Source organism: Ascaphus truei, chromosome 9 (genome assembly GCF_040206685.1).
Source record: "Ascaphus truei isolate aAscTru1 chromosome 9, aAscTru1.hap1, whole genome shotgun sequence".
Classification (NCBI taxonomy): Eukaryota; Metazoa; Chordata; class Amphibia; order Anura; family Ascaphidae; genus Ascaphus; species Ascaphus truei.
This window is the reverse complement of record NC_134491.1, coordinates 22,812,319-22,879,895: the sequence shown is the minus strand read 5'-3', so window position 1 is coordinate 22,879,895 and position 67,577 is coordinate 22,812,319. Positions and strand designations below refer to the sequence as shown.

Genomic DNA, 67,577 nt, shown 5'->3' with positions numbered 1-67,577 from the left:
TTCCGCTATCTTGCTGGGTAATGCAGCCAATCAGGAGGTGTGAGGAGCCTGGGAGTGGGGCCAAGGAGAGGAGGAAACCGCATGGAACGGAGAGAGGAGACAGGTGTGTGTGTGTGTGTGTGTGTGTGTGTGTGTGTGTGTGTGTGTGTGTGTGTGTGTGTGTGTGTGTGTGTGTGTGTGTGTGTGTGTGTGTGTGTGTGTGTGTGTGTGTGTGTGTGTGTGTGTGTGTGTAGCACATCACACATTTCACCATTGTGTCCAGTATTTTTGGAGAAGCCCCCGGGAAACCCTACATAGTAAGGATTTCTCTTAACCCTTTTCAATATGAATCTGCACATTGAAGTTGACAATGAAAGTAATGTCATTACTCCCACTTAATGACTGTGCTCTTTCTTCCCACAGCCATTGGCGAGGTCTAACACTCAAAATATGACTGACTGATAAATGGTAAGATGCATCTTGTTTATTATTCTTTGTGTACAATTGTGGTATAAAGCACAGTTTAAATATTCTTCTTTTAAAATGAATCTCCTAAAAAATAAGGAGAGGAGAATATAAACAATGAACGAAAGTTACAGGTTTAGTGAAAAAATAAAGAAGTAGCCGGTAGCATTAATACCCCCACACACACATTTATTACAAGATGCATTAAAAAAAAACAGTTTCTCTTCAGTGCAAAATACAATATTACTCTTATAGCCAAAGCCCCTAAGAGACCATCCCATTTTCCAATTGTAGTCATAAGGGACCAACGGGCAGCGACGCAGCTTCATGGCGTCACTGTGTCGCCATTGACGTCGCGTCGCCATGACGACGCAGCATCACATGATGCCGCAAACCTCGATGGAGGGCTGCTATGTTAAAGAGGCCCTGCAATCTATTTCATTGCTGTGGGGAAGAGCGCGGGGCGTCTGTAACCGCTTGAGGAGTTCATCTTGAGTCCGGAGGGATGGTCCCGACTCCCTTCGGGGGCCCCCACCCCCCCGCGCTGAGGCTTTTGGGACATGCCAGGTAGTTTCGCCACTGATTGTAGCACATACTACACTTAAGCATTCCACATTCGTAAAGAGCAGAGAGTGCTGCTGGCAACAAATGTCACAATGTCGCATCTCCATTCTAGGAAACATTTTTCAGAGACACAATACACTTATTTGAAGCGTGACGGTCAGGAGGAGACCGCAGGTTTTAAACGAAAATTCCTTCAAGGTCTGACGTGAAACAAAAATAATCTACTGACACTGATATGTTTAAAATGGGAAATCTTGGTGATTAATGTCTTTAAAAAAATCCGGCAAGTACAGTGTAAGCATTTTTTAAATAATTATACATTTTGTCTTGAATGTAAATAACGTAAACCGAGACCACGGGGTTGTTTAAAAATACTTATATTTGGCTGCAGCTTCAAAGACCGGTATATAACTCATTAAACATATCCCCGTCACTTGGATTAATGAAGACTACGTCTTTAAGCACAATTAGTGGCGTGTCTTTATTTATATAGCGATCTATGCACACAGCGCTTCCCAGCAGTAATACACGCGACACAATAATATAACAGATCCTGGGAATAAGCGATTCAGACATAAAAAATAACATTAGAAAAAGGAGTCCCTGTCCCGAAGAGCTTACAATCTAATTGGTAGGTAAGAAGAACGTACAGAGACAGTAGGAGGGTGTTCTGGTAAGTGCGTCTGCAGGGGGCCAAGCTTTGTGTATGAGGTTGTATAGTACAATCTAATAATTAAGATTGTAATGTCTGCCACTCTTTATTTGTATGTGTTATACATTTATCTGTATAATACTTGTTTTTTCTTGTATAGCACTGACAATGTACATAGAATTCTTACAGGCACAAATTCCCCAGATGAGCTTACACTCTATGTTTTTGGTGCCTGAGGCACAGGGAGATAAAGTGACTTGCCCAAGGTCACAAGGAGCCGACACTGGGAATTGAACCAGGCTCCCCTGCTTCAAACTCGGTGTCGTTTTTTTGTGCTGTTTATATTATTTCGGTAAATTGCTGCCTACACGGTTTGCACTGTATAAATAAAAATACAATTACTAAGACTATTGAGTAATACCCAGTGTATATTCTTTTAGCAGCATGTGCTGTGTGTTTGAGACTTGTACCTTTGACCTCAGACAGCACGGGAAAGCATTTCACACGTTAGACACACAACCCTCCCCCATGATATAAAAAGCAGCTGTTTTAGGAAGCAAGAACTTCTGGCCTCCGACTTTCGCCTTAGGATTACAATTAGGGTTGCCAGATGGCTTCTCCAAAAATACTGGCCTCAATGGTGAAAGGTGCGTCAGGTCACTAAGTCCAGGGAGGAAAATACTGGACACACACATGTCCAGTATTACAGTACCTCTCATTTTTTACTGGACAGAGTATCCAAATACAGGACAGCCCAGTTCAATACCGGACACCTGGCAACCATATTTACATCTGCCCACTTGCTATATGTGAGACGGACACTTGAGAAGCTCATCAGAACAGAGTATATTCTCTGCAGCTAATGACAAACCTCCTATGTTCTTACTAATTGCTTACAGGCATGGAGATCTAAAGTGCCGTTCTGGTGGTGCCAGCGTTCTGCATACCGCGTGCTCAAGTTTTTATGTTTGTCTTTTCCCTAAATTAAATATGAATGGCCAGACATTCCTTTCTGTGGGAGAAAAACTGAGCGTGAAACGCGTTGTTTCCAAGAGCATGAGGTTCAGTTCCAGAACCCCACCCAGTCACAGCTGTCCCAGCCAGGGAAACCGCCACCCCCGTTTCCATTATTCCTGGCATTGCAGCTTGGATCAAGTTGACTTCTTACAGCCTAGTGATGGGGGTGGTCAACTCCAGTCCCAAGGGCCACCAATAGGCCAGGTATTGGGGATATCCCTGCTTCAGCATAGGTGGCTTAATCAGTGGCTCAGTCGATGACTGAGACACTGATAGAGCCACCTGTGCTGAAGCAGGGCTATCCTTAAAGCAACAAAACATTTAAAATTCTATATGTTTTTATAAAATAAATCAGTCCATAGTATTAGATAGTACTGTCTGCATTTTTGTTTTAAATCCTAATGCCATTTTTAATTATTTGTTTCATGTACTGATCATCCTTTGGTTGCTACAGCAACCATTTAGAAAGTCGTATTCACTTCCTCTTTTGAAACACACTTTTTTTATTTTTGCCCTTTGACCACAAAGTATCACAAACAGAGCTGTTGTTGTGTTTTGAACAGCAGTGTCTCTATTACGCTGAAAGCTGTAACAATAATGTGTTACACTTAGCAATATAATGTTGCACATCAGCTTCAGCATTTCACAGACTGCAGCACAGAGTTACATCAATTGCTAATTAATAATTGACAAATGTCGCACTTGTTGATTATTTTTTGGTTGCTTTCTTACTCATTTTCAATACCAACTACTATGACGCTAACGCAATTTTTTTTGTTGGCAAAGGACACCGAAAATGTATAGTCACTATGACTTGCAAAAATGGCTTTATAATAACACCCTAAACACCAGGACGTTCCAATTACTGTTACATTCTGGCCTTAATTAGGGCCCCAACCAAAGCACAATTGCAATAGTACTTTTCTTGCACACTTTTAGCTGTTGCAAAGTTATTAAATCTATTTTTAAATATTAAATCAATGTAAAAAAAAAAAGGCAAGGGTGTTACATGGCTGAGTGCTCTCACTTTATGTAAATTGAATGCAGATCACTGTACAGAATTGCTCACGCGTGGAATTCTTCCATGCTGCCTGTGACATCACACACATCCTGGCTCCCCACATACAGTACTGACATGTTTGAAAAACAATGGCTCTTTATTATATAAACTGTGGCTGAGCTAAATCCGTGCTATTGCTGTTTAAAGCTGCAGACCAAGCAATATCCTACGTGTGTTTTTATTTAAATAAATCAGTGCTGTACTATGATAAAATACTTGTAGCATTAAAAAAAGAACAACTCTGAATGACATTTTTAATTTATTATAATGGAACTAGCTATTTTTGTTTCTAGAGCAACCATTTACAAAGTCACATCCCCTTCCTCTTCTGAAACAAGCTCTGGGACACTGCATTTTGAGCCCTACCCTCTCTCTAGCAGTGCACCAATTGTATCTAGTGACTGCCTGGTCACATGATCTTCCCCACAGAACTTTGCATCTTTGGTCCTCTTCTGCTGCACTTACAGCCATTTAGTGCACCCCTGAGCCGAATCTTCGCCAATCGATCAGAGGAGAACGGATCGATCATCAACTTAGGTAATTACTTATCAGTGTGTGGATTGTATTGATGCACGTATTAAAGGGGGGGGGGGGGGGGGGGAAATGAAAAACAAAATTTCAAAAATGGCAGCTTGAACTGCTGTTTTAAGGAGTAAGGAGTAAGTGCCAATATAGGGGCTACGCATGCAAACGCTATAGTTGAATTGACAGGAATATGGACCCTTTTCTAAAACCGGCAACTACATTGAGTGTACTGCATGATGTGGTAAAAATGTAAATAAACAAATAACAAATAGATGTGGCATGAAATAAATACTATTTTCTAGGGGGATATGCGTTACCACCAAAATGCGGATAAATATACTTAGGATATGTGTCAAAGGGTTAAAATCAATGAAGAAATCCCACCAATTTTAAGCAGATTTTTTTGTCTTGATAAAAGTTACATAGTTACATAGTTACATAGTTACATAGTTACATAGTAGATGTATTTACTTTTCAATTTAAATGTTCCGGACACGCGGGCCAATAGGACACCGCACCGGTGATGCCACAGCTTCCTATTGGCCCGTGTGACATTTAAACGCCGCCATTATATTAGGCACACCGTTTCTCTGACTGCAGATAACTGCAACCCCATGGAGGTAAGTAGTTCTGGAAGCAGATCCGCTCCGAAGACCCCCTGCTTCAATCGTGCAATAAAAAATAAATGCAAAAATAAATGCAAAAAAAAGTGAAACCCTTATTGCTGCTTCCATACATATCCCCTACATCTCAACGCATACAGTATTTGCTAAACATCGCAAACGGCATTTTTGGTGTAAAAAAAATGTATTTGACGCATCACAGATGTTTCATTATATCAATTAACAAAATGTATTATTTTCAAAGAATGGCTATTATAACTAATATCACACTGCTCATTTATATTTACAAACACAAGTTATACTACTTTTTAGCACTGAAATTTTGATGAGCAATTTTTTTTTAAGATATAATCTTTGTATAGACAGTGGCGAGAAAAAGTTTGTGAACCTCGATTTTCTTAAATATCCAGTGGGGTTTATATTAACCGATTCCGTCTCTTTTGAAACAAAATGATGTATGAATTAGACAAACAATGAATAATTAAGAATCAGGGTATGTGATAAAGTGAGTGAAACCCTGGTTTTATCAGCTAAATTAAAGGAGATAATTAGAATCAGGTGTTTAAATAATTAGGAAGATCTTCAGGTGTGAGTTTGGGAGGCCCCACCCTATATAAAGATCAGAAACGTTGTGAGAATGGTCTTCATCATACAGGTGTGTGGAAACACGTCATGCCACGATCAAAAGAAATCTCTGAAGACCTCAGAAAAGCAGTTATTGATGCTCATCAGTCTCAAAAAAGGGTTACAAAACCATTTCTAAGGATTTAGGGTTCCACTAATCCACTGTCAGACAAATGGAGAAAGTTGCATGAGCGGTCGTCGTACCAAAATCTCTCCAAGAACAAACCGGCAAATCATCCAGGAAGTCACAAAAAACCCCAGAGTAACATCCAAGGATCTGCAGGCCACTCTCGCCTTAGCGAATGTGAGTGTTCATGACTAAACTATCAGAAAAAGACTGAAGAAGATAGGAGGAAACCATTGCTCTCTAAAAAGAACATTGCTGCCCGTCTGAAGTTTGCTAAAGAGCACATAGATGATCCACAAGACCCTGGAACAATGTTCTCTAGACAGACGAGTCAAATGTAGAACTTTTTGGCCTCAATGAGAAACGTTATGTTTGGCGAAAACCAAAACTGCGTTCAAACAGAAGAACCTCATCCCGTCAAGCATGGTGGTGGGAATGTGATGGTTTGGGGCGGCTTTGCTGCCTCAGGACCTGGATGGCTTGTCATCATTGACACAACCATGAATTCTGCATTGTATCAGAAGATTCTAGAGGAGAATGTCAGGTCATCCGTCCGTAAGCTGAAACTGAACCGAAAGTGGCTCATGCAGCAAGACAATTATCCAAAACATACAAGCAGATCTACAAAAGAATGGCTGCAGAAGTAGAAACTCCACGTTTTAGAATGGCCTAGTCAAAGTCCGGACCTAAACCGCATTGAAATGTTGTCCATGCAAGGAAGCCCTCAAATGTCACTGAGCTGAAGCAGTTCTGTAAGGAGGAATGGGCCAAAATTCCTCCAAACCGATGTGAGACTGACCGGCAGTTACAGGACACGCGCAGTTGAAGTTAGTGCTGCTGAAGGGGGCGCCACCAGGTACTGAATCTAAAAGGTCACGTACTTTCTCACACAGGGATATTGAATGTTGAATCATTTGTGGATAAATAAATGTTGATAAAGTATCATGTTATTGTGGCATTTGTTTGATCAGGTTATCTTTATCAATTATTATGACTTTCAAAAGAAAAGTTATTTCAAAACTAAAGCTGTCTCACATTGTAACCTGGTCTGTAACTGTTACATACGCCTATAACATATTATCTCTTACTGTGCATGCCATGTCTTGTACATAATGTATAACCCTTATTGTGACAATGTATTTGTAACCATGTATTTGTCATCATAACTCTGTGCCCAGGACAGAAAACGAGAGGTAGCGCTCAATGTATCACTTCCTGGTAACACATTTGCTAAATAAATAAAATTAAGATCTAATAACATTTTAGGTTTGAAATATGTGAAAATCCTAAGTGGTTCACAAACTTTTTCTCGCGACTGTACTGTAGATCTAATTATTCTCCAACTGTAGATGATAACGTATCTCTAAGGTGGTCTTGTATCAAAGTCTCTCAGCTGGAAAAAAAAACCCCAGGGCAAAACCAATGAGAAACGTATTAGTCATAAAAACAATCTAGTGGTTTCAATGGAAATGATTTCCCTAATAAATCTGTTGATAAATAACCCCACAACATGTTTGTTTAGGAATTATTTACATGTGTAATTGACCACTTCCGTAAGCAGCCGACAGTCTGAAAACAAAATGTTTTTTTGGGGAGAAAAAGGGGGGAAAAAATACTCGTATTCATCTGTTTGTATCATTGCAAAGAAAAGGGGTTTTAACATGTTCCATATTATTTTTTCTTGGGGCTAGTCCATGCTATTTAAATAGTTAACATGTCACACGACATGTGCCAGAACAAATGATCTCAGCAGCGCTGATGGTTCCAAATATGATATTTTGATATATGCAATAATAATAACTTTATTTCACATAGCACTGTTCTCCCAATGGGACGCAAAGCACTTCATAATTATAATACAGAGCATAGTACACAGCCTTGCTACAGCCCCTGCCCAGATGAATTTACAATCTATGATTTTGGTGCCTGAGGCACAGGGAGATAAGGTGACTTGTCCAATGTCACACGGAGCAGACACCAGGAATTGAACCACGTTCCTCTGATCCAGGCTCGGTGTTACCTGCTTTACAGAGTTAGTGTATTTACTCGCTGCTGAGCCGCTCCTTCTCCAACACAGTCTCCTTCTTACTGATCTCCAAATTGCAAGCTGACACGTATGGGGAGAAATTAACGTAAAATACACTAGAAGAAACGCATATTTAAATGACCTTTCAGGGACGTATATATTAAGGTACCAATACTTCCATGTAGACTCCTGTCAATAAAAAAAAGTTTTTTTTTCTTGCATCCGTGCCACGTTTATTCAAAAGTATCTTACATTTCATGCAGATCTGGTGGAATATTTTGATGCACAATATAAGCAAAAAGTGACTGACGCAGATGCAGAATGTTATTAATCTAATTGCAACATATGCATCTGGTTCCAATTACGTTAAAAATAGTAAATGTCCCCCGTGTCCACGGAGAGGAGAAACAAGGAGAACAAAACTAAGACCGACAGCAGAAGTATTGCAACATGTGTTTACGTTAAACCCTTTGCTGCAAGAGGTGTCCGCAAAGTGCGCAAAGGAACGTGCGCAAAGCAAAGTGCGCAAAGGAAAGTGCGCAAAGGAAAGTGCGCAAAGGAACGTGTGCAAAGCAAAGTGCGCAAAGGAAAGTGCGCAAAGCAAAGTGCGCAAAGGAAAGTGCGCAAAGGAAAGTGTCGCTGGAGGCTCGGCAGGAAAGGGTTCGGTTAAATATTGTTATTGTATTTTACTTAGTTGGAAACTAGTGCATTATATCTTTTTGGCACTGAAAAGTTACAAATACAGTTATAAACTGCCCAATTTATTTGATATCCCTCTTTAACCCCTTTGCTGCCAGGGGAGCTAGCTGAAAAGACCTGAAAGAAGATTTGAGTGGCCGTTGAATTGGGTGAGTGAAATGCTAATCCGAGTGCCTGCTCGATGTGACCTTGGACAGGTAACTGTATCTCCTGCGTCTCAGGCACCAACATTAGATTGTAAGCTCTACGGGGCAGGGGTTATTGTGCCTGCAAAATTCTATGTACAGCACTGCAAACACTGTCAGTGCTATATACTCTCTCTCTCTCTCTATATATATATATATTTATATATATATGTTATTGTCTCCCACTCAGTTCCACCAGCTCCTGCCCTGTTTCCCACTCTCTGTCCCACCAGCTCCTGTCCTGTCTCCCACTCTCTGTCCCACCAGCTCCTGCCCTGTCTCCCACTCCCTGTCCCACCAGCTTCTGCCCTGTCTCCCACTCCCTGTCCCACCAGCTTCTGCCCTGTCTCCCACTCTCTGTCCCACCAGCCCCTGCCCTGTCTCCCACTCTCTGTCCCACCAGCCCTGTCTCCCGCTCTCTGTCCCACCAGCTCCTGCCCTGTCTCCCACTCCCTGTCCCACCAGCCCCTGCCCTGTCTCCCACTCTCTGTCCCACCAGCCCCTGCCCTGTCTCCCACTCTCTGTCCCACCAGCCCTGTCTCCCGCTCTCTGTCCCACCAGCCCTGTCTCCCGCTCTCTGTCCCACCAGCCCTGTCTCCCACTCTCTGTCCCACCAGCCCTGTCTCCCGCTCTCTGTCCCACCAGCTCCTGCCCTGTCTCCCACTCTCTGTCCCACCAGCTCCTGCCCTGTCTCCCACTCCCTGTCCCACCAGCCTCTGCCCTGTCTCCCACTCTCTGTCCCACCAGCCCCTGCCCTGTCTCCTACTCTCTGTCCCACCAGCCCTGTCTCCCGCTCTCTGTCCCACCAGCCCTGTCTCCCTCCCATTCTCAGTCCCTCCCTGGGCTCCGGGGCGGAGTAAGTGGGGAGGTGATGTCAGAGACCTTGTTGAGATGTGTGAGGCTTCCCACGTTGTCCCTGCATACTCTCCGGGCTGCTGCTGGGGCGCACAGTCTCTGCCATGCGCTGGGAGAGGGGGCTGCGTGGGGCTGCCAGTGGTTGAAGTAGGAGCGAAGTTTTCAGCCTCTCTCTACCCCCGGGAGCATGAGTGGGGAGGCAGGAGGACCCCAAGCGGGCAGCAACCACAGCGAGACTTGCAGGACCACGTCCAGCCTGGAGCCCGGGGAGAGCCCGGCCATCAGCGCAGTGATGTTCTCCATAGGGGTGTTAGGAAACCTGATAGCCCTGGTGCTGCTGGAGAACCGCAGGACGGGGGGCAAGGGGAAGATCTCCCTGTTCCACATCCTAGTGACAGGACTGGTCATCACAGACCTGTTGGGCACCTGCATGATCAGCCCCGTGGTGCTGGTATCTTATGCCACCAACCACACCCTGATGGCCCTGGACACCCAGGGCAGGGTCTGCAACTACTTTGCCTTTGCCATGACCTTCTTCAGCCTGGCCACCATGCTGGTCCTCTTTGCCATGGCGCTGGAGCGGGGCCTGGCCATAGGGCACCCGTACTTCTATGAGAAGTTCATCAGGAAGCGTTGTGGTCTCCTTACCTTCCCAGCCATCTACTGCTTCTGCATCTTCTTCTGCCTCTTCCCATTCATGGGGGTGGGGTCTTATGTGCAGTACTGCCCCGGGACCTGGTGCTTCATCAACTTGAGGGGGCAGGACGGGCATGAACAGACTGGCAGCAACTACTCCCTGGTGTATGCCACCCTGCTGCTGATTCTGATCGTGGCTGTGTTAAGCTGCAATCTCATTGTCATCGTGAACCTGGTGAGGATGCACAAAAGGCAGAAGTCATTTAGATCTGTCTCCTTGGGGGGGAACAAGAGAGAGAGGGTGTCCATGTCTGAGGAAATAGATCACCTCATTCTGCTATCCCTCATGACCACCATCTTTGTTATCTGCTCGGTCCCTTTCATGGTAAGTGGATCTCTTTGCTCCAGAATTCAACATGTTGGTGAATGTAGGTGAGATGCAGACGGGAAACGCAGAAATCCACAGAGCAGGCGCAAGGGACACGAGTTTGGGAATTTTTACAAGTCTTTTTCTTTGCACAGTGACCTCATGGTAGCAACCCCCTGAGAAATGGCTTGCAAACCATTGCAATGTAAAAAGCACTAAACATCGCTAAGAAAAGATTTCAACATACAGTGACAACACATTTCACTCAAAATCTTAAGTAGTCATGTTATTGCAATGCAATTTTACAGTGACGCGTGTCGTTAGCCTGGGACTGGGCAACTCCAGTCCTCAGGGGACACCAACAGGTCAGGTTTTAAGAATATCCCTGTTTCTGCACAGGTGGCTCAATCGAAGACTGATTGAGCCACCTGTGCTGACGCTGGGACTGATTGAGCCACCTGTGCGAAAGCAGGGATGTCGTTAAAACCTGACCTGTTGGTGGCCCTTGAGGATTGGGGTTGCCCAACCCTGCTTTAGCCACAGAGAAACCAGATTCCCAAACCCCCAGTAACTGGATGTGGTTATACTGTATGTATTCTTCTGGCGGAGAAAACGTGCGTTGCCGCGTAGATGTCTGCCGGTCATCACAATTCAGGGTCATTTAAATGCTTGGATGTCATGGGATTGCTTAACCTCTGCTTATATTACAGCATCACAGTTGTGATACATAAACAGGAAACCCTAATCACTTCCAACATGCGTCTGTTTTCTTGCAGTTCTTATACAATGAATTTTAATTAGTAATCTTCAACAATAAGAAAAACATCTTTCTAGTTTTTTTTTTTTTTTAAATATGCTAGGTTCATATTCTTCACTTGACCGCTTCACGTAGTGTGTTGTATACATTTTTAGCTGTACAATCATTCAGACCGTACATTTTTGTCACAACCCATGTATTTCTTGTAACCTACTCATCCACTAGCATTACATCTCTGCATTGTGCACAGGCGTTATCAGGCAGCATTGTAACTTCACACATTGGAAGTTAAAATGATCTACATTTTTACAAAAGAACACACTATTAACACATAATAATCCTGACAGTGGTGTTTTACACGTGGAATATTTGTATTTATTTAAAATAAGTATGGGACGCCTCACTAAACCCAGTAAACCCCACTACATTTTTGGCACTAGGTATGTAGTCATCATTAGAGATGGGCAGATCTGGATCTGCCGGATCCTTTGGCTCGCGGATTAATCTCAAAAAGGGCGATAAGCGGTTTGCAGATTTTTTTTATTATTATGACCAATACACCCTGTGGATTTCCGCAACCCGGGACGGATTTGCAGAATCCAGTCCGCAGATTCAGCCATATGCTGGCAGATTCTAAGAATCCACCAACGGATTACTGAATCCGGGGATTTGGATTCTAGAAATCCGTGCACGGGTTGTATCCAATGGCGGTTTTTGATGGATCTGCCCGGATTGAAACCGCCCAAATCCATCCGTGGATTTTACACCACAAAACGGATTTAGGGGGAAAATGTGAGAAAATCCAGGAAACAGATTTTGGTGGATTCGCCCATCTGCAGTCATCATGTGGCTGAGTCCCCTGTGCCGCTGAGCGCGCGGTGCTTGGCGAGTTTGCTTCTGGCAATTTCAAATTTTATGTCCCCACTCACGCAGACGCTCAGCCACGCTTGGCGCTAGCATAAACAAAAAAAATTGACTTTGAACCGCTCTCAGCTTGCCTGCAACGCCCCTCACGCTCGCTTGCGAAATAGCGCGGACACCCGTCGCTCATGCTTGATGAGTTAGTGACGTCACCGCTCTCCACGCATGAGCGCGGTCAGCGGCACAGGGGACTCAGCCTTACTCCAAGCCCTACATTTTATCGTTGCACCTTCACACAGTTCGCAGCAGAGAGAAGGATACCCTTGTAGTACTGAAGGTAAGATAAACTCATATTGAAAAGGACCACAATGTATTGTAAAACAAAAGCGAGTGTTAGGAACCTCAAAGGAGCCCCTACTCTCAGTCCAATGCTCTGTGGCAGAGAATAAAGGATGTGGGCAAGTGTACCCCCCGTGCTTTCTCCATTGTGTTGGGAGGATCTTAGAAGCTATTTGGTTTGGCAGTGCAGAGCCACACTTTGGACTATTGGAGAGGGAACCCAGAACATTAAATTCTCCTTTAAACAAAGTAGTTGTAGTGATTGCCATGTCTATAAATGTACCGATTTTCTGAACAGACAGCTGGGCATGCCAGGCTCCTAGGGTAGTAAATGCCACATTCCGGATTGTAAACTCTAGTATAATGAACTCCTGCTTACGTTTCATTTAATAATGGTGGAATGGTTGGTTTATTTGTATTAATTCAACAGATATTTCAAGGTTTTATGAACCCTTCAGTTTGATTTTAATCTGTTGTAGGACGTATACGTTCCTTCCAATACCTTACCATTATTATCTTGTACGTACATGTACACGCCAATATATTGTGCATCGCAGTACAATGTGGGAGGGAGGAGAATAACATTTTAGAACAAAAAGAGTGGATATAAATGAAGACACACAAAACGATATTGCCCTGCATTATTCACATTCACGATCCAAATACTCTTCATATTACTCAGTCTCATGTTCTGAAACCCACGTAAGTACTTCATGTTTATTTCTGCATGTTACTACACACACTACTGTATTTTCCTTCTGTTGTGAGACAGCAATCTTTGAACCTGATGAATTCTATCACTCTATTCCCTTCTGTAAAGAAAAAGTCTTTAGCCTACAGCCTGTCTCCAGATTTCTCCTGTATTGTCTTGGACACATACCAATGTTTTCTTGGCTTTCTTTCAACAACTTAATTAAGCCAGAAAGAATGGTGCTCCGCGCTGGTGCTGTCTTTAAATGTTAGTGCACTGTGTTGCTAGATCCCTTGTTGCCGTCTGCCTGGGAGGACTCCACAACCCCTTATAGAAGCGTGAGCTCCCATAGAGAGACTCACCAAAACAAGAGAAAAAGATAGGCAGAAAGGCGCAGGAATATTTATTAAGTGAAAACCCACAGGGGTTTAACAACAACACTAAAACCAATATCAATGGCAAAGACAAATCACACAATGCTAAATACAAATAGTACAAGTAGTAAAATAAAGTAAACCTACAATTGCCCTAAGTGGAGAGTGGTGCCGGAGAGCTCCGGTTTTCAGCTGGGTGCAATAGATGACGTGGGCCCGGACCCGATATGCTCGCTCACCTTGAACCGGAACCTTGACTCTCCCGTCACCTCTCTCACCAACTGGAAGTTCACGTAGCAGCCTCACGTGACCTCTACGCATTTCGCACAGCGTGCTTAGGACAATTGTATGGATGCGGACATGGTGCTGCAGCCCGTGTGGAGACGCGCGGAGGCTGAGGGAAAGCGGGTGCTTTCCCTGGCCATAGTACACGGGCCGTGGGAAGCGTTCCTTGGGGCGTTCCCAGTGACGTCACGGATCTGGTTCGCCCTTATTGGGCGAACCACTCACGTGACCGCCCTGTCGCACGAGAAATCAGTTTTAACTGATTTCTCGCGCATCGCCCGCCCCCCTGCCTCCGCGCGCCTGCAAGACGCATGTATGCAAACACTGCCTTAAGGCAGTGTGTTCGCGCATCGTGTGGACGCGTCTGCGCGGTCTGCCTTTGTATGGACACAGCCTCAGTTTACTTTATTTTCCTATTTGCATTTAGCATTGTGTGATTTGTATTTATTTTTGCCATTGATATTGGTTTTAGTGTTGGTGTTAAACCCCTGTGAACTTAATGAAGCACTCACTTTCTTTCACCATTCCACCCCTGATGTCGTTGTTCATGTCATCCACTTGTCTTCTCTTCCATCCTTGGGGTAATCTGGTGCTTCCAAAGTCAGGTCGTTCTCATACTGTATCTTCTTCACCAGTTATTCGAGATCCCTCAACCTAACTCTCTTGTCAACTGTATCACTGCCTCTCCTTACAGGTTTTTCCCTAATTTATTTTCACAAGGAAACCCCTATTTATGGGATTCAATTGCTTGGACGTCCCCTCCATTTAATAGTTATTTTTTTTAAAGTACCCATAAAGCCAAAGAGAAATAGAAATTAAATACCAGCTTCCTCATCTCATTCCATACATTGGGGTAGATTCTCAGAAGGTTGTTAATTTTTTAACGTTACCTAATCTCAGGGGTGCGCAAACTGGGGGGAGCGAGATTTTTCAGGGGGCGCGGCGGTTACAGAGGTTCCGCGCTCTCCCCCAAGGCATTTATATGAAATGCTGGGAGATCACGCAAAGCCTCTGCAACTTCTCCTACCTTGATTCAAACAGCTTGGTGGTGTCTTCAGCGACGCGTCGCCATGGTAACCCAGCGTCAAATGACACCGCCGGGTCACGTGACGTCGCGGTGCCATGGCAACATGACATTACATGACCCCACGGCGTCATTTGATGCCCGAGCCGAGCAGGGGGGGGCGCAGGAGGAAAACTTTGCGCACCCCTGCCTTATCTCATTTGCATGTAACCATATCTGTGTGTCCTCAAAGCTGCTTAACGCTAAATTGATCAGCCATTTTCCTTACAAATAAGGGAACGATAGACCTTACACTTTTTCATATGCCAATCATATGGTAATGAGCACTTTAACGACCAATGGAGATACTCAGACCTCCGTTACTGATAAAGAACGCTGATAACAAAATTATATTTAGCGCCTGCCAAAAGCTGCCCTTACTCACTTCTAAACCCCAAGGAGCATTACGTTATTTCTCCCCCTACAAGGGGAAAGGGAAGGTTTTAAGTGGTACCCATATGAATAGACTGAGTATGGGAATTAACCCTTTCATGAGATGTGTTATACTAACAGATATATGGTGGAACATATAAATTGGTGAATCACACCAGCAAATGAAAAAAACATTTTTAAGAGACTATAATATACTGTTTAATGATGAAAGTGAATGCTAGATATATTTATTTGGCCTAATATTGTATATATATACTGTATGGAATAAAGTATGAGTTGACCAGAATAAATCTATGTCATGTACGGCACACCTGTGAGCGCGTGACATGCATACGGGACAAGGGTTAATACACAGCTATCTAGCTGACCCATTTTTCACCTTCCGCAAAAGGTTCCTTAAATGAATAATATCTCCCCTCAATCCGTCCCCATATACCATCTGTCACTAACGACACACTTATGAGCATGTGACTTATATATGCAACCAGGGATAATACACACGGCTACTCTTGCCAACTCACCTTTCTCCTCCGCAAGGTACTTTCAATTATTTAATATTTACCCTTTACTCGGCTGCAATAATATCCGCTGCCACCACCAAAGAAATATGCAAATAAAATATGTATCTGCCAGGTTCTACGGTCCCTGTTTATTATAGAAAAAACTATGCACTTAACACACTAAAATCCGTTGTAGCAAAATGTGTCAGAAAATGTAAATACTCTACAAAGCGTGCAAGGAGTTCATTCAGAGACCAAAGCATTACTAATTAAGGAAAAAAGGAGTCCCTGCCCAAAGAGCTTACAGTCTGAGTGCAACCTTTACGAATACATGCATACCCTTTATAGCAGTTACAAGTAACTGTGCTCTATTTGAATAAAATAAAATGATTATATAACATGTCAAAGACAAAAGGCGTAGGATGATATTTGACAAAGATTGAAAGAATCCACAAGGAACTTGGGAAACAGGTTACCCAACAGCGCTCTCACTTCCCACACGTGTACATTCTTTGCAGACTACTAAACTCGTGATTCACACGTTCAATTTTTATGTTGGGCTACTGCAGTCTTATTTCTTGCAGGACTCCCCTCTTTCCACAACAACCCTCCCATTTATTTCATGTCAGCAAGTTCATCAGGCCATTTTGTTTATATTAATAAACACACAATCCCAGCAAGCTCTAACCCCAGAACCCACCACACGTGTGTGTGTGTGTGTGTGTGTGTGTGTGTGTGTGTGTGTGTGTGTGTGTGTGTGTGTGTGTGTGTGTGTGTGTGTGTGTGTGTGTGTCAAAAGGAGAACTACTGAGTGTGACCAAATGTATACAACACAAGACAAAAATACTCAATGATACATCCAATGTGACAAAATACATAGTTAAATACTTCAATGTTAGTATTCTCATGAGTAAGGGTCATTTAGTAAAACCCTTTGGCCAAAGCGTTAAAAGCCTACAGCCACGTCACAGCATGACAAGTATGCAGGTCTTAACGCTACCTGTGAACATTCTGCCTGTCTGTTGTGTCTGCCTGTCTGTTGTGGCTGCCTGTCTGTTGTGGCTGCCTGTCTGTTGTGTCCGCCTGTCTGTTGTGGCTGCCTGTCTGTTGTGTCCGCCTGTTCTCTGCAAAATTTGGTCTTGCTCGATCCCAATTCTCAAAAGACTTTTCTTGTATTCTTCCTCTTCGCTATCTAGATTTTCATTTCCCAGTCCTAAAACTAAGGCATTCCCTGCCCAGCAATCGCTTGGGGTTCTTAAAGACCTCTTAAAGCTGGGATTCCCAACTCCAGTCCAGAAGACCCCCCAACAGGTTTTTAGGATATCCCTGCTGCAGTCCAGGGGACTCAATCAAAGACTGAGCCACCTGTGCTGAAGCTGGGACTGATTGAGCCACCTGTGCTGAAGCTTTGCTATCCTTAAAACCTGACCTGTTGAGGACTGGAGTTGAGAACCTCTGTACTAAAGGGTCCTTAATACACACCCGTATAATAGGAGGATATGTACTGCAGTATGTGTGGAAATGATGGAAGACGGGTCAAATGGTCCTGATAATTTTTTTACTTAAAGCCAGAATCCCACCAGAAGTTGATATGAGTTTAACTCCAATAATGTTAGTATTTTCCCGTGAGCCCACCCTGCCCTTTAAACATATCTATGTATTGGTTGCCATGCACGGGGGGAGTTCAATTGCAACCTCCTGGATACTTCATATTTCAATGCTTGCATCTCCTGAACAAAGCATTGGGTTGGAAAAAATAAAACCAGTGTTGGAAATGGCCAGAAGAGATCTCTTATAGCGAGGGTGACCAGATGTCCCGGTGTAGCTGGCACAGTCCCAGTTTTTAGGGCTCTGTCTCGTCTTTTTGGGGTGCAGTCCCGTTTTTTTATTCCGTTGGACGCGCATAAGCGATCGGCAAGCTCCGATCGCACAAGCGCATGAGCGACCAGCAACCGCCAAACGCGCATGCGCAATCGGAAAGTGCCAATCGCGCATCCGCACGAGCTGTCGGCATGCGCGGTTGGCCAGTGCTCTGACGAGCAGTCGGCGAGCGCATGCGTGACATTTGTCCTGGTTTTTAACGGGGCAAATATAGCCACCCTACTTACAGTGGCAATCCAAACGGCTGTTTTTTCCCCGTTTTTGTTTATTTTTTTTACATACCATTGAAGCAGGAGGTCTCCGGAGCTGAACACCATTCATTTCAGTTCTGGGGGCCATCTTCCGGAGATACAGACCTCTGTAGGGGGTGCTGGTAGCCGATCCGCTTGGCTAGCAGGGTTCATGTAATGGTGGAGTTTCAAAGCTCCCGCGCTCCCCGGGCCAATATGAAGCCGTAACGTCATCCAGTGAAGCTAAAGGCCTGCATGACGCAGGAGCTTTAAACTGTGCAGAGATACCAGCACCCCCTTTGCAGGTCTGTATCTTGGGATGTATGGGGTCCCTGGAGCTGAAATTAATGGGGTTCAGCTCGGGAGAACCCCTGCTTCAACCCTATGTTAAAAAATATATATCTTTTTAAAAAGCACGTGATTTGCTCCTTGTAAAGTAAGTGAAAATGCAAGAATACTCGCCTGGTGGATGCAAAACAGCTGTAGTGTCAGGGCCTGCTGAGGCAGCCAATAGGAGATTGCAACATTGCAGAGGACATTGTGACTTTCTATTGCTGGCCCCATTGCCATATTTGTCATTCTTTCTTGTGTTAAAACCACACACAAACTAGAAATATGTCAGAAGCCGACGGATCTCCTAATGTCAAGAGATCACGGATCAGTTTCAGCGAGATATTAAAGAGTCATGTTTGGGGGGGGGGGGCGATATTGATCAGGGGAGGCCAACTCCAGTCCTCAAGGGCCACCAGCAGGTCAGGTTTTAAGGATATCCCTGCTTCAGCACAGGTGGCTCAGTCGCTGAGGGTGGCTCGGTCATGAGAGTGACGGGGGGCGTGTAAGAGAAAGGAGGTGGGACAGAAAGGAAGGGGTTGAGAAAGGGGTAACATGTAGGGGAGAAGAAGGTTAGGAGAAAGGGATCTAAAGGAGAAGCAGGTAAGGAGGAGAGAATGTGGGGGAGAAGCTGAAGACAGGGGGATCATGTAAGGGGAGAAGCATGTGAGGAGTGGCACATGTGGGGGGGAAGCTGGTGAGAGGAGCATGTGGGGGAGAAGCTGGCGAGTAGGGGAGCATGTGGGGGAGAAGCGAGTGAGGAGGGGAGCATGTGGGGGAGAAGCTGGTGAGGAGGGGAGCATGTGGGGGAAGAAGCTGGTGAGGAGGGGAGCATGTGGGGGAAGAAGCTGGTGAGGAGGGGAGCATGTGGGGGAAGAAGCTGGTGAGGAGGGGAGCATGTGGGGGAAGAAGCTGGTGAGGAGGGGAGCATGTGGGGGAAGAAGCTGGTGAGAAGGGGAGCATGTGGGGGAAGAAGCTGGTGAGGAGGGGAGCATGTGGGGGAAGAAGCTGGTGAGAAGGGGAGCATGTGGGGGAAGAAGCTGGTGAGGAGGGGAGCATGTGGGGGAAGAAGCCATCCTGAATGGTCCTCCGCTGACTCAAACTTAACATGTCAAAGACGGAGCTCCTCATTCGTCCTCCTAAGGCTGACCCTACTGCCCCTTCTACATTACTGCTGTCAACAGCAGCAGTTTTCAAAATCCGCCACCTCGTGGCACTTACATGTGGTGGCCGCCTTCTCCTCCATTCGAATCCCAGCGCCAAAAGGGAAAGCCGCCACTGGCTGGCAGCACTCTCATACACCCAGTATCACACGCACGCTGCATGGGGGGGCACATTTGACCCTTCCTTCACATTCACAATGTAGCAAAATCCTGTCGTTTTTCAACTCTGCAACATTGCAAAGATACGCCCTTTCTTCTGTCGCTCTACTGCTAAAACTGTAACGCGGGCCCTCATTCTCTCCCGTCTCGACTATTGTAACCTCCTGCTGTCCGGCCTTCCTGCCTCTCACCTGTCTCCCCTATAATCTATCCTAAACGCTGCTGCCAGAATCACTTTACTCTTTCCTAAATCTGTCTCAGCGCCTCCCCTGCTGAAATCCCTCTCCCGGCTTCCTATTAAATCCCGTATTACAAAGATTCTCCTCCTCACTTTTAAGCTTTACACTATTCTGCCCCTCCTTATATCTCAGCCATAATTTCTCTCTATACACAATTCAGACTCCTGCGTTCTGCTCAAGGATGTCTTCTCTCTACCCCCTTTGTATCTAAAGCACTCTCCCACCTTAAACCTTTCTCACTGACTGCCCCACACCTCTGGAATGCCCTTCCCCATAATTCCCGACTAGCACCCTCTCTATCCACCTTTAAGACCCACCTTAAGACACACCTGCTTAACAAAGCATATGGGTAACTTCGTGTCTGATACTACGCACCTCATACATAAAGCTTGGCCCCCTGCAGACGCACTTACCAAAACACCTTCCTACTGTCTCTGTATGTTCTTCGTACCTACCAATTAGATTGTAAGCTCTTCGGGGCAGGGACTCCTTTTCCTAATGTTACTTTTATGTCTGAAGCGCTTATTCCCACTATGTGTTATATTATTATCTCACGTGTATTACTGCTGTGAAGCGCCATGTGCCTAAATAGCGCTATATACATAAAGATATATATACATACATAATTAGTAATGGTACTCGATAACACAGTATCATTACACTTACCACTGCTACTATATTATTTTGTACACAGACACAGTTTTACAGTAAACGGTTCAACATTCTGTCCCTGTTCCAATATCCCATTCAGATAAATATCAAATCTAAAAATAGAAAAACCCACAAATGTCACCGGGCCGGAAACTCCCCGCGGGCCGAAGCGCGGTGATAACTCACGTCTGCTCGGCACTTTCACACATCATGCTTTTCGTGCCCTCTTTACAGTGAGATAAAGACATCCTAAAAGGCAATAACGCTGATGGAAACAGCCTCCATCATACACAAAAAGCAAAATAAATCAATGTTAACGCAGCAATCCCCCAGAAGCCTGTCAGTTTCATCCATATAATTGTAGTATCTTGTCTCCTGAGCATGCCCTGTTGTGTTTTTTTTGTTGTTGCTTTAAATGAATGATTTCCTTAATCTCTGGCTTCTGAGGTTTCCATGGTAACCTTAAGACTGCACTGGGCTCTGAACGGAGCTCCATTTTAATCTCCCAGAATACTTCATCTTTGAAACGCTTATATCTCCTGGACGAAGCCTCCGATTTAAAAAATAAAAGCAGCGTTGGAAAGGGCGAGCAGAAGTCTCTTGGAGTGCAATGGAGAGCATCCTTTATGGCTGCTTTAGTGTTTCTTCCATTGGTACGGGAAATGCAAAAGCCCTGAACAGAGCTTCACTTTTAATATGTAGGATGGACCAGGGCTGATTGAGCCAGTTCTGTTGTAGCTGTGACTTCAGACTTTAACCATTGGCCAACCCCCTTTGTCTTTCATTACTTGTGGATGGCACAGTAAAGGCTATTTGCTCATCTAACTCCTAGCAAGTGGCACATTGAACCAATTCTAATTATTCTTAAAGAGGCAATCCAAGACAGCAATTATATATATATATATAGTTAAAGTAGGGAGTCTCCGGAGCTGAACCCCTTTCATTTCAGCTCTGGGACCCCCTGCTTCTGGAGATACTTACCTGCGAATTAGGTGCCGTAGCCGCTCTCCTCTGCAACCAGGGTTCACAATATGGCTGCTCTTCAGAGATTTCCCGCCCTCTGGGCCAATAGGAAACCGCGACATCATCAGTGTGGCTTCCTATTGGCCCATTTGACGCGGGAGCTTCAAACTGGAAAGCCCTGCTTGCTGAGCAGCTACCGGTACCATCTTCGGAGGTATCTCCGGAAGTAGGGGGCCCTCAGAGTTGAAATTAACGGGGTTCAGCTCCGGAGAGAGTCAATGTATATTTTAAAAAAAAACTTTACAAAAAAATGTGCTGAGTTTGATTTCTCCTTTAAAGGGAACGCTGAACTTTGTTTAACACATTGTGTTTATACAAAATGACGTATGTTTTTCTTTTGGCCAGGGCCGTCTCTTGAATTCAGTTTCGTGTGTCGCTCTGGCTATTGCTGGCACCCCACAGTAAGGGCATGTGAGTTATGCACGGCTCCTTGGCAGAGGAAGCAGTAGAATGAGGACAGGTTGGGCACGTGTATATGTAGAAGGAGAAGCCAGGTTCAGCTAAATCACTAAGTTACAGGCGAGCACACAACCACACTCCTCAGAGTAATACCTTTATCCAGCAAAGAAAGTAGGTCACAAGGTTAACTCTTCGTTGAAATCATTTACTTATTAAACACAACAGTATGAGGGGTGTATTTGTTTACTCATCTGTGAAGAAGGTGGGACATTCTCTGTGAAGAGGAAGCACCACTCTCATTATCTGTTATGATTGCTTATTATTTGAATTTTTGGACTTGCTAATATACATCCTGAACTTTTTCATCTGTTTTTGAGCGCCCAGAACTTCCTTTAAACCAGGGGTGGGCAACCCCAGTACTCAAGAAGTCCAGAAACAAGTCAGGTGTTCAGGATATTCCCTGCTTCAGCACAGGTGGCTCAGTCGAAGATAGGGCCTTACCCGGTGGCGGTTGGAGCCTATTATTGAAGTTAGGCGCCCCGGAACTCAGACCCAACTTCAGCAATCGCAGCCTGGGTTTGCTCCCTTTACCGGGTAAAGCCCCCACACCCCACTCCACAAGTAGAGCCTCGGGGAGGAGGGGGCTTTTTTTACTTGCACCGGGGGCCCATCGGTTACTAGTTCCGCCCCTGTGTACAGGGCATAAGAGCCTCAAGTGTACCAGCCTTCATGATGTACAATGTACGTCCATAGGGCACTCAATGGGTTAACCCCTTTCTCTGCCAGATATGCCATTGGTGTGCAATGCATCGGCAAGCCCAAATGGTAGATAGGTGAAAGGCCAATCACATTGATCATAGACGTGGGAAGGAACTCGACTCGTGCTGGGAAAAAAATCCAATCCAAAGATTGAGACCAGATGACTTCATCAGATGTAAATCAGCATCATGGTAGCTGGGGACAAGAGACAGGACCATTGTCACCTTCCAGAACATGATTCCCTACAAAGAGAGATGTCATTTATCAAGGGCCAAGAGTTCAGCCAATGCGTGCAGTCTCTGGGTGGCGGGGATGTATCTTGGCACCACTGTTCAGACAGGTGTGTCAACACAAAAGCTTTGGAATTCTCCTTCATGTGTGGCCCTGTAGATAAGGGGGCTCAACTCCACTCCCCCCTCCCCCAACAGGGCAGGTTTTCAGGATATCCCAGCTTTAGCACAGATGGCACAATCAGATCGAGCCACCTGTGCTGAAGCAGGGACTGATTGTTGAGCTACCTGTGCAAAAGCTGGGACTGATTGTTGAGCCACCTGTGCAGAAGCATGGATATCATGAAAACCTGACCTTTTGGGGGAGGGAGGGGGAGATGGGGACTAGAGTTGACCACCCCTGCTGTAGACCTTAAAAGTCATCCTGAAAAGTACACAGTAGTTTAGCTATTTTAAGCACCAGATTAGTCAGCTGCATCTGCTCCATTCCCCAACACCTGGGAATGTGTTTCTTTTATTACCTTTGATGCATTTGTTTGTTTGTTTTTTGCCCCCTACCCAGAATGAAGATGCTGCCAAATATAGCGCTGTCGAGTATGACTGCAAATATTATTAATGGGATACTCGGCTTAAATGAAGTCACAGATGCACACTAACACACACACACACACACACTGACATACAGAGCCGCGGGGGGAGTGTGGGGGGGGGGTGGGTTTGGAGGGGGAGGATGTTATAACTAAGACGAACCGCTCACGTGACCGGCCTGTCGCGCCCAAAAAATCAGTTTGAACTGATTTCTTGCGCAATGTGCGCCCCTCCCCCATCCGCGCGTGCACACCCGCCCGCCGCATGGACGCGAACACTGCCTTAAGGCAGTCTGATCGCTCAGCGTGTGGACGCCTCCTCACGGTCTGCAGTACCATGGCTCCAGCCTAAGTTGTGTAATTGACCGCATTATTTTAAAAGGTACAGCACACGCAGAATGCAGGAAAGGGAGGTGTGAATAACAGCTACTGCATTGGAACTGGCTGTTAACAAAACTGCTGATGTGTTTCAGGAACTTATCAGACAGAAAATGGGTTAAAACGCCATTATCCTGTAAGAATATTTGTGCTACAGTAATATCTCCTACTATTTTTGACAGATGTTTACAACTTCACATATGTTTACCATCTTGTAAGATTTAGGCTCAGAGATTGGGGTAGGAATGCGACTGGTTTTCAACCCTTTTAAGACATGGGCCCCTTCACAAATGATGGTGACTTCACCCATTTATCCTGTGTATAGAAAACTACAGCTGCTGTGGCAGGTTATTATTTCAGAGATACACTTTATTAGAGACCATTCATAATATTATAGCATAACATGTAATCACCTTTTTATCATTCTTATCATTCTTACATTAAAAAAAATATGACACAGTATTGGATCTTGCCGCCGAAAAATATCCGCTATCACCACATCTGGTCTCGGGGAACCCCTGGCAAGCTCTCACGGAAGAAGGAAAGATACGCGCACTCACAATTACAATGGAAACCTGCCACACGTGCTCCGGACGCCCCGACATGTATAATTTATTTATAAAATGTGTTACCAGGAAGTAATACATGAAGCGTTTCCGCTCGTTTTCAAGTATGTCCTGGGCACAGAGTTATGATGATAGATACATGGTTACATTAAGTCAACAGGGTTATACATTATGTATAAAGACATTGCATGAACAGTTACAGATAATATATATGTTGTGGTACAGTAGGTCCACTGGAGTGCCATGTTCTTTTCTGTAAGATACTGACGGGATACAGGTTGGAAACCACTATAGGTCCAACATATGATTTTTTTTCTCCACAAAGCAATTGCAGTTTTGGTGGCATGTGAAAATAACTATTCTTCAACGCTTAAAAATGAACACTGCACTGGGCTTTTCTTTTTTTTTTTTTTTTAAACCTCCTGACCTATTTTTAAAGGCGATTTATTTCTCGGCTCCTTAAACCTGGTTTGTGTTTAGTTCTTCCCTTTGCTTGAACAGCATTCAGAGATGTACAGTAACATGCTTGAAGAGATAACATCTTTCTTTAATAGAATGCCAGAGACTTCTAATGGTTCACTAGCACAGTTACAGTCCCACCATGTGTATATTCCTGGCTGTCTCCTAGTGTTTCATTGAAATGCTTTTAGGATCAGAGATGTTATAACGTATAAATACAGTTATTTAGCAATAATATATTAGCCTTTTTCTTCTTTTAACACATTTATGATTAAACTTGCCTCATGCGTGGTTCTTTGATTGACAGCCTTATAGTAATAACAAGTACTGATCCCACTCATGCACGAGATGTAATACAAGTGAAACCCCCCCGGTGATTGGAAAGTGCGCGGTAAAAGAGTTTGGTAGAAATTTCGGGGTCCACATTTTCAAATATCAAAACTCTTCACAATTTTCCTTAAAAATATTTGCAAAGGTTTCCATTGATTTATAATGCGACCAAGTGGGAGAAAAGGGTGGTGGAGATAGAGACAGGGTGACAGACAGGTGAATTGTATAAAGGTGGCACTGTGTGCTCCTTTGCATGTCATTTCCCAGAATCCCTGGCTGCAGTGGAAGCCCTGTATGCTAAGAGATGATGAGGACAGGCAGGGGTGCAGACCTGTCTAAGACATGTGAATGTGCTCACAAGTTATATTTTTATTTGCTTTACACTGAACAGTGGAGGGTTTAGTGTCACTTTTTTACCCAGTCACTTTTTTAACCACCATAACTTATATAATGTGTTATTGAATTGTATATAGAGGTTTTGCCATATCTAAAGAGTATGTTTTTGTCCTTGTTTTTGCAGCTCCGGGCGTTTTTGAACAGAGCTAGTCCTAACACCAACTACAAGCTGGACCTTCTAGCTCTAAGGTTTCTGTCTGTGAACTCAATTATTGACCCGTGGGTCTTCACCATATTACGACCTTCGGTTCTGAGGCTGATGCGCTCGGCACTGTGCTGTCAGATATCAGTGAAAAAAAAAGGAACTCCACCGTCTTCCTCTCCGGCAAGCAGAATATCCACCACTAAACTGACCTTTGTCGATACCACTTATGGGTGCACGCAAAAAAAATGTCTGAAGGAGGATGATGGTGATAAATGTGTCCGCCGGGATAAAGCGGACGTTTAGAAATACAAACATAGCTAGAAACCGTTTACAGCATAACATTGATGTTCATAAAATCACTAAACTATTTACATAGTCAGTTATTGGATGGTCGATACTAAAGGTGATACTCTGACCACTAGAATTAAACCGTTTTCATTGTATATATCGTCCTAGTCTTTGGTTGAAATGCTAAATTGTTGCTCAAAGGTTACGTGTTGTATCCCTGTGATCTTTAACTGTGATACATACATTATGTGTCATATTTTGTTGTGTTGTATTGTACAAAATGTTGTTATTCACATTTAAGAGCTATTCTGATATTGGTTATTTGTCAACAAAGTTCAGGACCAATGGAAGGCCCAATTTGGCTAAAAGTCGGGCTAACCTACATTCCAGATCAGGGGTGGTGTTAACCCCTTGAGTGGAAGAGGGGCCTTGCTGCGCAATGTGTTGCTGTGCCCCTCTGGAACTCGGGGGGGTTAAATGAAAGCATCTGAGAATGCAACATGGGGGTCTATCTTCAAAAGCAGCTTTTCCCTCCTCTCTTTCCGGACTGATGATTTGGGTATTACTATACTAAGTATGCTCAGGGAAAGCCCTTGAAGTCAGGCTCAGAGAGGACAGCATATACATGAGCACACAATCTAGAAATTTGAAGTTGTGTTGGGCCATTTAACAGTATATAGTAGTTCAGTGCACGGTGTAATATGTCATGTTGGTTGTTGATCTGAGGTTGTATTTACCTAATTTTTAGACCTGCTAAGGAACAGATGATTGTTATTATGTCCTGATATGTAAAACCATAGAATTCAAAGAGGGCGTACTTTCTTTTTCACATGACTGTATATTGCAATCCCAGTATAACCAGCCTCACACTTATGAGACACAAAAGGTCGAAACAACTGTCTGTGGGTAGGTTTACTGGCTATGCATCTAACATTATCCTTTCACATATAGCACGGCCTCTAAAAGGCAGTGAGATAAAAGCAGGTAAACCCACCCAGTAGCTTCAATTGCCTGAAAAGCATAGCTGCAAGAAGTGCATATCCACTCGGAAAGCGCCCTTTTCCCTGGGATATGCGGGTCGCTCTATCCTTAAAGCCCTTCTGACATGTCCAAACCATGAGAGAAAGGCTTTCTTCGCAGCGATTTCATTCCAACTCTGCAAATCTGTGCATTACGGGCAAAATGCCCAGTACCCCCGTTAAGTGCATTACAGGCATACCCCGCATTAACGTACGCAATGCCATATATATATATATATATATACACACAGGCATACCCCGCATTAACGTACGCAATGCCATATATATATATATATATATATATATATATATATATATATATATATATATACACACAGGCATACCCCGCATTAACGTACGCAATGGGACCGGAGCATGCATGTAAAGCGAAAATGTACTTAAAGTGAAGCACTACCCTTTTTCCCACTTATCGATGCATGTACTGTACTGCAATCGTTATATACGTGCATAACTGATGTACATAACGCATTTGTAACAGGCTCTATAGTCTCAACGCTTGCGCACAGCTGCGGTACAGGTAGGGAGCCGGTATTGCTGCTCAGGACGTGCTGACAGGCGCATGCGTGAGCTGCCATTTGCCTATTGGGCGATATGTCCTTACTTGCGAGTGTACTTAAAGTGAGTGTCCTTAAACCGGGGTATGCCTGAATGCAAAACCGGGTGGAAATACTTGCACATTTGATCTTGCCACGTGAAAGCTGACGAGATCGCCTCAATAGATGTGAGATTAGCTGGGTTAGCTCGGTTGGGCAGGAACTCCCTAATTCGATTTGTTTAATTACCTCTGTCATGCCCTTGTCTAACTTCTCCCTGTACTGTACCCAATTATGTACATTACTGCAAACATTGCTAGTCATTAATACCCTGGCTGGAGGAGTTGAAGGGACAATGTGAAGCTGAGGGCTTTTAAACCAGTCAGGGCATTATTAGCCAGTAATGCCCTTTCTTTGTGGGTTATTGACATAATAGTTTCAATGTATGTGCTGTAGATTGGTTTTTTTTAATAACAATTTGTAAAAAATCCCTGCTCTAGAATGTACCATCTAATGCCAACGAATTGCCCAAGGTCACAAGGGGAGGTCATCTGCATTTGAACCACCGTCCGAGAGGGAGAAGAGAGGCAATACAGGGCCCATTACCCCTTCAGTAATTGTAAAAAGGCCAGTTGATACAATGTTGCTCTGCTGAATACTATCACTGGTTATGTCATCTCAGTTCTGTTTAAAAAAAAACACATTGCTTGATTTGTACTATATGTTTATTCGCTCAAAATGTGTGATTTTTAATATTTTACACGCGGAAAATCTTATAGAATATGGCGAGATCACAAGTTTGAACCTATTAAAAATCTCTCTCTGCCACCAGTTCCACATGGCTTTATGCGAGACTGCATCTTAAAGGACAACAAAACCAAGGTAATAATGTCATCAACTATCAATTACCGGCCAATGTGTAATTATTATATCCAATGCATATAAGGGATGGGGTATACGTATAGGCGAGTCTGGTATAGTGTCTCCTCTATGAATGTCTGCCCAGCTAGATAGGAAGAGTTGCGGTGAGTCTGACTGCAGAGAAGTTCTGGAGCAGTAAACGTCACTGTTATTTCGATTACTTAGCTATAGAACGCCAGATTCTGAAAGGATGCTTGTAACTACTTACTCTTCAAGGTAACTCTCTACCTGGGCAAACCCTAAACACCCAAGTATACAAATGAATACATACAATGGTTTAATTCAGGCACTTCTTCTAGGCTTGATTACAGTGACGCAGTAGGGGCATTTATTTGGTATGTAGTACTTCTGATGGTGTAAACTATGGAAGAACCTTTCGTCCTGTGGAATATAGGCTGGATACATGGGTAGATCTGACTGCTATAGCTAAATAACCAACGGCTGTTTTCCACGAGCTTCAGTACTGAATAGGAATGCATGAATTGCTGTATCATCTGTTGTACTTGCTGCTGTAAAAGCCAATTTGAGGCGTTTTCACAAGGTGAATAAATGTGGATTTACTTGTATAACACGAACTTAAAATGCCAGATATATTTGAACAGTTTATTCATTGTATAAACTGTTTCTGTTTACATTTCCTGTTTGATTTAGAAACAAAAACACAACACAATCGTAAACCACAAAGCAAACGTGTCTATGTAACTACGTATGTCATGCAAAGCTTACCATAACCTGTTATAGACTTGATGTATATCAAAGATGTTATTTAATTAAATCTGTTTTCGTACAAATGTTTCAGTGTTTTAAAAAACAAACATTTACCTTTTGGGGAAAGGCAAAGCAGAATAAACCAAGAAAATGTGCCTTATTTCTGATCGATTAAATCAACCCAGTTGAAGTGTGCAAGTTGAATTCCACAAGAGAATGAAATAAAATCCGTCGTTTTTAGCACCAGATAATGGTACGGGTATGCTGGATGTATTTAGGTGATTGACACCTTAAACAAAAATAAGACAAGTGTAAGTATTTTTAAACAACTTTGTAAACTTGTAATGTTCCCACGGACAGCAAATGCTTTGGAGAGTTTCTATGATCTATACAGGCGGTCCTCGGTTATCCAACGGGACCCGTTCTGGAAGTAGCGTTGGATAGTGAAACCGCTGTAAAGTGAGTCCCATGTTAATCAGTTGCGGTGAGCATTGGATATTGCATTCCAGTATCGAAAAACGGCCCAGAGCGTTGCATTGTAAAGCGTTGGATATGCCATTCGTTGTAAAGTGAAACGTTGGATAGCGAGGACTACCTGTACCAGGTTGGGAATCTCCGGTCCTGAAGGGCCCCCAACAGTCAACTTTTAAGGATATCCTTGTTGATTGAGCCATTGATTGAGCCACCTGTGCTGAAGCAGGGATATCCTTAAAACCTGACCTGTCGGTGGCCCTTGTGGACGAGTTGCCCACCCCTGATCTATACCTTATTTATTTCATTATAACTGTTAGTCCATTTTTCTCTAAACAAATGTAATGTTTTTTCTTTGTAACATAATGATGCCATCATTGGCCAAAAAGGTAAAAAAATAATAATGAGGACCAGTGAAGACCAGTATGACCATGGGTGAAGCCCAGAGGTGGGCTGTGGTCCAGCACCCAGTGAAGCCAATGTGACCAGTTAGGAACCCAACTACAGGGCGAGGGCCAGTCTCTCTCCTCCCAGGTATCCCTTACCAGGGAGAGGAGGGAGTGCCACAGTCACGCTGGCAGGAGCTGGGTTCTCCCTGGTATCCCTTACCAGGGAGAGGAGGGGAGTGCCACTGTCACGCTGGCAGGAGCTGGGTTCTCCCAGGTATCCCTTACCAGGGAGAGGAGGGGAGTGCCACAGTCACGCTGGCAGGAGCTGGGTCCTCCCAGGTATCCCTTACCAGGGAGAGGAGGGGAGTGCCACAGTCACGCTGGCAGGAGCTGGGTTCTCCCAGGTATCCCTTACCAGGGAGAGGAGGGGAGTGCCACAGTCACGCTGGCAGGAGCTGGTTCTCCCAGGTATCCCTTACCAGGGAGAGGAGGGGAGTGCCACAGTCACGCTGGCAGGAGCTGGGTTCTCCCAGGTATCCCTTACCAGGGAGAGGAGGGGAGTGCCACAGTCACGCTGGCAGGAGCTGGGTACTCCCAGGTATCCCTTACCAGGGAGAGGAGGGGAGTGCCACAGTCACGCTGGCAGGAGCTGGGTTCTCCCAGGTATCCCTTACCAGGGAGAGGAGGGGAGTGCCACAGTCACGCTGGCAGGGGCTGGGATCTCCCAGGTATCCCTTACCAGGGAGAGGAGGGGAGTGCCACAGTCACGCTGGCAGGAGCTGGGTTCTCCCAGGTATCCCTTACCAGGGAGAGGAGGGGAGTGCCACAGTCACGCTGGCAGGAGCTGGGTTCTCCCTGGTATCCCTTACCAGGGAGAGGAGGGGAGTGCCACAGACACGCTGGCAGGAGCTGGGTTCTCCCTGGTATCCCTTACCAGGAAGAGGAGGGGAGTGCCACAGTCACGCTCGCAGGAGCTGGGATCTCCCAGGTATCCCTTACCAGGGAGAGGAGGGGAGTGCCACAGTCACGCTGGCAGGGGCTGGGATCTCCCAGGTATCCCTTACCAGGAAGAGGAGGGGAGTGCCACAGTCACGCTGGCAGGAGCTGGGATCTCCCAGGTATCCCTTACCAGGGAGAGGAGGGAGTGCCACAGTCACGCTGGCAGGAGCTGGGTTCTCCCAGGTATCCCTTACCAGGGAGAGGAGGGAGTGCCACAGTCACGCTGGCAGGAGCTGGGTTCTCCCAGGTATCCCTTACCAGGGAGAGGAGGGGAGTGCCACAGTCACGCTGGCAGGAGCTGGGTTCTCCCAGGTATCCCTTACCAGGGAGAGGAGGGGAGTGCCACAGTCACGCTGGCAGGAGCTGGGTTCTCCCAGATATCCCTTACCAGGTAGAGGAGGGGAGTGCCACAGTCACGCTGGCAGGAGCTGGGTTCTCCCAGGTATCCCTTACCAGGTAGAGGAGGGGAGTGCCACAGTCACGCTGGCAGGAGCTGGGTTCTCCCAGGTATCCCTTACCAGGGAGAGGAGGGGAGTGCCACAGTCACGCTGGCAGGAGCTGGGTTCTCCCTGGTATCCCTTACCAGGGAGAGGAGGGGAGTGCCACAGTCACGCTGGCAGGAGCTGGGTTCTCCCAGGTATCCCTTACCAGGGAGAGGAGGGGAGTGCCACAGTCACGCTGGCAGGGGCTGGGTTCTCCCAGGTATCCCTTACCAGGGAGAGGAGGGAGTGCCACAGTCGCGCTGGCAGGAGCTGGGTTCTTCCAGGTATCCCTTACCAGGGAGAGGAGGGGAGTGCCACAGTCACGCTGGCAGGAGCTGGGTTCTTCCAGGTATCCCTTACCAGGGAGAGGAGGGGAGTGCCACAGACACGCTGGCAGGAGCTGGGTTCTTCCAGGTATCCCTTACCAGGGAGAGGAGGGGAGTGCCACAGTCACGCTGGCAGGAGCTGGTTCTCCCAGGTATCCCTTACCAGGGAGAGGAGGGGAGTGCCACAGTCACGCTGGCAGGAGCTGGTTCTCCCAGGTATCCCTTACCAGGGAGAGGAGGGAGTGCCACAGTCACGCTGGCAGGAGCTGGTTCTCCCAGGTATCCCTTACCAGGGAGAGGAGGGAGTGCCACAGTCACGCTGGCAGGAGCTGGATCTCCCAGGTATCCCTTACCAGGGAGAGGAGGGGAGTGCCACAGTCACGCTGGCAGGAGCTGGGTTCTCCCAGGTATCCCTTACCAGGGAGAGGAGGGAGTTCAACAGTCACGCTGGCAGGAGCTGGGTTCTCCCAGGTATCCCTTACCAGGGAGAGGAGGGAGTGCCACAGTCACGCTGGCAGGAGCTGGTTCTCCCAGGTATCCCTTACCAGGGAGAGGAGGGGAGTGCCACAGTCACGCTGGCAGGAGCTGGGTTCTCCCTGGTATCCCTTACCAGGGAGAGGAGGGGAGTGCCACAGTCACGCTGGCAGGAGCTGGGTACTCCCAGGTATCCCTTACCAGGGAGAGGAGGGAGTTCAACAGTCACGCTGGCAGGAGCTGGGTTCTCCCTGGTATCCCTTACCAGGTAGAGGAGGGAGTGCCACAGTCACGCTGGCAGGAGCTGGGTTCTCCCAGGTATCCCTTACCAGGGAGAGGAGGGGAGTGCCACAGTCACGCTGGCAGGAGCTGGGTCCTCCCAGGTATCCCTTACCAGGGAGAGGAGGGGAGTGCCACAGTCACGCTGGCAGGGGCTGGGTTCTCCCAGGTATCCCTTACCAGGGAGAGGAGGGAGTGCCACAGTCACGCTGGCAGGGGCTGGGTTCTCCCAGGTATCCCTTACCAGGGAGAGGAGGGAGTGCCACAGTCACGCTGGCAGGAGCTGGGTCCTCCCAGGTATCCCTTACCAGGGAGAGGAGGGAGTGCCACAGTCACGCTGGCAGGAGCTGGGTTCTCCCCGGTATCCCTTACCAGGGAGAGGAGGGAGTGCCACAGTCACGCTGGCAGGAGCTGGGTTCTCCCAGGTATCCCTTACCAGGGAGAGGAGGGGAGTGCCACAGTCACGCTGGCAGGAGCTGGGTTCTCCCAGGTATCCCTTACCAGGGAGAGGAGGGGAGTGCCACAGTCACGCTGGCAGGAGCTGGGTTCTCCCAGGTATCCCTTACCAGGGAGAGGAGGGAGTGCCACAGTCACGCTGGCAGGAGCTGGGTTCTCCCAGGTATCCCTTACCAGGGAGAGGAGGGGAGTGCCACAGTCACGCTGGCAGGAGCTGGGATCTCCCAGGTATCCCTTACCAGGGAGAGGAGGGGAGTGCCACAGTCACGCTGGCAGGAGCTGGGTTCTCCCAGGTATCCCTTACCAGGGAGAGGAGGGAGTGCCACAGTCACGCTGGCAGGAGCTGGGTTCACCCTGGTATCCCTTACCAGGGAGAGGAGGGAGTGCCACAGTCACGCTGGCAGGAGCTGGGTTCACAAAACTTGCTGTTGCATTACCACATCAAATGAGCAACTTTCCATGAGTTTGGCGGTGATTGCCGTTCTGTAAAGCTGCACCCCAATACATACTGAGGCACCAAGACTTTCAGCAGGACGGTACAGGCGGTAATAATAATAATAATAATAGGAAAAACCGAAAGTTAATCCCTGTGGTTCTCCCATTGAGCTAACAATATCAGCTGAAAAATATACATAGTGAAACCTCCGTTTGTATGAAACCTCAATCTGTAAGACAAAGGAGACTTTTGGTTGCATCTGTTGATCAAATCATGACTAGCCTGATAACCAACGTCAAGGTAATCCTGAATAGCAGGTCCCTATACTAAATGTATACAAATTCTAGTGAATTATGTGCAATATGTGAAATATGCCCCGGAAGGGGGTTAATAAACAAAGCATTTGCTGCTGTGACTTTGTGCCATTAAAAACTGCTATATACCAGTAAAGATCCTCACATATAGGCAAGTCTTAGGGGACTCACTACTTGTGAACTTGCGGGGACATTACTTGGAGACTGTATACCTTGAAGGGAGGGGCTGCACACCTCCCACACGCTGCTCAATAAGCAGTTACAGGTGGATTGGATAAATGCATTAATCACACCCTAATAGTGATGCCTGCTGGAACCGTGCTGCTAGGGATTTAATTTGGCCCAACAGAAAATGTAAAACAAATATATATATGTGCTGCGCTTCTCCGTGTAGGGAGCATGCTGCTGGTGAAAAAATCTCCTTTGTCATACAGACAAGGTTTCCCTATTTATCAGGTGCAGGTAGGGTAATGCCTTGTTGCCATTTTTCCCTTCATGACCGTTAAACTTTTTATGGATAACGCACTTTCCTTCTAAATTCTTTTTTTTGGAAATTTCCGGTTGTGCTCTGCCATGTCTCCCTTCTATTGTTATCAGGTGCAGGAGGCAGGTTCTAACTGGATCACTAATGATTCATTCTAAGATAGTATGGAAGTATAGGGGATGGTATACTGTAGGTGAACACAGGGAGATTAAAATGGAAAGGAAGTTGTATGGATATTTATATTACTGATTCAATGCAAACTCCATTCATAGGCTTACTAGCTGAACGTACCGGGCATTACTCGGGAATCTCTCTCCCCTCTCCTCTACTCTCTCCTCTCTCCCCTCTCCTCTCTCCCTCCCCTCTCCTCTCTCCCTCCCCTCTCCTCTTGGTCTCCTCTTTCTCTGTAAACTTTATTGCCATCTTTATAGGTTATATAATGTATAACCCTGCTCACTTAGTGTAACTATTTATTTGTAACCATGTATCTGTCATCATAACTCTGTGCCCAGGACATACCTGAAAACGAGAGGTAACCCTCAATGTATTACTTCCTGGTAACACATTTTATAAATAAATAAAATAATCTTTATTTATTTATAACAAAAAAATGTTTTCCCCAGGAAGTAATACATTGAGAGTTACCTCTCGTTTTCAAGTTTGTCAGTATGTCTGACCCTCCTTATCTGCCACCAGTCTATGTGCATTATGATGTCACCAGATAAATAGCCCAACCAGGTAAAACACTTAGAGGCTGAATTGCTTGTCAGAGAAATTATAATAATTCATAGAATTAAAAATAGAATGTATCCAAACAGACAAAAACCTGCTCCTTGATCTCAGAAACCATCGTGCAAAATGTGCTTACGATATCTTAAGAGCTGTCCAAATGCATAGCGCACACCACTTTCCAAAATATATCGAGGCTTATTATAAATAATTATAGCAGCCTAGCCCTACTAATTGCACAGATGTAGATGCGCTCACAGTAGTTTGAAAGAAAAGAAGCCTTTCTTAAACAGCTTGTCAATGTGATTTGGTTCCTTAAACAAACTGAATCATTCTTAAAGATGACTTGAGTGTCTTTTCAGTTCATACACCGCTTGTCAATCAACCGTTTCCTCCACTCTTGTCTCATCTGTCCCTACTCCAATGTGTATTACCCTAGATAGGCATAGATACTCCTTGTCTGAGGCCACTTTGCATGTGGAAGGGGAGGATAATTCCTGCCCAACACACTCAACATCTCGCAGAAATAAACAGTGAAACAATGTCAAACATTCCCAAGTTTCAGGGTGCAATCTAATATTCATTACCAATATTTTCTCTGAATGCTTTGGTGGCATGAAAACGTGTAGTGATACCCTGTGTTAATATACAGTGCGACGTTTACATTTTTCCTGTGCTTATATAAAAGGCACGGTTATCGCTCAAACGCAAATTGTAGAGGGGAAAATTGCAGACTATAAAAATATTACTAGCAACAGAGAAGCCCAATGCTACATCCAATATGTCAAAAATACACCCTAAAATACTTATATATTCTCTTGAAAAAGGGTCATTTAGTTTAACCCTTTGGCCAAAGCATCGTAAGCCATGACAAGGCAGACCCAGTTCGCAAGTCCTAACACTACCAGATAAAATACTAATATACGTCTAATAGGATTAAAATTCTCATTTACCTCTATTAGGAGGGAAAAAGACCAACATTGGATCTATATCCAGTAGAATGTGAAAGACCTGCTGACTTGGGAAGTGGGGAGGGGCGAGCTTAAACCCTGGGAAGGAGGAGCCACTAACCTCCAACAGCGGAGACATAATCCTAATAGACGTATATTGGTATTTTATCTGGTAGTGTCAGGACCTGTGAACTGGGTCTGCCTGGTCGTGGCTCACAGGCTTACAATGCTTTGGCCAAAGGGTTAAACTAAATGACCCTTTTTCAAGAGAATATATAAGTATGTTACTGTGTATTTTTGTCATATTGGATGTAGCATTGGGCTTCTCTGTCGTCTGTTGTATACAATTGCCACGCTCAATAGCACTCCTTTTTGACACTTATATACATATATATTTTGTGGGGGCTTAGGGGTTCCCAAAATGAGCTTGCTGGGGTTCTATGTGTTGTATGTTAACCTATAAAAATATTACTACCAGATAAAAATGCATTAACCCCTTTAGTGCTGAAGAGATTAGGACTACATTGTATTGTATGTCTTTATTTATATAGCGCCAAAAGTGTACTCAGCGCTTCACAAAGAATACAGTACAGGGAATTATAATAATACAATAAGTGCAACAAAATCAGACAATAGGAAAGGAAATCCCTGTCCCGAAGAGCTTTCAATCTAAGGTTTGTGGGGAACTTACAGAGACAACAGGTGATGGAATAAGTGCTGTAGATGGGTGTGCTTGGCCACAATGGGTGGTAGGAGTGACTGGGTGTGGGACAATAGCCATGAGTGCAGGCTATTGGGTTGCTTGATTTGTGGGGCGAGTTTTAAGGTTAGTCAGTATTAAATGAAAAGGTTGACACCATTTGCATGGGAGGAGATGGCAGTGAGGCATAAATGAGAGCAAATGTGTATGTCTGGCTTCAGGGAGATCCCCAGCAGCAGGAAGGAGTAGATAGAGGGTGTGAATAGAGGATTTGTGTGGGTGTTTTTTATTGAGGGGTAAAGAATTTGTTGGGAGAGAGGTGTATAAATAATGGTGCAGTGGGGGGTGGGGAAGTTGGACAGAACAGAGACGTTCACAAAGGAGTGAGGAAACAGTAAACAGAAATGGCAATAGGGAGGGTATAGTGAGATGCAAGAGGAGAGACTTCCCAGGTACTGGAGGGTAGGAAGAGTACAAATAATCACAGTGTTTAGACAGTAAAGTTCTCACAGTTGCAAAGTTGTTGTGCAGAGTCCCGATCTTCCTCAATCTTCACCTCCAATTTCAACTCCAATGTTAACTCTGCCACACACTTACATATGACACTTTAAGATGGGACACATGGGGGATGGGACACACAGCCACATGACAGAAAACCCGCAAGCAGAGAAGAGGTTAAACCAGGGATTCTCAAATCCAGTCCACAAGAATACTCCCCTCCCCCCCCCCCTCCACCAACAGGTCAGGTTTTCAGGATATCCATGCTTCAGGAGAAGGTGGCTCAATCAGTCCCTGTTTCAGCATAGGTGGCTCAATCAGTTGAGCCACCAATGCTGAAGCAGGGATATCCTTAAAACCTGACTTGTTGGAGGGTCTTGAGGACTGGAGTTTTACACCCCTGGTTTAGTACAAAAGCTCCACAATCTTGGCATTTATTATGTTGATCTTTCCCTCCCCCCCTCCCCTCATTCCCTCCCCTCCCCTCATTCCCCCCCTCCCCTCATTTTCTTTAATAATTGATCAACAAAATCTACACAAATTGTTACGGCGACGTAATGCCACAAAGAGAGGCGGTTACACCAGGACGTTGTTTAAAGAAACAGTTGTTTTTTTGGTCTGCTGCGTGAAATTCCCTTTTCACCGCACGGCAGACCATAAAACCTCTAAATCAATATCAACAGCAGCATATTTCTATTCTGTTTCTGTATTTAGCAAGAACGGCAGGAAGTGCAAGCACGGTGACACATGCCCCTCGGGCGGGCTGCTGAGAAATTACGCTGGAACGGTATTGCGCCATGAAAACGGAATGACTTTTTAGTGCACCTTGTGTTTATAGAACGAGCAGCATGCCCAGCCATGTTTTCAGAGGGGCATTCTGGGAAAAAAAATGATCAGGTGTGACTCTTAAAACCGGCAATGTGGGGAGCTTTGTTTTCGTGTGTGCAGGAGAAAGCACGGGGGCACGTCGTGTTAGAGATTCTCGTTTTGTACGGGAGAGATGGCGTCACGCGATCGGAACGGGCGTTTGCTCCACTTCTGCCCACGTTCTGGGGGGAGCCTGCCCGCGACCAAATCATCGCAGGTCACAGGGTTAAGAAGACCAGTCGCACTGAGGGGTTAAAAAAGTAATTCATGCAAATGTTTTATTTATTTATTTTTACCCTAGGATAGAAGCAGGGGGTCTCCGGAGCTGAACCCCATTCATTTCAGCTTCGGGGACCCCCTGCTTCTCAAGATAGAGACCTCCAAAGGGGGTGCCTGTATCTCGCCAAAGTTTAAAAGCTCCCGCGTCACGCGGGCCAATAGGAAGCCGAAACTGATGACATCATGGCTTCCTAGTGCCCCCCCCCCCCCCCCCCCCGCAGGGGGCGCGGGAGCTTTGAAACACCACCATTACGTGAGCCCTGCTGGCGGAGCAGCTACCGGCACCCCAGAGGTCTGTATCTCAGGAAGCAGGGGAACCCCAGAGCTGAAAAGAATGGGGTTCAGCTCCAGAGACCCCGTGCTTCAATCCAGTGTAACAAAAAGATAAAATGGCCGGTTTGATGTCCTCTTTAAAACCCAGGCTTTTAATGTTCACAACTTCCCTGACCTGGTTCACTGGCGTTCTTTCACCCCCAGCTCCCAAGATGCCGGGCCACCGGCACAAAGCTGCAATGCCATCTCCTGCCATCTCTGTTGGACCCCGGAGAGAGCCATTTTGTGTCCAGCGCACAGATATTTTGCCCAATTCCGGCACCACGGGAACCGGGGTGTCCCCCAGAGCTGTGGTCCCCCAATGTCTGTGGACCCCCCGTTCCGCGGCCCTGACGCCGGCCAGTTTATCTGTGTGACGGACACATCCGGACAAATCGGACCACTTATATTTTAAAACGATTTAAGGAATGGGAATAAGCGCTTCATATATAAAAGTAGACATTAAGAAAAGTAGTTCCTGCCCCAAAGAATTAAAACAGCTCCTCCTCCTCTGTCGATCTCTCTGTGGGGGTACCCCAGGGCTCTGTCCTGGGGTCGCTTCTCTTTTCTCTGTACACACTCTCTCTAGGTGACCTAATAACATCTTTTGAGTTCAAATATCACCTCTATGCTGACGACACACACATTTACTTTTCAACCCTTGACCTTACACCTGCTGTATCATCGTGGATGTCCGTCCACCGACTCAAACTTAACATGCCCAAGACGGAGCTCCTCATACTTCCTCCCAAGCCTGGCCATACTGCCCCTTCTACATCACTGCTGGCAGCACTATCATACACCCAGTATCACAAGCACACTGCCTAGTGGTCACACTCGACTCCACCCTCACATTCACAATGTAGCTAAACCTGTAGTTTTTCGCAGGCCCTCATTCTCTCCCGCCTTGACTATTGTAACCTTCTACTGTCCGGAATTCACTCCTCTCACCTGTACATAAATGGTGCTATATGAATAAAGATATACATAGAATCTAAGTGGTAAATAGGGAGTACTTACAGAGACAGTAGGGTCTCTATGGGATTTCTTTTTTTTAATTATACCTTATTGTACCAATCGGGGCACTATTGCCTGGAAATAGAGCCCTCGCCAGCACTATCACAGTTTAGTGAATAAGCCCCTATGTGTTCATGCAAAGGCCCCTCCGAGAAGGGATTTCTCATTCATTTCAATGTAAAAGGAAAGGGGGGGGGGGGAACTCCCACTTGTGATGTTAACCAGGAGCAGACAATTGCCTTATTCATAATATATAAACATCTTCATTGCATGAGACAGTTCATGAGACCCAGGAATCCAAATAGTCCAACAATAAACACACTCCCATACACTTACCACTAGCCTGTGTAGGTAGATCTTGTGTACCTAGTCTGGGCAATGTGCAGGACTGATCACATAAATGAAGTAAATAAATTACTCACTGCTGACCTTGGGGATATCCTGGTCCTGTCAGGCATGCTCCTACCGAGAAGTACATGTAGAAAGTGCAGGAAAAACGGCGGTGCATCTGCTGCTGCTGAAGATAGATTTGAAACCACAAACTGCAAACTGCAAAAACTGGGTGCAAAAATTTATTTAGGGCATAATAAAAACAGCCCAAAGGACACTCTAACGCGTTTCACGTGGTATCCCACGCTTAAATAAATTTTGCAGTTTGTGGTTTCAAATCTATCTTCAGCAGCAGCAGATGCACCACTGTTTTTCCTGCACTTCCTCATTCATTTCAATGAAAATAAAAGAAGGAAACTCTTTGCTTTTAGCATGGTTAGATTAGTTTAAGGAAGCCAATTAGATTGTTCAACGGATTACAAAAGGTCGTTGGCCGCCTACATGATGTTGCACCTTTAGGCTTGTCCTATAGTAGGTGCGAACGCACGTGCACGTGACGCACACTTTTTGTGTGTATGCTGTGAGCGGCGGTACTGTGTGTGTATGTGTGTGTATATGTGTATGTGTGTATGTATAGATTGTGTGAGTTAATAATGTATTAAATAATATTTTTAAAATAAAAAAGACGTTACACAATAAAAATAGTTTTTATTTATTCAACTTTGACACATATATACACATACATGCACATACATACACATACATGCACATACATACATACATACATTTCAGCGGCGGTAGCAGCGCAAAATCTTTCTTTTCCCTTTCTTCCCCCCCTGTCGGCCGGTTCCACGCTCACTGCCGTGTGCGCGCGCGGCACAATTATAGAAAGGCTGACTAACCACAGCCAATTATAAGTGCGCGCGCGCAGGGCGGAGCAAGCGCGCCCACAATATAACAGCCTTTAAGGTTGATAAAACAATGTAGATTATTTCTGCACTGATTCATCTATTGAATTTCTGACTCAGCTCAGATTAAATCAAATAAAAATGAGTGCCCTGGGGCTTGTATTTGTGACTCAATGTGTAATTTATTGACTTCAAGTGATTAAAACAGAGTTCAGACTTGTTAAGGCGAAACAACCTTACACAAGCATCATAGGCAGATAAGGAACTGAAGTTAAACAGCAAGCCCAGTCAAGAAGCCTCAAAAGCAGAGATTTTGTTGGAAGAGTGCCAGATAATTTATTAATAATAATATTATTATTATTATTATTATTAAATCAAAACAATTCTCTAACAGTGCACACAATGCTGTAAATGGAATTTCTCTCTTGTATAGTGTTCTGTACATAACATTTAACAATTATCGCAGCGCTGCACATAGCAATTAACAGTATACGCAGTGCTGTACATAGCATTTAACAGTATACGCAGTGCTGTACACAGAACGTTACAGAAACAATGACGTTGCACAGAGAAGTCAGTGTGAAACTACTAGGAGGTAAGAACCACCGCTGCTTTTCTTTGTATTAACAAACTTGCAGCTCTACTTTTACGTAAATAAGAAATAATTTATAGTTACGGTGCCCTTCCCGTCATTTTGTTAAGCTCTAATTTTTTTAATTTTTTTTTTATATAAAGTCCGTAGAACTTTGTCAGAACTTCAACAGGTTTAGAACTTCTTGCAATTAGATAGAGTACCGCTACTTTTTCTAACTCACAGTTGTGATATGTAATACTAGCAGCAAACAGACAAAAGACTACAGCCCTTCACCCTACAAAGTAACTCAATACGGGACGTCTCACACAGGTTCTCCCCAAAGTTATTCCTGTCTTTAAAGTATCATAAGGCATTTAAACTACTGTACATATATAGGAATGGGTTCAAAACCAAGCAGAGGTCTGTGACATCGTCACACGGGTGAAGAAATTAAAATGGCGGTGGGCTGGACATATCGCAAGAAGAAATGACCACTGTTGGACATGATGGTACTCGACTGGATTCCAAGGGGAATTAAAAGACTAAGGCTGCAGCCCCGCTGGCGCTGACCGCGCTCAGGCTTGAGAGCGGTGACGTCACCAGCTCTCCAAGCATGAGCGACGGATGTCCTAGCTATTTTGCTATTTTGCAAGCGCGCGCGGGGGAGGGGGGGACGTTGCAGGCAAGCTGAGTGCTGTTCGGAGCACTATAAGCGCACGCGGTGGCGGCAATGTATTTGTTTTCGGGCGACGTTGCATCGCCGTCACTATAAGCGTGGCCTAAGACATGTGAATGTGCTCACAAGTGATCTTTTTATTTGCTATATGCAATACGGTGGAGGTTTCTTGTTGCCTTTTTCACCCACCATAACTTAAAACGTGATGGCGCACACACACACACACACACACACACACACACACACACACACACACACACACACTACCATTGAAGTATTTAACTATGTATTTTGTGACATTGGATGACACCGACACAGACCCCCACACCTATACACAGTATATAGTATGCTTTTTCACTATTATTACACTAACTCTTAGCAGATGTTGCCTATATAAAGAAAGTTTTAGTTACTACCAACTTGTCCTCCCGAACATGATCTGCTCTTTATAATTCTGATACGTGACAGCAATGATAGAAATGGGAAGTCATTAAGAAAACCATAACCCTGAAAATTCCCACAGCCTAACATATGTCACATATAATCCGGTATTCACAGTGGATGTAGATAGCACAAATGCCTTGCATGCATCACGGGAAATGTCATTTAAACCCCTGCCAAGTCAGTCACTCCTGGGATCAGAGAGCAGCTGTTAGCTGTATATTCTGTGTTTTCCTAGGAATGTCTCAACATCCATTGCAGTGGAAATGTATCTTGCATTATTAGCTATACATTGTTCTGGGAAGTGCAGGACATCTGTGAGATTTGCCTTCTGAGAATGTTTCCAGTATATGGTTACTCTCTCTGTATGTCTTGTAGAGCACACACGAAGGTTGCCGAAGCAGGAAGTATACTCAAAGCTCCGGGGGCCCCTTGCTTCACGAGATACTGACCTCCGGAGGTGCTGCTGGTATCTCTCCGCAGTTTAAAGCTCTCTGCACATTTAGGAAGACACAAGGGATGATGACATCACGGCTTCTTATTGTCCCGCTCTGTTGTGAACCCAGCCGGAGCTGGCAGCACCTACAGCGGTATCTCGGGAAGCAAGGGGTCCCCGGAGATAATATTAACGGGGTTCAGCTCCGGAGGTCCCCAGCTTCAATGCTATTTATTTTTTAAACACACGCAAAATAAGTGTCACCTGGCGAGCCTCTTTAGCAGAGTATTGCACCTCTGCAGGAATTGAATCCTTGGGAGCGTTCTTATGACTGTCACTGAGCGTCACAGGGACCGGCCCGCTGGGGTTTTTTATGGCAGTCAATGAACATAATTTCATAGATCAGCAGTGCGCAAACTGGGGGGCGCACCTCCCGGGGGGGGGGCGGGAGATTTTGCTGGGGGGGAGGGGGGGAGTGTGTGGTTACAGGGGCCCCGCGCAATTCCCCCGGCGTTTAAATTACATGCCGGGGGAGGCGTGAGGTCTCTGTAACTTACTTACCTGCTGCCAGCCAGGCCTTCGGCGACGTGTCGCCTTGGCAACGCAGCGTCAAATGACGCCGCGGGGTCATGGCGTGGCGTCACATGACCCCCGCACGCTGGAAAGGAAGGTAGGGGAGGGGTGCGAACACTGGGGGGAGTAGGCAGGGGGCACAGCGCAAATAGTTTGCGCACCCCTGTCATAGATTATAACTGAGTCTCGCTGATAGAAATCAGTGGGTCCCTTGTCCTTGAAGGGTGACGTATTGAAGGGTGACATATTGATGGGTGACATATTAATGGGTGACATACTGAAGGGTGACATATTAATGGGTGACGTACTGAAGGGTGACGTACTGAAGGGTGACGTACTGAAGGGTGACGTAGTGAAGGGTGACGTAGTGAAGGGTGACGTACTGAAGGGTGACGTAGTGAAGGGTGACGTAGTGAAGGGTGACGTAGTGAAGGGTGACGTATTGAAGGGTGACGTATTGAAGGGCGACGTATTGAAGGGCGACATACTGAAGGGCGACATACTGAAGGGTGACATATTAATGGGTGACATATTAATGGGTGACATACTGAAGGGTGACATACTGAAGGGTGACATACTGTAGAGTGACGTATTGAAGGGTGACGTACTGAAGGGTGACATATTAATGGGTGACATATTAATGGGTGACATACTGAAGGGTGACATACTGAAGGGTGACGTATTGATGGGTGACGTATTGAAGGGTGACGTATTGAAGGGTGACGTATTGAAGGGTGACGTATTGAAGGGTGACATATTGAAGGGTGACGTATTGAAGGGTGACGTATTGAAGGGTGACGTATTGAAGGGTGACGTATTGATGGGTGACGTATTGATGGGTGACGTATTGATGGGTGACATATTGATGGGTGACATATTGATGAGTGACATATTGATGGGTGACATATTGATGGGTGACATATTAATGGGTGACATACTGAAGGGTGACATATTAATGGGTGACATATTAATGGGTGACATATTAATGGGTGACATACTGAAGGGTGACATACTGAAGGGTGACGTATTGAAGGGTGACGTATTGAAGGGTGACATATTGAAGGGTGACGTACTGAAGGGTGACGTATTGAAGGGTGACGTATTGAAGGGTGACGTATTGAAGGGTGACGTATTGATGGGTGACGTATTGATGGGTGACGTATTGATGGGTGACATATTGATGGGTGACATATTAATGGGTGACATACTGAAGGGTGATATATTGAAGGGTGACATAGCTGCCGTCACAGTGATGGGGATTAAAGCAGCAAACGTGAACAATCCTATGGTTTTTTTTTAATAAATCAGTTCTGTAGTATTAGATAATACCGTCTGCAGTTTGTTTTTTAGCTCCTAATGCCATTATTAATGATTTTTTTTAAATGTACTGATCATCCTGCTACTGCAACAGCAACCATTTAGAAAGTCACACCCACTTCCTCTTTGGAAACAGGCTCTGACACACAGCTTTTTTCGCTCTGCCCTTTGGCAACAAAGTATCACAAACAGATCTGTTGCTGTGTTCCAAACAGCAGACTGTCTATTACTCTGAAAGCTGCGACAACGTGTTATACTTAGTAATGTAATGTTACATATCAGCTGCAGCATTTCACAGACTACAGCACAAAGTTATAAAGTGGCCATTTCGTTATGCACACAAAAAGGATTTTTACAGAATTATAACAGGAGTACCAAACGATTGCCAGGTTAGGTAAGAAGGTAGAATGATACATTGCCACGTGCTTTACATGTACAAATAAGAAAATAAACAAAAAAAATGTATTTCCTGCACTCCCCCGTCCCCCTGAACGATGCATCCCCAGTATTTCCTGCACTCCCCCGTCCCCCTGAACGATGCAGCCCCAGTATTTCCTGCACTCCCCCGTCCCCTGAACGCTGCAGCCCCAGTATTTCCTGCACTCCCCCGTCCCCCTGAACGCTGCAGCCCCAGTATATCCTGCACTCCCCCGTCCCCCTGAACGATGCAGCCCCAGTATTTCCTGCACTCCTCCGTCCCCCTGAGCGATGCAGCCCCAGTATTTCCTGCACTCCCCCGTCCCCTGAGCGAAGCAGCCCCAGTATTTCCTGCACTCCCCCGTCCCCCTGAACGATGCAGCCCCAGTATTTCCTGCACTCCCCCGTCCCCTGAACGCTGCAGCCCCAGTATTTCCTGCACTCCCCCGCCCCCCCTGAACGATGCAGCCCCAGTATTTCCTGCACTCCCCCATCCCCCTGAGCGATGCAGCCCCAGTATTTCCTGCACTCCCCCGCCCCCTGAACGATGCAGCCCCAGTATTTCCTGCACTTCCCCGCCCCCTGAACGATGCAGCCCCAGTATTTCCTGCACTCCCCCGTCCCCCTGAACGATGCAGCCCCAGTATTTCCTGCACTCCCCCGTCCCCCTGAGCGATGCAGCCCCAGTATTTCCTGCACTCCCCCGCCCCCCGAGTGATGCAGCTCCAGTATTTCCTGCACTCCCCCGCCCCCTGAGCGATGCAGCCCCAGTATTTCCTGCACTCCCCCGTCCCCCTGAACGATGCAGCCCCAGTATTTCCTGCACTCCCCCGTCTCCCTGAGCGATGCAACCCCAGTATTTCCTGCACTCCCCCGTCCCCCTGAACGATGCAGCCCCAGTATTTCCTGCACTCCCCCGTCCCCCTGAACGATGCAGCCCCAGTATTTCCTGCACTCCCCCGTCCCCTGAACGATGCAGCCCCAGTATTTCCTGCACTCCCCCGTCCCCTGAACGATGCAGCCCCAGTATTTCCTGCACTCCCCCGTCCCCCTGAGCGATGCAGCCCCCGTATTTCCTGCACTCCCCCGTCCCCCTGAACGATGCAGCCCCAGTATTTCCTGCACTCCCCCGTCCCCCTGAACGATGCAACCCCAGTATTTCCTGCACTCCCCCGTCCCCCTGAACGATGCAGCCCCAGTATTTCCTGCACTCCCCCGTCCCCTGAACGATGCAGCCCCAGTATTTCCTGCACTCCCCCGTCCCCTGAACGATGCAGCCCCAGTATTTCCTGCACTCCCCCGCTCACTGAACGATGCAGCCCCAGTATTTCCTGCACTCCCCCGCCCCCGGAACGCTGCAGCCCCAGTATTTCCTGCACTCCCCCGTCCCCTGAGCGATGCAGCCCCAGTATTTCATGCACTCCCCCGTCCCCTGAGCGATGCAGCCCCAGTATTTCCTGCACTCCCCCGTCCCCTGAACGATGCAGCCCCAGTATTTCCTGCACTCCCCCGTCCCCTGAACGCTGCAGCCCCAGTATTTCCTGCACTCCCCCGTCCCCTGAGCGATGCAGCCCCAGTATTTCCTGCACTCCCCCGTCCCCCTCAACGCTGCAGCCCCAGTATTTCCTGCACTCCCCCGTCCCCCTCAACGCTGCAGCCCCAGTATTTCCTGCACTCCCCCGTCCCCTGAACGATGCAGCCCCAGTATTTCCTGCACTCCCCCGTCCCCTGAACGCTGCAGCCCCAGTATTTCCTGCACTCCCCCGTCCCCTGAACGATGCAGCCCCAGTATTTCCTGCACTACCCCGTCCCCCTGAACGATGCAGCCCCAGTATTTCCTGCACTGCCCCGTCCCCCTGAACGATGCAGCCCCAGTATTTCCTGCACTCCCCCGTCCCCCTGAGCGATGCAGCCCCAGTATTTCCTGCACTCCCCTGTCCCCCTGAACGATGCAGCCCCAGTGTTTCCTGCACTCCCCCGTCCCCCTGAACGATGCAGCCCCAGTATTTCCTGCACTGCCCCGTCCCCCTGAACGATGCAGCCACAGTATTTCCTGCACTCCCCCGTCCCCTGAACGATGCAGCCCCAGTATTTCCAGCACTCCCCCGTCCCCCTGAACGATGCAGCCCCAGTATTTCCTGCACTCCCCCGTCCCCCTGAACGCTGCAGCCCCAGTATTTCCTGCACTCCCCCGTCCCCCTGAACGATGCAGGCCCCGTATTTCCTGCAGTCCCCCGTCCCCCTGAACGATGCAGCCCCCGTATTTCCTGCAGTCCCCCGTCCCCCTGAATGATGCAGCCCCAGTATTTCCTGCACTCCTCTGTCCCCCTGAACGATGCAGCCCCAGTATTTCCTGCACTCCCCCGTCCCCCTGAACGATGCAGCCCCCGTATTTCCTGCACTCCCCCGTCCCCCTGAACGATGCAGCCCCAGTATTTCCTGCACTCCCCCGTCCCCCTGAACGATGCAGCCCCCGTATTTCCTGCACTCCCCCGTCCCCTGAACGCTGCAGCCCCCGTATTTCCTGCACTCCCCCGTCCCCCTGAACGATGCAGCCCCCGTACTTCCTGCACTCCCCCGTCCCCCTGAACGATGCAGCCCCAGTATTTCCTTCACTCCCCCACTACTACTTGCTCTTTATATTTATCAAATCCTTCCCACTCAGTTTGATCAAAATAGCCGGGAAAGCCATGACACAGAACATTATCTAAACATTTACAGCAGCGTCGATGTTAGTCATCACGTAAACATGAGATCTTACTTTTTCCAGTAGCTAAAGCCACCGTCCTTCCATTTCTTTTTATACTTAGAATCTGACCCACGGGCCCCTTTCTCACGTATTGTTTTGCTGTAAGAACATTGTCCCCGTTTGCAAGTCGCATGGGTTTATTTCCTTAGCTGGCGAAGATAAAAACTAAAGTTTCAGGTTATAGAAGGCAGTAATATCCCTGTCCCATTGACATGGAAGCTATTGTAAGGGCTCACAGAGGAGTCAAGATCAGGATCAAAACTGGTAAGAACTAAAATAGTCCATGAGGCCAGCTGCCATCTTGGATATAAAACCCCAGTCTGTTAGTTCTTTGCTTGTATACTTTCTGTTTACAGGTTAGGAGTCAGGTTATTTTCAGTTCTTTAGTGCGGCGTCTTTCCCTGTTCTGCAGATCTACAGTTATCTTATTGTTCGTTGTCTTGTTGTCTATTTGCCCCCTGTTGCTGCTATTGCTTTTTGCATGTAGCAGTGCAATACTAGCGGCTAGCTTGCTTTGTTATTTTCCTTAATACCAGCTGCCCCCTGCATTGCTTGTAGCTCTGCACACTTTGCAGACTCCATTTTGTTTTCACAGCCTTATTTACTTTTGTTTAACAATAAACCATGCCTGTTTTGACGTATTTCGGTCTCCTGTGGGTCTCCATGTTACGTCTGAGGGTTCCATGCATCCTGATAGCTGGGCAGGTTGTGGTTAATTAATTAAATGCCTGTTTGAACAGGTAGGTCTTCAACCTGTTTTTATAGACTTCTAGGGGGGGGGGTCTCTCGAACTGTATGAGGCAGACGTACCGAGGATGCCAGTAAGGGCGGGGGGTCCGAGGATGCCAGTAGGGCCCGGGGGTTCAGAGGATGCCGGTGGGGGCAGGGGGGTCAGAGGATGCCGGTGGGGGCAGGGGGGTCAGAGGATGCCGGTGGGGGCAGGGGGGTCAGAGGATGCCGGTGGGGGCAGGGGGGTCAGAGGATGCCGGTAGGGCCCGGGGGGTCAGAGGATGCCGGTAGGGCCCGGGGGGTCAGAGGATGCCGGTAGGGCCCGGGGGGTCAGAGGATGCCGGTAGGGCTGGGGGGGGGGGAAATCAGAGGATGCCGGTAGGGCTGGGGGGGGGGGGGGAAATCAGAGGATGCCGGTAGGGCTGGGGGGGGGGGGGGAAATCAGAGGATGCCGGTAGGGCTGGGGGGGGGGGAAATCATTGGATGCCGGTAGGGCTGGGGGGGGGGGAATCAGAGGATGCCGGTAGGGCTGGGGGGGGGGGGGAAATCAGAGGATGCCGGTAGGGCTGGGGGGGGGGGGGAAATCAGAGGATGCCGGTAGGGCTGGGGGGGGGGGGAAATCATTGGATGCCGGTAGGGCTGGGGGGGGGGGGGAAATCATTGGATGCCGGTAGGGCTGGGGGGGGGGGAATCAGAGGATGCCGGTAGGGCTGGGGGGGGGGGAAATCATTGGATGCCGGTAGGGCTGGGGGGGGGGGGGAATCAGAGGATGCCGGTAGGGCTGGGGGGGGGGGAAATCAGAGGATGCCGGTAGGGCTGGGGGGGGAAATCAGAGGATGCCGGTAGGGCTGGGGGGGGGGGGGGGAAATCAGAGGATGCCGGTAGGGCTGGGGGGGGGGGGAAATCATTGGATGCCGGTAGGGCTGGGGGGGGGGAATCAGAGGATGCCGGTAGGGCTGGGGGGGGGGGAAATCATTGGATGCCGGTAGGGCTGGGGGGGGGGGGAATCAGAGGATGCCGGTAGAGCTGGGGGGGGGAAATCAGAGGATGCCGGTAGGGCTGGGGGGGGGGAATCAGAGGATGCCGGTAGGGCTGGGGGGGGGAAATCAGAGGATGCCGGTAGGGCCCGGGGAATCAGAGGATGCCGGTAGGGCCTGGGGGTCGGAGGATGTCGGAAGGGCTGGGGGGGGGGGGAATCAGTGGATGCCGGTAGGGCTGGGGGGGGGGGGAAATCAGTGGATGCCGGTAGGGCTGGGGGGGGGGGAATCAGAGGATGCCGGTAGGGCTGGGGGGGGGGGGGAAATCATTGGATGCCGGTAGGGCTGGGGGGGGGGGGGAATCAGAGGATGCCGGTAGGGCTGGGGGGGGGGGGGAAATCATTGGATGCCGGTAGGGCTGGGGGGGGGGGAATCATTGGATGCCGGTAGGGCTGGGGGGGGGGGAAATCATTGGATGCCGGTAGGGCTGGGGGGGGGGAATCATTGGATGCCGGTAGGGCTGGGGGGGGGAATCAGAGGATGCCGGTAGGGCTGGGGGGGGGAAATCAGAGGATGCCGGTAGGGCTGGGGGGGGGGAATCAGAGGATGCCGGTAGGGCTGGGGGGGGGAAATCAGAGGATGCCGGTAGGGCTGGGGGGGGGGGGAATCAGAGGATGCCGGTAGGGCTGGGGGGGGAATCAGAGGATGCCGGTAGGGCCCGGGGAATCAGAGGATGCCGGTAGGGCCTGGGGGTCGGAGGATGTCGGAAGGGCTGGGGGGGGGGGGGAATCAGTGGATGCCGGTAGGGCCCGGGGAATCAGAGGATGCCGGTAGGGCCCGGGGAATCAGAGGATGCCGGTAGGGCCCGGGGAATCAGAGGATGCCGGTAGGGCCCGGGGAATCAGAGGATGCCGGTAGGGCTGGGGGGGGGGAATCAGAGGATGCCGGTAGGGCCCGGGGAATCAGAGGATGCCGGTAGGGCCTGGGGGTCGGAGGATGTCGGAAGGGCTGGGGGGGGGGGGGAATCAGTGGATGCCGGTAGGGCCCAGATAGTGGGGCTTTTAGACAAAGTCCCCGAGAGGTACGAAACGCGTCAGAGTGCGCCTCCGCGAGGTGCCCGCTATTTTTTGTATATGTCCAGCAACAAATAAATAATAATTTTTAGTGACCCAGCAGCATCAGCTTTTCCTTTGGCATCTCCACTGCAGCAGTGCTTGGCGCTTCTCCCCAGCTGGGGATTCCCTCTCCTGCATCCTCTATTTGAGCCGGTGCATATCTATCCAGATTGCTTCAATCAAGTGAGTACTGAAGCTTCATTACTTTATTGTCTTACCTCTGCGATCCAACTCCAGGACATTGTTATTCCAATAAGTTGGGGGTCGGGTTACATACATAGTTACATAGTTACATAGTTATATAGTAGATGAGGTTGAAAGAAGACTTCCGTCCATCAAGTTCAACCTATGCTAAATTTAGACAACAGATACTTTATTCTATATCTATACTTACTTATTGATCCAGAGGAAGGCAAACAAAAAACCCCATTAAGGGGAAAAATAAATTCCTTCCTGACTCCAAGAATTGGCAATCGGATTAATCCCTGGATCAACATCCTTCCCATGTATACTTATTTGGTATATTCCTGTATACCTTTCCTAAAAAGATGTCCAACCTTTTTTTGAACAAATCTATTGAACAAATCTATTGTATCTGCCATCACAGTCTCCATGGGTAATGAATTCCACATGTTAACTGCCCTTACTGTAAAGAACCCTTTCATTTGTTGCTGGTGAAATTTCCTTTCCTCCAACCCTTAAGGGATGGCCCCGAGTCCTTAGTACTGCCCGTGGGATGAATAGTTATTTTGAAAGCTCCTTGTATTGTCCCTGAATATATTTGTATATAGTTATCATATCCCCTCTTAGATGCCTCTTTTCTAATGTAAATAAATCTAATTTAGCTAGCCTCCCCTCATAAGTTAGAATGTCCATCCCTTTTATTAATTTGGTGGCTCTTCTCTGCACTCTCTCTAGTTCCATAATGACTTTTCTTAGGATTGGTGCCCAAAATTGTACTCCATATTCAAGGTGTGGTCTTACTAATGCTTTGTAAAGGGGCATAATTATGTTTACTTCCCCTCCATCCATTACCCGTTTGATGCAAGATAAGATCTTGTTTGCATTTGCAGCTACTGCATGACATTGGGCACTATTGCTAAGCCTGCTGTCTACAAGCACTCCTAAATCCTTCTCCATCAAGGATTCCCCCAATATATCTCCATTTAATTTGTAAGTCGCCTTTTTATTCTTGTATCCCAAATGCATAACCTTACATTTATCTGTATTAAGCCTCATCTGCCATTTACCTGCCCACGTTTACAGTCTCTCCAAGTCCTTCTGAAGAGAAATTACATCCTGCTCTGATTCTATTACCTTACACAATTTAGTATCATCAGCAAAGATGGAGACTTTGCTCTCGATCCCAACCTCAAGGTCATTAATAAACAAGTTAAAAAGCAGGGGTTCCAGTACCGATCCCTGAGGTACTCCACTCACGACTTTAGCCCAACCTGAAAAAGTTCCATTTATGACAACCCTCTGTTGTCTGTCCTTTAGCCAGTTTTCAATCCAGGTGCATATATTATTACTGAGTCCAACTTTCTTTATTTTGTACACCAACCTCTTGTGTGAAACCGTATCAAAAGCCTTTGCAAAATCTAAGTAGACCACATCAACGGAAATACCCTGGTCTAGATTCCTACTTACCTCCTCAAAGAAACAAATAAGGTTAGTTTTGCATGATCTATCCTTCATAAATCCATGCTGACTATTACTAATAATTTTGTTTTCCATTAGGTATTCCTGAATATTATCTCGTATTAAACCTTCAAGTAGTTTCCTTACTATTGAAGTCAGGCTTACAGGTCTGTAATTTCCAGGTTGTGATCTAGCTCCCTTTTTAAATATAGGCACCACATCTGCTTTACGCCAATCTTGTGGTACTGAGCCTGTGGAAATGGAGTCCTTGAATATTAAATATAATGGTTTTGCTATTACTAAGCTTAACTCCTTGAGAACTCATGGATGTATGCCATCGGGGCCAGGTGCCTTATTAACTTTAATTTTTTCAAGTCGCTTATGAACTTCTTCCTCAGTTAACCAATTGTTCATTAATATGGAGGTTGTGGCTTCCTCCTGTGGCACTACTATTGAACTTGATTCTTCCCTGGTAAACACAGAGGCAAAGAATTTGTCTAATACCTCAGCTTTTTCCTTATCTCCAATAATCTGCCTACCCATCTCACACTGAAAGGGTCCTATATTTTCTTTTCTCATTTTTTTGTTATTAAGGTACTTAAAGATTTTTTTAGGGTTGACCTTACTTTCTATTGCAATCCTTTTTTCATTACCCATTTTTGCTAATTTAATTGCCCTTTTGCAATTTTTGTTACATTCCTTATAATTCTGATACGATGTCTCTGTCCCTTCTGACTTAAAGAATCCAAACGCCTTCCTCTTCTTGTCCATTTCCTCCCCTACCTGTTTGTTTAGCCACATTGGTTTTGACTTATTTCTTTTATACTTATTACCCAAGGGTATACACTGATAAGTGTGCTTTTCTAACAATGTTTTAAAGCCTGCCCATTTATCTTCTACATTTTTCCCTGCAAAAACATCATCCCATTGTATTACTACTAGATTAGACCTCAGTTTATTAAAATCTGCCTTTCCAAAGTTTAAGGTCTTTGTTGAACCCAAGTAATCTGTTTTTTGATAATTTATTTCAAATGAGACCATGTTATGATCACTGTTACCCAAATGTTCCAGGACTTGAATATTTGTTATTACTTCTACATTGTTTGATATGACCAAATCCAGAACTGCCCCTCTCCTGGTTGGTTCCTCAATAATTTGGGTCATATATTTGTCTTTAAGCACCCCCAAAAACCTGTTCCCTTTTGTTGTAACGCTAATCTCATTGCCCCAGTCTATGTCTGGATAATTAAAATCCCCAAATTATGCAAACATGACCCAGTTTTGATGCCTTCTCCATTTGCAAAAGTATTTTAGCTTCCTCAATCTCACAGATATTTGGTGGTTTATAGCATATTCCCACAAACATTTTCTTTATACTTTTACCTCCACTGCTAATTTCTATCCACAAAGTCTCTCTACATTTTCATCATTCCCTTCATAGACATCATCCCTTATAATAGGTTTTAGATCCGGTTTAACATATAAACATACGCCACCTCCCCTTCTATTTGTTCGATCCTTCCGAAAAAGAGAATAACCCTCTAAATTAACTGTCCAGTCATGAGTTTCATCCCACCATGTTTCAGTAATGCCTATGATATCATACTGCTCCCTTGCAGCTATTAATTCAAGCTCCCCCATTTTATCTGTCAGGCTTCTTGGATTAGCAAGCATGCATTTAAGTTTTTTTTCACCCTGTACTATTATCTTATCTGCTCCTTCCTTTCTGCGCCCACTTGGTTTAGTCTTTAGAAGTTTTCTAGTATTATCTGTATTTACTATGGGTGTCTCACTGCTTGTCAAACTTGCACTTGCCCCCATTCTACCTCCATACCACCTTGTATCCTCATCTATTCCATTTAGTTCATTATCTGTTTCATTCCCCTCCCCCCTCCATCCTAGTTTAAAATCTCCTCCAACCTTTTTAGCATTCTCCCCCCTAGCACAGAAGATCCCTCTCATTGAGGTCCCTAGAATATAGATGGCACCAGAAAAGGAGTCCCAGTGCTCTAAAAACCCAAACCCCTCCTTCCTGCACCACTTTCTTAGCCATGCGTTAACCTCCCTGATCTCTGACTGTCTCCCTGCGGTAGCGCATGGCACTGGTAGTATTTCAGAAAATACTACCCTGGAGGTCCTTGCCTTAAGCTTTTGGCCTAGATCCCTGTAATCATTTTTTAGGACCCTCCATCTTTCTCTAAGTTTGTCATTGGTGCCAACGTGTACCAAGACCGCCGGGTCAATCCCAGCCCCCCCCCCCCCCAACAATCTGTCTACCCGATCCACAATGTGCCGAACCCGAGCACCCGGGAGACAACAAACTGTTCGGTTCATGCAGTCCTGGCAACAGATTGCTCTATCTACCTACCTAATAATGGAGTCCCCTACCACCACAATCTTTCTTTGTATCTGAGCATCCTGAGTCCCCTCTGTGCTGGAGGAACTATTCCCCTGGCTGCTAGAGGAATTAGTCTCCCCCAGCCTTGCCATTTCTGCCCCAACATTCCCAATATCTTCACTCAACATGGCAAATCTATTGGGATGTGTCAGCTCAGAAACGACCTGCCTCTCCCTATTGCCCCTGCTTCCCCTTCTAACTGTCACCCAGCTACCTACCTGCTCCTCACTAACAGCAACCAAGCTACCTACCTGCTCCTCACTAACAGCAACCAAGCTACCTACCTGCTCCTCACGGGCGGCCCTGACTTACCCCATTTACATTATTGGTTTATGCCTGTACTAGGAGCACCTATAGGATCTACCTCTGGATGGACATTGTGGATTTGAAATTATTAGACTTCATTGCATCATTTATGTACTTTCCGTGCCATTATCTTCACCCTTCTAGAGCTCTACATTGGGAGATTTATTTCTCCTGTCTGTCTATACAACACACAACACACTACTGAAACAAACACAGGGTATACTGTACACACACACACACACACACACACACAACAGACAGGGTGATACAGACAGTACAGATAAGTATTTACATGCGCGTGTAGTTTGAATAAGCAGCTGCAGCGCCGGGAACATTCAAACATCTTTCTCCCGCCTGTGCAGTTGTTTATATCAGCAGGAAGGCCCCGCCCATTAGGAAGGACCCGCCCATGAGGAAGGCCCCGCCCATGAGGAAGGCCCCGCCCATGAGGAAGGCCCCGCCCATTAGGAAGGACCCGCCCATGAGGAAGGCCCCGCCCATGAGGAAGGCCCTGATTTGCTCTCCTCTCATAAAGCATTTCAACAATTTTTTTTTCTGACGCAGCCGCCGACCGTGACATGTGACCGGCGGCGGGACCCGGGCCCCCTGACTCACCGGGCCCGGGACACCAACACCGGCTGTCCCTCCCCTGTCAGCGGCCTTGCTCCCCAGCGTAGGAGTGAGAGTTACCAGGGGAAGAAGTACAGAGTAACTTTATTATTTGCCATCAGTTAATGTCTGACGTGGTCTGTTTTTGTATGGCGGGCATGATCAACAGATGTTATATTGTGAAATTCTGCGGAACCCCGACCCTCTCTAATAGCGCGTCTGAGATCAGAGGCATTGTAAGGAACCCCAACCCTCTCTAATAGCGCGTCTGAGATCAGATGCATTGTAAGGAACCCCAACCCTCTCTAATAGTGCGTCTGAGATCAGGTGCATTGTAAGGAACCCCAACCCTCTCTAATAGCGCGTCTGAGATCAGATGCATTGTAAGGAACCCCAACCCTCTCTAATAGTGCGTCTGAGATCAGATGCATTGTAAGGAACCCCGACCCTCTCTAATAGCGCGCCTGAGATCATATGCATTGTAAGGAACCCCGTAAGGAACCCCAACCCTCCCTAATAGCGTGTCTGAGATCAGATGCATTGTAAGGAACCCCAACCCTCTCTAATAGCGCATCTGAGATCAGATGCATTGTAAGGAACCCCAACCCTCTCTAATAGCGCGTCTGAGATCAGATGCATTGTAAGGAACCCCAACCCTCTCTAATAGCACGTCTGAGATCAGATGCATTGTAAGGAACCCCAACCCTCCCTAATAGCGCGTCTGAGATCAGATGCATTGTAAGGAACCCCAACCCTCTCTAATAGCGAGTCTGAGATCAGATGCATTGTAAGGAACCCCAACCCTCTCTAATAGCATGTCTGAGATCAGATGCATTGTAAGGAACCCCAACCCTCTCTAATAGCGCGTCTAAGATCAGATGCATTGTAAGGAACCCCAACCCTCTCTAATAGCACGTCTGAGATCAGATGCATTGTAAGGAACCCCAACCCTCTCTAATTGCACGTCTGAGATCAGATGCATTGTAAGGAACCCATACCCTCTCTAATAACGTGTCTGAGATCAGATGCATTGTAAGGAACCCCAACCCTCCCTAATAGCGCGTCTGAGATCAGATGCATTGTAAGGAACCCCAACCCTCTCTAATAGCGCGTCTGAGATCAGATGCATTGTAAGGATCCCCAACCCTATCTAATAACGCGTCTGAGATCAGATGCATTGTAAGGAACCCCAACCCTCTCTAATTGCACGTCTGAGATCAGATGCATTGTAAGGAACCCCAACCCTCTCTAATAGCGAGTCTGAGATCAGATGCATTGTAAGGAACCCCAACCCTCTCTAATAGCATGTCTGAGATCAGATGCATTGTAAGGAACCCCAACCCTCTCTAATAGCGCGTCTGAGATCAGATGCATTGTAAGGAACCCCAACCCTCTCTAATTGCACGTCTGAGATCAGATGCATTGTAAGGAACCCCAACCCTCTCTAATAGCGCGTCTGATATCAGATGCATTGTAAGGAACCCCAACCCTCCCTAATAGCGCGTCTGAGATCAGATGCATTGTAAGGAACCCCAACCCTCTCTAATAGCATGTCTGAGATCAGATGCATTGTAAGGAACCCCAACCCTCTCTAATAGCGCGTCTGAGATCAGATGCATTGTAAGGAACCCCAACCCTCTCTAATTGCACGTCTGAGATCAGATGCATTGTAAGGAACCCCAACCCTCTCTAATAGCGCGTCTGATATCAGATGCATTGTAAGGAACCCCAACCCTCTCTAATAGCGCGTCTGAGATCAGATGTATTGTAAGGAACCCCAACCCTATCTAATAACGCGTCTGAGATCAGATGCATTGTAAGGAACCCCAACCTTATCTAATAGCGCGTCTGAGATCAGATGCATTGTAAGGAACCCCAACCCTCTCTAATAGCGCGTCTGAGATCAGATGCATTGTAAATTCTTCTGTATTTGGTACAATTTTCAAAATACTTGAGAATTGCAGGGAACCTTTTAGGGTGCCCGGGTTTCTAGGAACCCCAGTTGAAGCTCACTTGTTTGGAGGATAGCAGGCACAGGGGGGATAGGGGGGATAGGATTGAAACTTTCAAATACATAAAGGTTTTCAACAAAACACAGAAGGGAAGCATATTTCCGGGAAATAGAAGTGCCAGAACAATAAGTAATTCTCCGAGGCTGGAAGGTGGGAGGCTAAGGGGAAAATGTGAGGAAGTTCAGCACTTCTGTGTGGAAAGGGCGGTGGGTTTGCAGAATAGCCTCCCAAAAGCCGTGGGAGGAGATAATACATAAAGAATGCTTGGGATAGACAAAAGGCCTTCCTAAATATGTACAGACAAAGCTTGTGAACCACTTAGGCTGAGTCCCCATTGGTCACAGCGGCGTGCGCTACAGCGTGCGCGCCACACACCACAGTAGAGCCCTCTATTAGGCAGGCCCCAGTGGGGTGAGGGCGCGCAAAGCGCTGCGACGCGTACACAGGCAGGGAAGACAAGAGTTTTGTCTTCCCGTGCCGCGACGCGGTCACGTGACCGCTCGCAGCAAATGGCAGTGCAGATATGTCCCCTCATGGCCCCGTCCTGCCCCCCCCCCCCTGCCCCTGCGCTCTCTCTAGATCTCCCTTACAGACCGCCGATCGCGGCTGTAGTCTCTGCACGCGCCGCCAGGCGCGCATGCAGCAGGGAGGACTGGGAATGTAGCCTTAGTCTTTGTCCATAGTGAAAGCGAGCGAGAGCACTACAGTGCTACAGTGCTACAGTGCTACAGTGCTACAGTGCTACAGTGCTACTTGCCTCAAGCGAGCTTTCCTCTCCGGCGATGTGTGGTTTGGGGTGGGCCCGGTCATGATGTGGGGGTGTCTGTCAAGGAAGTATCATTGTATTGTATTGTATTGTATGTCTTTATTTATATAGCGCCATTAGTGTACATAGCGCTTCACAGTAGTAATACATGTGGTAATCATGCATGAGAACACGCCTTTAGCAAATAATAAAATTCTATATATACACTGTCATGCATGAAAACATGCCTTGTTAAAAAAATTACAATTATATACAAGTGATAGACAATATATCAGAAATTTCTCTCCATAAATTATCATTGATATTTCTGTCATGGTATGAATTAATGGTTCACGTTTATAAACCTCAGAAATCAAATTTCCAATAGTTGAGTTGCCCATATTCTCACAGCAAGCACAACTCCACTGACAACAAGTAATTAGAACTGTATCCAGGCAGAATAGCTTACTAAATATTCATTGGCTGTTAGCCGCTCACATGACCAGGCTGTCTCACTGAAATAGCAAACAACTTTGTCTCCTCTGCTTTTGGTATCCTTGTATTTCACGTGCACGTGCACGTGCAAGTTCGCGCTCACTATGGCCATGCGCTTTGGAGCACACACGTTTGTTTGTTGCGCGAGCTATGTAGCTCGGTCCGTATCTTGCACTATGGACGAGTCCTAAGGATTCAAGCCTAAAACGTTATCAGTTCTTAATCTAAATTATAATAATAGATTACAATAACCTAATCAAACAACTGACACAACAACATAATACTTTTTCAACATTTATTTATCCACAAATAATTAAACAGTCAATATCCCTGTGTGAGAAAGTACGTGACCTTTTAGATTCAGTACCTGGTGGCGCCCCCTTCAGCAGCAATAACTTCAACTGCGCGTGTCCTGTAACTGCCGGTCAGTCTCTCACATCGGGTTTGGGGAATGTTGGCCCATTCCTCCTTACAGAAACTGCTTCAACTCAGTGACTTTTGAGGGCTTCCTTGCATGGACAGCTCGCTTCAGGTCTTGCCACAACATTTCAATGGGGTTTAGGTCCGGACTTTGACTAGGCCATTCTAAAACGCAGAATTTCTTCTTCTGCAGCCATTTTTTGTAGATCTGCTTGTATGTTTAGGATCATTGTCTTGCTGCATGACCCACTTTCGGTTCAGTTTTAGCTCACGGGCGGATGACCTGACATTCTCCTCTAGAATCTTCTGATACAATGCAGAATTCATGGTTGTGTAAATGATGGCAAGCCATCCATGTCCTGAGGCAGCAAAGCCGCGCCAAACCACTACACTCCTTACTTTTCGAATGCAGTGTTTGGTTTTTGCCAAACATAATGTTTCTCTTTGAGGCCAAAAAGTTCTACCTTTGACTTGTCTGTCCAGAAAACATTGTTCCAGAAGTCTTGTGGTTCAAATATGTGCTGTTTGGCTCATTTCAGACAGGCAGCAATGTTCTTTTTAGAGAGCAGCAGTTTCCTCCTGGCTATCCGTCCGTGAACACCATTCCTGGTCAGTCCTTTTCTGATAGTTGAGTCATGAACACTCACATTAGCCAAGGCAAGAGTGGCCTGCAGATCCTTGGATGTTTCTCTGGGGTTCTTTGTGACTTCCTGGTTTATTTGCCGAATTGGTTTTGGAGAGATTTTGATATGACGACCGCTCCTGGGTAGTGTGACTGCGGACTTGAACTTTCTCAATTTGTCTGACAGTGGATTGGTGGAACCCCAAATCCTTAGAAATGGTTTTGTAATCCTTTTTTGATACTGATGAGCATCAATAGCTTTTCTGAGGTCCTCAGAGATTTCTTTTAATCTCATGGCATGACGTGTTTCCACACACCTGTAAGGTGAAGACCAGACTCACAAAGTTTCTGATCTTTATATAGGGTGGGGCCTCCAAAACTCACACCTGAAGATCTACCTAATTAAACATCTGATTCTAATTATCCCCTTTAATTTAGCTCATGAAACCAGTGTTTCAATTTTTCACATACCGACTCTTAATTACTCATTGTTTGTCTAATTCATACATCATTTTATTTCAAAAGACATGGAATTGGTTAATATAAACCCTATTGGATATTTACAAAAAGACTGGTTTTGATTCAAGAAGGTTATCATGGAAAGACAATGGAATTTCTGTCATTATCATTGCGGTTCACAAACCTTTTCTCCCCACTAAGTGTAGCCCACCTTTGGGAGTCCTATTTCAGTTAAGGGGTTAATGGCCTTAATATGTTAACTGGTGGTCTCACTCAGGTCAATCCCCTTCCCACCATGTAATTTAGGATGAAGGGAAGCCACTCCTTTGTATGTCTTGAGACCGGTGATATCACTATAAGGAGATAGAATGGTATATATAGCTCCACCCAATGTTCTAGAAGCAGATTCTTCAGAGATCAGACTGGGGCCTCACTGTGAGTCCTGTAAATAGGTGTGTGTGTGTGTGTGTGTGTGTGTGTGTGTGTGTGTGTGTGTGTGTGTGTGTGTGTGTGTGTATAGATTAATGTATTAAGATGGATCCCATTACCCTTTGTTTTCAGTTAAGGAACTTGCCCTTTAAGTAAGTGCCAGTAGTATGGGTCTGAGATTGTTCTCACTATTGAACAGGGAGGAAGCATGCTTTTAGTAAGGAGTTGTCAGTGTTAGTAACTCTGGAGTGTGTTTGGATCAGCCCAACTGGAAGGTTCCTAGTGCAATCCTGATCAGATAGGTATGGGAGAAGTATGCGATACACAGCAGCTGGTTCCACACTCAAAGTGTATTCCAGTGAGGTTCATTTAAGATGCAAGATACCATCAGTCTGACCCTTACTGTGGGTAACAAGCCAAGTACCTCCAGAGCGTAGGAGTAAGAGCTACAAAGGGGAAGAAGTCCAGATGATTATTGTTTGCCACAAGTTATTAGTCAAGTGTGAAGTATGTCTGTCCCAATTCCAAATGACAAAGGCGCTTCAGCACTGAATCCCTTCAATATGTATGCATAAAACAGGACGGAATAGGGATATGGATAAACTGCTTATAAGTAGTAAAGTCCCCAGGTGGGCCAATATTCCCTGAAGGGTAAGGTGTAAGGCTAAAAAAAACCCCATCAAACCCTCATTGGGATGGTCCCTGGACTGAGGGGAGCGTAATGACATCACGTAATGTGGGCGGAACTTCGTCGTTACCTGTGGCGCGAAAATGGCCAATTTGAATGGGTATATAAGGAAGTAGGTAAAGTGTTATTACACGAAACGCGTAGGAGGGTGAGTGCCTCCACTTTTTTAGATGGATCAATAAAGGAATATTTTTAATACTACTTGTTTGGGACCCACTTTTGGCTGTTGCACCAGAATCACCTTGTTTCTCTGAAGTATGTCTGTGTCTGTGGAGCATTATTGATGGATATCCAATAAAACTCTTCATTGTTTATAAAAGTTCCTGGTGCCCATCCTTGTTAAGCATCCACACCCTGAACAGGTATGTGAGACTGAGCACTGCCATATCCAAATCAAAACCAGGGGGATCAAACAGGTCGGAGGTGTTACAGAAGACTAGGTGGGTTACGTGGCTCTTACCTACTGTGATATGTTTATCTGAGCCTGTGTATGTGTGCATGCGTGCAAGCCCTAGTCTATATTATAGAACATTACAAGGGGGGCTCCTCATTTTGGCCCTGGGTCTAAAATTGCTCAACATCTGCTCCTCTTGAAAATAATTTGGCGTTTTCAGTGATAAATGACACAATATTTTAAAGCAGTACAAAACAGTAACAGTACATGCTGAGAACAAAACTTTCATTCATTTAATTTCTAATGAGACCCACAAGGTCGAATTAGCCGTCTGTGAGTAGGTTTACTGGCTCTGCACTTCTTTAACCCAGGCTGTGCTGAAAAGCTGTGTAATGCGGCAGGCATAAATTTATAGGGCTCCGTGTTAAAATGGATTAGAAGCAAGTCTGCTCATTTGCATGTAATTTTAGCAAACTGAGATAACCAGCTACAATAAAACTGAAAACGAGTAAATGCAACACAGAGTTAGTGTACTTGGGAAAAACATTGTTTCATTTAGTCATTCCATTATTAAATTGATATGTTTGTCAGGGATTTATGATCATTTAGGGAATAGGCTTGAATATCCCACAGCTGGCAAATAACTTTTACATGGCAAATAACACCTTATTGCTTTGGATGCAAAGTTAGCTCAGTAATCTTTATCTTTATATGACATTATTTAAACACACCCAGGAAAGAAGCATACACCCTGAACAGCTGAGAGCAGGCTATGCCAAATAAACACATCACATCCCATTAATACAGGTCTACAAGTAATCGAGTTTTGTGAAGATCCGCATCTTTAGATTAGAATATTCAATGTTTTTCTTACTTTCATACTGCGATAATGTTTAGGTCAACATGAATTAATAATAATGCTACAGCAATTTAATGCGTGACAGCAATCGTATTTAACAACTTGGATGATGTTTTGAAATCTCATTAAAACAGAACAAAAGAGTGGTTTATTGCTATCATAAAATGAAGTCAAGGTTTGGTTTTGTAAATAAAACTATGTATATTTATTTTTATTTATTTATATCATGAGTGACATCAGGTTTTTTGAGTATTACCCTGAGATCAAGTATCTTGCTACATAGATATAATCATACGTTGCTATTCTGCAAATAGTTGTGCCTCTTATGCCCAGAAACAGCTGCTGTCTGCACAGAGGTCGCAAAATATAAGATGTTTCCTCTCATCACAGTATGCTCTCTGTATTTCCTATATGTAATATGCAGAATGCATCCCTATAATCTCACACAGGTATCACAGAAAGGGCAGATCTTTAAGAATAACTGGCAGGTGGATTGCATGATACATTGAAATCACTGTCAAGTTCTACAATTGTTTCATAACCAAAAACAAAGACTTGTAAGTTCCGAAACTAAATACATTCATGCGATGTTTTTTTATTATGATGAATTTTTGTTTTGAACAATTCTAGAGATCATTGATAAATATTTCTAGTTAACTACAGACTGAACTGTCTTGTATGTATATATCTTTAGTTATATAGCGCCCGCAAAGTACTTAGGACTTTACAAAAGAGACAATACAGTACAGAATATAATACAATAAGTGCCACAAACAAAATGAGAAAATAAGAAAGGAAATCCCTGTCCCGGAGAGCTTACAATCTGTTTCTTGTTGGCTTTCTACATACAAAGCAATGCATTGATTATGGCTTTTTGCCCATCTCTTTTCTTTTTTTTTAAACACGCTGGAATAAAAAACAAACAGTTGGGTATTAATAAGGTGGTAAGAAATATTTTGAAAGTGGTTTCAGCACAGAGCGAATACATCTCCCATTAATCCACCGATGTTACAAACCAGAGTTCAAATGGGCATCAGCACACTGTCCATTCATAGTGATCATAATTCTAATGGGGACGTTTATGACTGGGAAGATTTATATCAAACTCTCTATTCCATGGCTATAAAAAGACCCGCTGCTTGTTTGATTTAGGATGCAATAGATTAATTTAATATTTCCACTTCCAAGGTTTTGTTCCATTAATAGTACCCGAGACAGAAAATACACTTTTACTCTCTTCTGTTAACCCTTTCAGCGCCCTTATGATGTACCAGGTATGTCACCGGGTAAACACTCATTTTCGATGGGGTGAGGGGAGCGACCATCCCGATCCAAATGGAAGTGGATCTCTGTTCTCTTCAGTTCCCTGTGTGTGGAGACCAGCCACGTCGCGTGATCGCGGGGGTGCAGGTGCCACGCCGGTGCCACCGGACCCAAGGCACTGAAAAGGTTAATCCCTTTATGGATCAATGATTACACTCTCCTCTTGCAGCTAAGGGGTTAAGATAAGATTAGGATAAAACAAATGTTTGCTTTATGTTTACTTAAAGCTGCAGTTCAGTCAATATCCTGCATGTGTGTTTTTTTTAATAAATCAGTTCTGTAGTAAGAAAAAATACTTTTAGCATTTTCTGTTTTTAAAAAAACAACTTTGAAAGACCAATTTTCTTGTATTCTATTTTAACAGCCATTTGCTAAGGCACAGCCCCTTCATGTCCTGTCACAAGCCCTGGCACACCCCTTTGTCAGCCCTGCCCTCCCTCTAGCACATGTCAGTGCAGGAGTGCTCATGAATATTCATGAGCTTCCACTTACTGACAGAAGCAGATGAAAAACATATCCCATATCTAAAGATGTCGCCAAATTTCGCCGATCAATACATGGAGAACGAATTGACCAGCAGCTATACAGTTCTTTAGGTAATTAGAGATTGCCCACATGAAACTATTGAATTTAAAAATAAAAAAAAAAAAAAAAAAAAGACTGAATTGCAGCTTTAAAAGGGTCAATCCAAGAAATATCAAACATGTTTTTTTTTTTTTTTTTTTTAAATAAATCGTTAGATAATACTTACTGCATTTTTAAAAAAAATTCAACTCATTGTTGAATAAACAAATTAATAAAGGGGATGGACAATCTAACTTATGAGGAGAGGCTAGCTAAATTAGATTTATTTACATTAGAAAAGAGGCGTCTAAGAGGGGATATGATAACTATATACAAATATATTCGGGGACAGTACAAGGAGCTTTCAAAATAACTGTTCATTCCAATGGCAGTACAAAGAACTCGGGGCCATCCCTTAAGGTTGGAGGAAAGGAGATTTCACCAGCAACAAAGGAAAGGGTTCTTTACAGTAAGGGCAGTTCAAATGTGGAATTCATTACCCATGGAGACTGTGATGGCAGATACAATAGATTTATTCAAAAAAAGGTTGGACATCTTTTTAGATGGGAAAGGTATACAAGGATATACCAAATAAGTATACATGGGAAGGATGTTGATCCAGGGATTAATCCGATTGCCAATTCTTGGAGTCAGGAAGGAATTTAGTTTTCCCCTTATGAGATATCATTGGATGATATGTCACTGGGGTTTTTTGTTTGCCTTCCTCTGTATCATTGAGTAAGTATAGAGATAGGATAAAGTATCTGTTGTCTAAATTTAGCATAGGTTGAACATGATGGACGTACGTCTTTTTTCAACCTCATCTACTATATAACTATGTAACTATGTAACTATTTTGAATGAGTTGTACTATCGTAAGCATCCTTTGATTTCTATAGCAGGTTATAGCACACCTCCCAAGCAGTATTTGCAACACTTTCCTGTTTGTAATCATTTGTTGCCAATATTCCCAGCAGTTTGAGCTGCAAACTGTAACAATAGATAATGTTCCCTTAGTAATATAAGAATACATTGTAGCTGCTGAGTTACACTGACTGAAGGATTGATTGAAACTGAAAGGTGGCCATTAAGTGAGCCCAGGGAAGTAGGAACTTTGCTGATTGATCATGGGAGAACTAATTGATTGGCAGCTTAGGTAATTCATTTTCAATAAAGGTAATCAAAAGGCGATATACTGTATATTAAAACAAAATTATTCTTTTTTTAAATGAAAGTGCCGCTTGAACTGCCTCTTTAAAAACTAAAGTGCTGTGCATTCTTTCCATTAACCCTTTCTGAGTACTTTATATGTATAGTAACACTTAACCTAAATGTTTCGTTTGACAAACTGCTTTTACTGTACTTATAGTGAAAGGATTATTTTCACTTCTAGAGAAACATCGTGGGACTTTGTCAGAGTAATTAAAGTGGGATCTGTCTAAAATTCCTGCATAACCTTTCCCTGGTCCCTACAGAGCTGGAGTGCTAGCTTCTTCTCGCTCTGAAAGAGAAGTCACCAACGCAAGAGAAAATGATATAGGATAAAAGTGCAGAACACCTCCTCCCCCTCCCCCCCCCCCCCCCAATATATGGCCTCCGGGGTAAAGGATACAAAGTTGCAATGTGATTGGGTCACATATTTGTCGTTTTGGGCAATTTCTGACCCAGTGGCCATATTCTTGTCCAGGAGAATCAGGGGTTAATTTAGCGCATACTGGAGGTCCCTGGAAACAGGAGGACCCAGTAAGATCTAAAAGTAAGACCCCCTCCCAAAAAAACCACATCTTGATTTACACAGGATAGTCCCAGTTTGTGCCCAGGGGCGGATTTCCCGTTAGGGTGAGTAGGCTATAACCCCTAGAGCTGCAATTTTTTGGGGGGAGGCAATTTGTTTGTGTCAGCGTGTGACCGTCTTACCTTTCCATAGCATAGCCCTCTCTTGTAGCATCACGTCGCCATGACAACAGTGTCATGTGACGTTGTGACGCCGCACGCACAGGAGCAGACATAAGACATTGTGTTACATGTTCTTGTAAATAAAGTATTCCTATAGCACAATAATACTCCATCTACTGTATAATATATTGTTGGCTCATGTGTTCTGGTCGAGCCTTTCAAAAAATGTGCTGCCCTTAAGCGAGGGTGTTAACATGGATGAGTAATTTCCTCTTTGCTGTGGCTCCTACATTTATTTATGATTTATTTATAAAAATGTGTTACCAGGAAGTAATCCATTGAGAGTTACCTCTCGTTTTCAAGTATGTCCTGGGCATAGCGTTATGATGACAAATAATACATGGTTACAAATACATAGTTACATAAGTGAGCAGGGTTATACATTATATACAAGACATTGCATGCACAGTTAAAGATATATATATATATATATATATATATATATCATAGAAAAAGAACAAAAAGCACTCTGCAATAATAGTCACTGGTGTGGGTGCAGATCCTATAATGAAGAATAAGCAATACGATACCGTTTGGAAACGAAATCAACAGGCAGCACTCCAGAATTGAACAAACAAGTGTATTGAGAAAATAAACACAATACACTTGTTTGTTCAATTCTGGAGTGCTGCCTGCTGATTTCGTTTTGTGTGTGTGTGTGTGTGTGTACGTTTCAATGCATCTTTAAATCGTTTGTTGCAAGAAAACCTGGTTTGTAACACGTCAAAGTGAATAAATATGCAAACTCCGCTTTCACAACAGCACAGGGTTATTCATAAGTCTCTGTTGGAGAGACACATTATCCATGTAAAGCCTTGCTAAAAAGGATGAAAATCACCCTCATATCCTTCGCTTCCAATGGAGATTATGT

General features: G+C 45.7%; 1 protein-coding gene across 3 annotated transcripts; it reads left to right on the top strand.

Moving 5' to 3' along the window:
* The first annotated feature begins 9,417 nt into the window (after positions 1 to 9,417).
* On the top strand, positions 9,418 to 29,291 carry LOC142502597 (prostaglandin E2 receptor EP2 subtype-like). 3 transcript variants are annotated; one of them, XR_012803804.1, is made up of 3 exons: positions 9,423 to 10,422; positions 25,572 to 27,093; positions 27,238 to 29,291. XR_012803804.1 is itself a non-coding variant. In XM_075613787.1 (2 exons), the coding sequence occupies exons 1-2, from the start codon at positions 9,589 to 9,591 to the stop codon at positions 25,893 to 25,895; spliced, it is 1,008 nt and encodes a 335-aa protein (XP_075469902.1). In that variant the 5' UTR covers positions 9,418 to 9,588; the 3' UTR covers positions 25,896 to 27,230. The 3 variants fall into 3 exon arrangements, 2 of the variants coding, with proteins under 2 accessions (XP_075469902.1, XP_075469901.1); XM_075613787.1 differs by lacking the exon at positions 27,238 to 29,291 and having other exon boundaries at positions 9,418 to 10,272; positions 25,572 to 27,230; XM_075613786.1 differs by lacking the exon at positions 27,238 to 29,291 and having other exon boundaries at positions 25,572 to 27,229.
* The last annotated feature ends 38,286 nt before the right edge of the window (positions 29,292 to 67,577 follow it).

Bases quoted from the DNA above. Each gene is read 5' to 3' on its own strand.
- LOC142502597 (XM_075613786.1), top strand. From the start codon at position 9,589: ATGAGTGGGGAGGCAGGAGGACCCCAAGCGGGCAGCAACCACAGCGAG. The intron at 10,423-25,571 runs GTAAGTGGATCT...TTGTTTTTGCAG, and splicing joins TCTGCTCGGTCCCTTTCATG to CTCCGGGCGTTTTTGAACAG.